The sequence below is a fragment of the Indicator indicator genome, chromosome 24 (assembly GCF_027791375.1).
Source record: "Indicator indicator isolate 239-I01 chromosome 24, UM_Iind_1.1, whole genome shotgun sequence".
Lineage (NCBI taxonomy): Eukaryota > Metazoa > Chordata > Aves > Piciformes > Indicatoridae > Indicator > Indicator indicator.
The window spans coordinates 5,871,773-5,939,984 of NC_072033.1; the positions used below are offsets into that span (position 1 = coordinate 5,871,773).

Below are 68,212 nucleotides of genomic sequence, written 5' to 3' on the forward strand. Positions count from 1 at the left end.
TCTTTTCGATCCAAATCCTGTACCTGCTCTTCATTTACAATAGGTGTAAATCAGCTAATCAAATCTTCCCAAATCCCACAGCCCTTAGCTTCTCTTTGCAGTTGGCATCTTCTCTGTTAAAATGTTCTACTTTAAAAGAGCTTTGGGGAAGGGAAATGTAAACGTCTCAGCCAGAGGTCTCTGAGAAGTTGTCTTTTTGCAGAACCAGGGATGCAAACGGGCAGCTGACACTAGCACTGGCTCTGAGAAGAGCAGGTGTTGAGGTGTATCTTCCCTGGAAGCAAATCCCTCAACTCTACTGCACACAAGACCCAAAGATTCATTAAGAAACAAAGACCATCTGCCATCATTCCAGTAAGGAGCAGCAGATTTTTTTTTCTTTTTTAAAGCCAGAGATGCTCCTAAAGCTGACTGAAATCATGAGTGAAAATGAGGTCTCACAGTATGAGAGCAAGTTTCAGTGGTTCCCTCCTCAATCAGTACTTCATTTTTTGCAGAACTTCATAGAAACACAGGATGTTTTGGATTGGAAGGGACCATTAAAGCTCTGACTAGGACATTTTCAGTAGATTTCTTTTTAAAAAGGGACAAAAAAGGGCAATATTTAGATTCAGTCCTCACAGGCAAAGTCAGCAGACCTTCAGAATTTCTAATTCTACAGCAAACTTCATGCTGATGCAGTGAAGCTCATTTGGTGTCCCACTGAGCATAATCCACATTTGTCAAGGATTTTTCTCATAAGGAGGTAAGTATTCCTTGGTCTAGTTTTCATTCCCGTTCTTAAAGGGGAACAAAGGTAGCACCTTTTTAATAGTCTCACAGCAGCTCTGGCATCACCTGCCTGTTCTTTAAGAAATGGGCTGAGTGTGGTTTTCCCTCTGCTCTCTCATATTCACTATGATTAGTTGTCTAGCTCCAATTTGCTTCAAGACCACCCCCAAAAACCACAGGGGTCTGCACTGCACTTTGGTATGAAGCCTTGAGTTAAACCTGCAAACTTCCCCTGTGCAGGACTGGGATGTTCTTCCTCAATAATAGCAACAAAAGGAGAGGATAAAATTATCCTGGAAGAGTCTTAAAATACAACTGACACTAAGCCAGTGTTGGTCATCCCCGTGGCAGAGCCTTCTGCTGCTCACCCCGATTGCCATCACATGCACTGTAACTGCTCTTTTTGAAGGAGATACTGGCACCTACTGGAAGACCAGTTTATGTCTAGGCTGAAGGTGACTGGAAGTCAGGCAACTACCCTCATGTATGAGGAATGAGCTGATTCTGAGAGGGGATGAACTGTCTTGCTGGCTGCACAGGAGAGTTGCAGGGGAAGCCCTAGGAAGTGACCTCTGGGTGGCCCTCCAGCGAGCGTTGGCTTGGGCCCAGAAAAACACTTGTGTGAACTCTTCCTTCAGAAAGACTGCTGCTGTTCTACAGCTGTGCTGAGGAGGTTTGGTCAGGAAGAGCTCCTGGCCAAACCTCAGAACAGAAAAAGCTCTGGCTAAATAACTGTAGCCAGGAACCCTCCTCTGCAGCAGCTCTGCCAAGTATTTGAAGTGCCAGGATGTTATCCTGCCTCCCTGCCCAGTGTCTGAATACAAGAGCAGGGATTGAAATGCAACTCCCCCAGGAAAAAAAGGTCAACAGGAGAGCTTCAAAGAATTTATCAGCTCCTGCTTCTCAAGTCATCCCACCACTTTCCATCAAGCTGAATTAGTAAAGAATCTATGCAAAGTTACAAATATCAATACACAAAAGGAAGTAGCTGCAAGATGCTGTACAGGAGAAAAATCTGTCATTTTAAGTGGCTTTGTCCTTGTTTTGAGTTCTGCTGAAACCAGGCAGAACGGGGGTCTGGGGCTGTGGCACCCAGTGGAACCACTGAGCTCGGGCCCCTGAGCAGTATGGTGCTGTCCTGCCTCCTGCAGGGGATGGTATTTGAGGTGCCTCTAAATAAAGGCACATCCTGTCGCTTTGAGAAGCAATCTGCAGTCTTTCACTTAACAATTGGGCAAGGTGACATTAGACTTCTGAAGCCTCACAGGCAGACCCAGAGCAGCATGAAGAGCAGTGTGGCTCCAGGAGACCTTCCCAGCCTTCCCCAAGACAGCTCCTGCCTCAGAACGACCATGTAGAGACCCTGGATTGCTGATGCTCCTCCTGAAGCATGCTGGCTGACTTCCCTAGACAGCACTCACTGATGCCTTCATTTCAGAGCAGAGGTATGAAATATTTATTGTAGGAAATTTTATGTATCCAAGACATTGGGCAGCCATGCATTCTCTGGCCATGTCCTTCTGCTGCTTGATGTCCCAGGAGAACTGTTAACACCCTCACAGCAACCTCATATTTTTATTATTACAAAAGAATTCTTCAGCAAACTGCTGCCTGACATCTCAATGTATTAAACATGGGAACAGCAAACAGACCCATCTAATGTCATATGTTATTTAGTGTCTCAGCTGGTGACTCAGGTAAGTACAACTATTTTCTTTCTCCCCATCCACTCACTTCCTTGACTTTTTCTTTCCAACCAAAGCCCAAACAAGTGACAGACTGGAAGAAGCAGCAGCTCCCAGCCCCATGGCTCATTGTGCCAGCTCCTGCAAGAACCCAACCACTGCATTACCCACACAGGGCATTTGTTAAATTCCAGATGCTCCTCACGCACCAAGCTTTGCTGCCTGGCTTTTAACAGTCTCATGAGTGAAGAGTTCAAGAGCGTGCTTGCCATACAGTCATATTAAAAGCTTTGTGTTAACAAAATAAACATCTGCTCCTCCCCCACGGTCAGCTGATGCCAGAGGAGATGCTCACACTCATGCAGTCACCAAGGTCCCAAAGGGGGAAAAAAAAACAAACCAAACAAAAAAACCCAAAAGTCTAACCAGACCTGCTGTGCTTCTTCAGTAATGGTTCTCAGGCATTAGATGCACTTGTGCTGGAAACAACGAGGCAATGCAGCACGTGGGTGCCAGAGCAAGTCTATACGTTGGATTTGGGGGCAGAACTGAGGGGGATCTCTCTGAGTTCTATCCTCATGCAGAGGTACTCGCCGATGGCAGCCATCAGCGCGGTGCAGACGATGTGCACCAGCCACCAGGTCAGGGTGGAGGGGAAGCGGGAGTTGTAAATCCAGCAGCCCAGCAGGTGGAAGAAGTGAACGGTGACCGTGAAATCCAGGCACTGCTTCCCTCGGCGGATGAAGTACAGCAAGCCCAGAGCACTGCAAAGGACAGACAGAGGTTAACAAACTCTGCCATGCCTGTGGCAATGGGGACACAGCAAGAGCTCTCAGCTGATTATTTAGCTGTTTTTAAAATTCTCAAGTGTTTTAAGGGTAGGTTGTTTCTGATCTCTCTTCCAGCTGCTGCAGCAAGGCTTACAGGCCTACAACTTTGCAGTTGTATGATGTCAGGGAAATGAGTTTTGGTACAGAGAAACAGGCAGCAATATTTAAAATCTCTACCCCAGTGATCTTTGCCCAGTGGCAGGGGCAAACCACATTCTTGTTTACAGATCAGTATTTGCTGAGATCCATTCTAATTTCAAATAAAATCTCTCAGAGAAACAGATCTCATTCCCAGCTGGGAAACCTGAGGCAGTGACTTATACAGGCTTCAGAAAGTCAGAAACCAGCAGCTCCCAGCCCTCAGCAAACACCCTCACCCAGGCCCTGGACTTTTGGGAGATGTTTTGAGAGAAGCAGGATGTCACACGGAATTCTCTTGGAAGTTTAATACTAAAAAAAAAAATAAAAAATAACAAGACAGTGTTCCAGCTTGCTGCTGACTTACCAGGTGAGTGCATTGAGGATGAAAGCCATCATGGAAAGCCTCCCTGGTGGGGTGGAGAAACCTAAAATCTGTACCGGACTATTAGTATGAAACCACAGCACAAATCACAGCCCACAGCACATAACCTCCTCCCACAGCCCTGCACTGACTGTGGTCTGCAAGAGAAGCCTGAGCAGTTGTGATTGTCCTTCCAAGAAACGTGTCTGGCGGTACCTATAGAAAAGTGATAGGTCTGTTTCCACACTGAGGGGGACCCACCTAAACAGAGCGTGGAGTGTGTGCCTCCATACTGGGGTTAGTTGTTCCAGGGAAGCAGGGAGTCATCCTCATACCCAGGGTATCTATACAGTGTCTGCCTCTACACCAAGGGTCCCCCTTATAGAGCAAGGTGCTATCTCTACACTTGGGGTACCTACACAGAGTGTTTCTCTATACCAGGGGGTACCACCTACACAGCAAAGTGCTGTCTCTATACCGGGGGGCACCTATACCTAGGTGACTCTCTCTATACTGGAGGTACCACCTACACAGAGCTGTACTGTCTTTACACCGGGGGTAGCACCTGTTCAGCGGAGGGGGTCTGCTTCCATACCATCCAGCCAGCAGGTCTGTATACTGGGGGGCAGCTCCCTGGAGTGGGAGAAGTCTGCTCTCTACCGCGGTGCTGCCTGCGGCGGAGTGTCTCTAGCACCAGGGAATGCCTACATGGGGAGCGGGCGCTGTCTGCCCCGGGGGAGCCCCCGGGAAAAGCCTCCCCAGTGCCAGCGGCCTGTTCCTGCAGTGGCTACCCGGGGCCCCAGACGGACCTTCGCCCTCACCTCGTCGCTGAAGACCTGGTGAAGGGAGGGCCCGGTTCTGCCCAGAGTGCCTAGGAGAGCGAGCCACAGCCCCAGCGAGCTGTAATAACCGGCCTGCAACAACACCATCTGCGCCACGATCAGCGCCGGGTCCCACACGTAGCTGCGGAACTGCGCCGCCATCGCCCGCCCGCCCTCCGGCCGCCGCGCGCCGGAAGTGCCGCCTGCTCCTCGCCAGCGCCCCCCAGCGCGGCGGAGGACGCGGCGCTGCCTCTCCGGGAAACGTCGGGGCGACCTCGCAGCCCCCCCGGCTGACCCCGCGCTGGTCGCGACGTGGCGGGTCCGGCCCCAAACCCGGGGTCACTCAGGAAGGTAAGCGCCGGTTGCCGGTTGTAATGACCGTGAATGTTTTGAACCTTCACAAGGGCTGAGGTATCGCCTTTGGGCACAGACCGGGCGGCCCGCGGGGGAGCCAGGAAGACGACCCAAGGGCTGGAGCACCTGTGCTACGGAGGCATGCCGGGGGTCTGGATCTGTTCAGCCTGGAGGAGAGAAGGCTACGGGGAGACCTTATAACGGCCTGAAGGGAGCTACAGGGGAGCTGGAGAGGCCCTGTGGTGTTAGGACAAGGGGCAATGGGTTTAGACTGGAGCAGGGTAGATTTAGATTAGACGTTACCAAGAAGTTCTTTACCGTGGGGTAAAGTGAGACACCGAAACAGGTTGCCCGGAGAAACTGTGGACACCTCATCCCTGTCAGACCAGGCTGGATGAGGCTTTGAGCAACCTGCTCTGGGGGAAGGTGTCCCTGCCCGTGGCAGAGGGAGTGGAACTTTAAGGTCCCTTCCAGCTCAAGCCATTCTGTGATGCTATGAAAAGCATCCTCTCTGAGAGGCCACAGCATTGAATTTGGTTTTGTTAGAAGTTCGTCTTCTGAGGTTTTTGGCTGCTTGGTCTGCCCAGTGATTAGCACCCTACTGGTGTGCTTTGGGCCTTCCCTGTCTCCTGCATGGTGTTGAGCTGGGTTTGTTCCAGTGGATTCAATAGCGTGGCTGAGCAGCCCTTGCTAAAGATACAGATACCAAACATACAAGAAATTATTGTCCTGGGATGTTTCCTTTCATCTCTAGGCCAGTTCCTGCAGGCACCAAGACTGTTGGAAGCTGCTGCCCAGCTGTACTCAATTCAGCTTGAGGCCGTAGGGCACTGAGATGTTGTTATGAGTCCTGGTACGTCCTGGTATGCCCCAGCAGCACCTTTCCGTTAAAGGGCTGATGGTGAGTACTTTGGCTTCTGTTGGAAGGTTTTATCTGGTCTGTGGTGATTTCTTCTTATTCCTCATGAAATGGCCAGGTGCCAGAGTCCCTCATGCTTGACCATGTCCCATCTGTGATCTGCTCTTGGCTGTTGGAGCTTGTTTTAGTGGCATCAACAAGCTGTCCTGCTTGTTCAGCTTCAGGTATTAGAATTGTCACTATCTGAATATTAAAGTCCCTAAGGCTACGTGGGACAACAGAGCATTTTGGAGATAAGGTCTCTACTGGAAAGAGGAGAGGAAGCACCTCTGGGCTTCTGCGGAGGATGAGGGAGTTGCCATAGAGCTCTTGTCCCCTGGAAAAGAGGGGAGGAGGAGAAAGGGGGAACCCAGTTTTTATGGGAGGTGGTAGATTAACATCAGTCGTGGGTGTGGAATATTTCTGGCTATGGAGCACAGATGACGATCTATGACATTCTCTCATGACGTTTTTTCCATGTCCTCATATGGGAAGTTCCCTGTGCAGCTTTGCTGCGTTTTCTCCCTTCCCCATTCTGAGGATGTCACTGTGCTGACATGTTTTTGTCCCTGTTCCCAGACCTGCTGCTGTTGGAAAGGATTGTGCAAGGCAGAGCTGGTGTGTGGTGGATCTGGGCCACTGCTGCTGAGGTCTGACTTGGCTCTTCGGAGAATTTATCTTTGCAGAAGCTTTTACTAGCTATAGTCAGTGCAAAAATGAACACAGGAAAATCCCTGCCCTGTCAGGGCTATGCTGCCAGCACAATGCTGAGCATAAATTGCAAAACTCAACACTTCCTCTGATGTTCTTGGTAGAAATTGGTTTCCTTTCCTGAAATCTGCTGTGCTTGGCTCTCTGAGATGTACAAGCAACTGCTTAGAAATGAATTTTCACTTTCCTCTTTCCTTTTCAAGCTTTATAGGACTGAGTTTCCCTTGCCAGCAGAAATGTTGGTTCTTTAGTCATCGCTGACTACAGCTCCAAGCTAGCGTAAAGTTGGACTGGTGGTGTAACTACTGGGTGCTTTTGCACAGCCAAAGTCATTAGCAATGATACTTCCGATTTATCCAGTAGTCTCTGGGATCACAAGGCATGAGCTGGTGTTTAGGGAGGCATCGATTATAGTTCCTTCTGAATTTGAGACCCCTCCCTGCTTGGTTGCTGCCTGGTAATTGAGGGCATCGTGTGCAGCTCTCTCCTGCCTTGGGCACACACCACATCAGGACAGAGGTGGTGCAGCACCGTGGCACAAAGACGTTTGTGCTGCGAGTCAGCTGCCGCCTGGTTTGTGAATTCATTTCCTGGCTGACTTCGTGATGGCATGTTGCATGGTCACATCTGTTGGGCTGTGCTCCTGATTTGGGCTTTGCCTCCTCTCCAGCCTACTCCAGCTCTGGGGACTGTGTTCTTCTCCTGGAAGAGAGAGTATTCTCCCCACAGGGAGCTTCACCCCGCATCCCTGCTCTGTGGGAAGTGGACATGGAAAGCAAACATTATCAGGCAATAAAGTGGCTGTCCTGGTTTTGTCTGAGATAGAGTTAATTTTATTCCTAGTAGCTGGTATAGGACTGTGCTTTGGATTTAGTGTGAGAATAATGCTGATAACACACTGATGGTTTTAGTTGTGGTAGCCAAGGATTTTTCATCTTTTCATGCCTTGCCAGTGAGAAGGCTGGAAGGGCACAAGAAGTTGGGAGGGGACACAGCCAGGACAGCTGACCCCCAACTGACCAAAGGAATATTTCATACTAAAGGGTGCCCTGCCCAGCATATAAACTGCTGGGAGTTGGCATTGATTGCTGCTTGGAGGCTGGCTGGACGTCGTTCAGTGACAAGTGCATTGTGCATCACTTGTCTTTCTTGGGGTTTATTTCACACTATTTTTCTTACCTTCCTTTTCGTTGTTAGCATGAGTGTTACTAATAACATTAATCTATTTTATTCTATTTGAATTACTCAACTGTTCTTGTCTCAACCTGCATGTTTTACTTTTTTTTTTTCTTTCCAGTTCTCCTCCCTGTCCCACTGAGGGGGTGAGGAGTGCATGAGGGCTGCATGATGCTTAGTTGCCAGCTGGGGCTAAACCACGACAGGGGCATTCTCAGTTTGCATTTTCTTCCTCTTCAGTTCAAATGAAAGTCAGGGACAGCTGTGAAGGAGAGATGTGTTACGAAGAGGAAAGGGATGTTGAAACTCAAAGATCATACTTTCTAGAGTGCCATAGTAGGGGCTGCCCGCCTGGCCACTGGTTAGTGTGTCTTTTTTTAATCAGCTCTTCTGTGTGTGACACCTGCACGTCATGAAGGGCTGCAGGTGGAAGGAGAAGCAGCCATATGCCTATGACACAGCAGAGAACATACCCAGATCACCCGCAACTATCGTGGTCTCTTCTGTATCAGGAGTGTGGGAAAAGAATGCCCTATTTAGCCAGGGATTCTTTCCAGAAGAAATAGCTGTAGAGGACAGTATTGTTTTTCCTCCTCAGGAATTGTTGCCTGAACCAGGAGGCTGTTTATTTAGGTGATCCATGTTTTACCAGCTGGTGTACAAAGGGCAGTGCCCTCTGACCTGACCTTTACCGGGGCTCGTTTCCCTATTGTCAGTGCAGTAGGATTTGTGCTCAGGTGACCTTTGCTAAAGGGACAGTAGGGCTGAGGTTACACATTGCCAGAGTAGCTTGGCATTAAGTAGCTGAAAGCGTGGGGTGAGAGTTTTCAGTGTCTCCTCTTCTTCTACCCACGCAGTGTGCAGCTGTGTCTTTCCAAAGAGCTCAGCCTACTGAATGGACTTCAGGAGCTGAGACTTTTTAACTCGACTTAATGTTTCTTCGTGCTTGAAAATCCTACTCTAAGCTTGCCTGTAGGAACTGTGCTGAGCTTGGCTGAAGAATCTGTTTTCCTGTCCAGTGCAGTGGAGTTTATGATCTAGAGTTGTCCAAAAGGCTCTCTATGTGGCCTTCTCAAGATTATCAGGACATGATGTGCCATGTAAAAACCTGATGCCCATCACCCTCTGAATGCATTGTATTTGGATGCTCCATTCCTCTTCCAGCATATTTGTGTTGTGTACTGGCAGGTGTTTATTTTCATTTTCAGTGCAAGCGTTGGACAACTATTGGCTGTTGAGCACTGAAGTAAGAACAATGGTGGCCAGCCTGTGTTATTTCTCTGCCAGCTGTAATTGTAAGTGGTGCAGGGAACGGACACACCTTGAAAGTGAGAATTCATTGCCTAGGACCAATGCGTGGCTCAACACATGTTTTGTTTTATTCCTGCTTCTCTCACTTGCAGTGAGGTTTCAGGAAAGCACATTGCAGTTGTGTTTTTAACTCTGTGTCTCCATTTGTCCCATCGCTGTAGGTGGGTGTCATATACCCATGATTTTTCTGCATTATTCCAGAGAGAGGAGAACATCAGCATCTTCAGAGGGGACATCTGCCAGGCAAAATGAAGCAAGCTAATTTATATCATGGATTTGCAGAGGCATGTTCTGGGGGTTGTGGCTGCATTTCCTTTTGTATGACTTCTCTTCAGATACAGTTGCAGAAGGTTTTGGGAGTGTGTGTGAGGGAGGTGGATCTGCACCATGCACTTTGAAAATGTCATCAGTAAAGTTACAAAAATTTATTCTCAAGGCTGGAAAATCCGTTGGGGTTGAGTTTAATTTTCTGCTCTGTTTTCCAGAAGCCTGAGATTTCTATCAGTTTGCTCAAAGGATTATGCATGCTGGTGTGAGTTCCTGGGCTGGGTAGGCAGACTGGCTCCTCTCCATTCTGTCAGAGCCCAACTTATGTAGGAGGGAAAATGTAGCCTGTGACACCAAGGGGGACTTTTTGGAGGAGGGGTGGTGTGATGAGGTGTATGACAACCAGGAGGAGTAGGGTGTATGGTGTTTCTTGGAAAAGGAAGTTAACAGGCAAGTTAGCAGTGTTTGTAGCCACAATACAGACAGCTGGCTTTGAAAGTGGCTTTGTGGTGGTTGCTTTATCTGGAAGAAGGTGTAGAGGGGTCATGGCCACACGTACACAGATACTTTTATGAGGGTTAAGGAATAGTGGAGTTCTTCTGGCCACCTTGTGCAGCTAAGACTGTCTCCTAGCTGGCAGATGTTGTCGTGGTATGGACCAGTCTTTGCACATTCAACTCAGACCATGTGCTCTTGTTTCTCTCTATCTTCTGCTGCCCACCTCTCCTATATATCCAGAGCTGGAGCCCCAGCCACACCAGGAGCTCCTGTGTGTGATAGAGGGTAATAAAGAAGGGTAATAATATCCCTTATGTCCTCAGTGGTCTCGGATGCTGAGGTGAACTCAAGGGTTGGTGATAAATCACTGTCCTGAGCACAGAGGGTAATGTGCCACAGGAAACCCCACTACAGCCTCCCCTAGGTGGATTCCTAGTCTCACCTGGATGTGTGCTGTCCTCAGATCTTACTTGATTTTATTTAAACTCCAAGCAGTGCTCCTTGTGACTTCATAGCATGCCAGCTGGCTCCATGGCCAGTTCAACACAGTGCTGCCAGGAGATCCTGTCATGTGTGCAGGCACAGTCCTAAGAAACATTGAGGACATTACGACCTGGGTGAAGGGCTACAGTGTACCCTCAGCAAGTTTCCCGAAGACACAAAACTAGGAGTAGTGGCTGACAAACCAGAAAGCTGTGCTGCCATCCAACATGACCTGGACAGCCTGAAGAGTTGGGCAGAAAGTAACCTTACGAAGTTCAACAAGGGCAAGTGTAGGGCACTTCATCTAGGGAGGAATATTGCCAGGTATTAGTACAAGCTTGGGGCTGACCTGCTGGAAAACAGGTCTGTAAAATAGACTTGGGAATCCTGGTGGACAACAGAATGACCAAGAGAGAGCAATGTGCCCTTGTGGTCAGGAAGGCAAATGGTATCATGGGGTGCAGCAAGAAGAGTGTGGCCAGCAGGATGTTCTCCTCCCTTTCTACTCTATCCTGGTGAGGCCGCATCTGGAGTACTGTGTTCCTCAGTTCAAGGACAGAGAACTGCTTGAGAGGGTACAGCAGACTATAAAGATGGTTAGGGGACTAGAATATCTGTCTCGTGAAGAAAGGCAGAGGGACTGAGGGCTTTTTAGCCTGAAGAGGAGAAGACTGAGGGGGGATCTTATCAGTGCTTATAAATACATAAAGGGTGGGTGTCAGGAGGATGGGACCAGTCTTTTTTCAGTGGTGCTCAGAGACAGGACAAGAGGCAGTGGGTACAAACTTGAACACAGGAAGTTTCATCTAAACATGAGGAGGAGCTTCTTTATGTTGAGGGTGACACCGCATTGGAACAGGCTACCCAGAGAGGTGGTGGACTCTCCATCTCAGAATTCATTCAAAACCTGCCTGGATGCCATTCTGTGCAACCTGCTCTGGCAGGGGCTTGGATCAGATGATCTCCAAAGGTCCCCTATGATTCTGGGGCACATTTTGACCTCAGCTCACACCCTCTGTGTGCACCTATTTATTCCCAAAGGAACAGACAGCTGGGAAGGCTGCTTTGCCTTAGGGATCTCTTTGGTTTGAGCATGCCAAGAGGGGAGAGGGGGAAAGCTTCAAGTCCTTTGGGATAGCTTTGTAGTGCTGGAGTGGGTTGAGAAGCAGACCCAGCAGTTTGGATCCCTAACTGGCAGGTGGGATCATGGCACACAGGCTTTGTGGTCTGTGCCTTGCTTCCCCAGTAAGAAAATCTTTTATTCTCTACAGACTAGAGCCCAAATGCAAACTGCTGTGGCTGCAGTATGAATGAGGGGCTGACACTGAGTGTACTTAGTGTGGTTGAGGCGCACCTTGGGTTGTTTGTGGGGCTCAAGTGGCTGATTTCAAGCCAGTTATTATGGTCAGGCAAAGTTATTAATGAGAGGAGAAAAAGTGAAATAGTTAAACTGTGCTGTTGGGGGTTTCCCCTCTATCTCTGTGGGCTTTCCGCACTTGCCGCTTTCGGAGAAAACAGCGGAGCGGTTTCGGTTTCCACCTCCAAGCAGAGCCGTGTGATGTAACCCCGGCGGGAGCGGCGGCGACGACACGAGTCGCTGGGTCCGGCTCAGTTTGCTCTAAGTGTGTCGTCGTCACTTGTGGAATGCTGCGAAAGCGGGTGCCGCCCGCCTGCTTCACCGCCTTCCCTCCCCCTTCCTTTCCCTTTCCCCATCACTTTCCTTCCTCCCCCCCCTTTTCCTTCCTCCCCCCCTTTTCCTTCCTCCCCCCCTTTTCCTTCCTCCCCCCCTTTTCCTTCCTCCCCCCCTTTTCCTTCCTCCCCCCCCTTTTCCTTCCTCCCCCCCCTTTTCCTTCCCCCTCTTTTCCTTTTCCCTCTTCCTCCCTTTTTATTCCTCCATTTCCCCCCTTTATTCTTCCCTTTTCCCCCTTTTTTGCTTCTTCTCCCTTTTCCTCTTTACCGCTTTTCCTCCTTCTCCCCCTTTTCCTCATCAGTGTCAGTCAGCGTCCATCTCTACGCCGGCTGTAAGGGGATGCTCAGCCCGCCGCGACCCCGCTCCCCACCCGCACAGGCAGAGGCAGCCTGGGCCGGGTCCCGCGGCAGAGCTGAGCCCTTTCGGCCGTCAACCCGACCGTGTGTCCCCGGTGCCCGCCGGGGAGCTTGCTCCGGCAATGGGTGATATCGATGCGGGTCAGCTCGCAGCCCCTCAGCATCCCGCCGGGGCTGCCGGTACCGGGCAGCTCACAGCCCCTCGGTGTCCCGGGGGGAATGCAGGGCGGGCCCGCGGGCATTCCCGGAGAGGCGGGGGCAGCGGCGCTCCGCCCCCGGGGCTGTGCTGGTTCTATATGTGCCGCGGCAGCGGCGGCGGGGCCTGAGCAGAGTCCGCTTCGCTGTTTACTGAAGTGCTCCGTTCTTTGCCTCGTCGCCCAGCCCAGCCATGCCGCTGCCCAGCGTCTCGCCGGTGCTCTGCGCCGCCCTGCTGCTTGGCCTGCTCCTGCCAGCCGCCACCGAGTCGGTGAGTTCTGCCGGGCTGTGGGAAGTGGGGTAGAGGACGGAGCCAGTCCTCCGCTGCCCGCCCCTGTGGGGAAGGGTGCTGGCAGTAACGGGTGACCCCGGGTCTCGGCATAGCGCTTGGCCAGGGGTCGGGGGGCACTTGCGGCGGGTCCCACTCTCCAGTAGTCTGAGAGCTAATACCACCGCGGATCTGCTCCCAGCTATGTGCCCTTTTCCGGGAAAGGGGGTAAATGGGTATATGGCAAACGGAGCAATTCCCGTTCTTTTGCTTACTGCCTTCCCGGCCTGCCCACTGCTTCGCCTGCCTGGTGCCAGAGCCGCCTTGCCGTGCCCGTGTGCACCCTCCGCCCTATCGGTAGCTGCCGCGGTGGTTGTGCCTTTCCTCTCCCGTTCCTTTCACCCACCCTGAGCCTCGTCTTGCTCTGCTGTAAGCAGGGCTGGTGGCACTGGAGCAGCGCAAGGTACAAGTGTATGTGATCCAAATGAGCTGCTCTCCATTGCAAGCTTTGATCTCCAACTGCTCGTCATGGGCTTAAGTCCTTTAATCTCTCTTTGGTTGTGAATATGTGATGGGTTAGATACGTGCAGTGTGTTACACCATGGGGAGGCTTTCCAGTCCTACCGGAGCTTGGTCATTCTGGTATCTTTCTATGCCTATTAAACCTTCCTCACCTCCACATGGGAATGAAAAACAATCCCCTACTGTGGAGGAGAGTTTAAGAGTCTCTTGCATCTATATAACGAGCTGAAACAATTTCAATGCTTCAGGCTGGGCACACGTGGGATCTTCATGGTGAAGCAAAGGTTTTGGGACTCTGCCTTCCCTACTGTTTGTTTGGTTTTGTGTGTCCGTCTTGCTGATAGTGCAGTCAGGGCAGATTCCTCTGCCAGTGTGAAAGAGCTGCTGAGATTAAGGTAACTGCAGGAGATCAGGGGCTCTCCAAACAGGGTTTAATCACCCACATTGCTTCCTAGGGGAGTGAAGGCTGGGTGGGCAGATCAGAACTAATAAGGTTCTGCTGCTCGGTTGCTCTCTAATAGATTTTGGGGGGGGGGGGGGGTGTTGCTGATTGTAGAGTAGGAAACTCCCACGGAGAGCATCTGTAGTAATTGTCAGCTACTCTCTACTAAGACCAACCAGCCCAAAGCTACTTTACTCTAATCTGGTGTCTTTATCCCTGCTATTAAGCACGTGAATCGCCGGTTGGAGAACTGGCCCAAACTGGTAGGGCAGACCTTTGGGGCAGACAGCATCTGGAAGTTGCATTGACCATGTTTGGTATGAAATGCAACTTGGTGTGTCCCTGGGGAATTGAATGGTCTGTGAGCATCGGATTTCTGCAAAGACAACAAATTTTGCCCAGATGTGTTCTGAAAATCCTTATATAGAGCTGGTACGGGGGGGATTTGTCTCTATCTGCTGAGCTACCTAAGATGGAGCAGGTCCTGGAGCAGTAACACTGCCCTGCTCTAAAGCCTTATTCAAACAAACTGTTTGGGTTATGGGGTGCTGGGGAGGAGACGAAGATGACACACTGTTTGGGAGAGTTCTGCTGGCGCTCCTCCCATCTTTTTTTTTTCCTTTTTTTTTTTTTTTTTTTTAAATAGCTCTGCCAAAACGTGCAGGGCTGCACAGCGTGTGGCTCTTGGGTTTTCTGTGCGGGTAGGGCGAAGACAGGTAGCTGCTTCTTAACAAGATGGGGATTGTATTTCTTGTGCTTATGTAAGAGTGTGGCTTTTGAGAGGGATTCGGTGCTTGAATATTTCCCTGAGCCTGTACAAACAGAAGTGCCTTGGCTCCTTTCCCCTTGCCTGGCTTTCTGGTGTGGATGGGATTTCTCGGTGTGAAGCAATCTTGGATGTGCTAAGAGGGTGGGGAATATTACTGAAGTACCCAAGTGTGACGTTGGGGCTGTGCTCAGGCTGTGGGTGGGTTGTGTCTCAACAGCCCCACAGCTTTATGTGAGAACATTTTCTTGTTCCCCTGGGGTGTGGGGAGGTTGGAGCTGGGGCCTGATGTCTCCAGTGGTCCCTGGAGGAAAGCAAAGAGACAAAAAACCCACCCCAAAGGCTGTATGGACAGGGCGCTCTCCTCTGTTGGTGATGTGCAAGGATGGGGCTGCTCTCCAAGACGCCTTTTGGGACCTTCTCTCTTGGGCAGAAAGCCACCAGTGCAGCCAATACCATGGCATCAGTGGAGCTGATGAAGGACTTGAGGTCTGCCTTGCTTGGCACAGTAGCGTTTTTGAGCACTCCCTGTTCTCTTAGCGTCTCAAAGTGCCCCTGGCAGCACAGGAGGGAGGCAGCAGGTATTCTCCCACAGCAGAGGTGCCTCTTGGGCTGCTCCTAAGTTTGTCTGAGCTGCAGGAGTGCTTAGAGTGCCCAGATCTCAGCAGGGCCATAGCAATGCTGATGGGCTGCAAGCTTCTTGCAGCTGTCCTACTTTTCTGCCTTGAACTATGCAGAAACGTCTGTGCAACACTGCATCGTGCTTGTGAGTCCCTAGCAGTACAGATAAGCAGAAATCCAACCCAGAAGCTGCTGGCAAGGGTATTGCTGAGAGAGAGGGGGGAGGCTTCGTGCTCATAGTGGGCTCTGTTTGCTGGTTTAAAGCAATCATGCTTGGAGGCCTCCTGATTGGCAAAGCTGGTGTCTTGTTGATGATAGCTGTGTTTGGAAAGCAGTGCAGCATTATTAATGTTAAAACCGGTTTGGCTTGTCCTGCTGCCATTGATCCCCGAGGCCTGTTCTTTCTGCTCTTTGCCCAGTTTCTCATCTGTCCCTCCCAATCAAATCAAGACATTGCTATCTGCACGTTTTACTTCATTTTACCTTCTGACTTGGCACTCACTAGGCAGCTGAACACACAGAGCAAATCCTGGCTTTTCTTTGGCTTCCCTAAACCACGAAGCAGCAAAACTACAGTGTCTTAAGAGGATGTCCCTTAGCCCTGATGGGAAAGAGCCTTTGACTTCTGCTAACTGAATGTAGAGCTGTTGGGATGAAACACTTGTAACCTGTAGGAAAAAAAGCCTCTTGAACACCTTGTACCTTGTCGAACTGCATGTGCAGGTCGTGGCTGGGAGTTGAGGGGTGCATGGTCCCTCTGCAGCCCAACATCTTGTCCACGGAGGTACCCACACGGGTGGGAGTGTTGCATGGGGCACAAGTCAGGGAAACAGTGCTGCTGCCCAGCTCTCATCTGTCCTCAGTGCCTGTCAGCTCCCATGCTGGAGAGCACTTTCTTGTGCTTCATGTTTTCCAAACAGCTTACGCAAGAGATAGATCAGGGCTGAACTTGGTACTTCTCAGAGTCCCTGTACCAGAAGCTCATTCACTCTAGGAAGTTAAGGCTGTTGGCCAACATGATTGCTCCCTTTCCTGCCCCTCCTGTTGTTGTCTTCCAAGGCCTTGGCACTTGGAGGTCCTGCAAAAGGCCTGTATCCAGTCCAGCAGCAGTGCAAATGTTTTTTCCTGTATCTTCCCCTTTCCTCCTCCCCTCCAAGCCTCTGTTAATGGCTTTACTATTGCCTTGAGCAGTCTGAATGGTTGGGGTGGGGAGGCCATTTGCTGCTCTCAAATGCCTGAAGTGGAGCCTAGTGTGACCTTGCCATGGTTTTTCTGTGGTAGTTTATTGTCCTTGATACATTCCTGTCCTCTTCCACCACAACCTGGAAGCTGCTAACTTGACTTTCAGAATGACTAGAGAGGAGGGACTCTTGACTAGCTGCTCAGCTTGCAGGCTTCAGAACTCCTTCTGCAGCTACTTTGCGCTCCCCTCTGACTCCTGATGCTTTGAAATGCTCTGTTGAAAACACTCTGGCTGCTTGACTCCACTTGGCTCCAAATTAGCACTGGGTTGTTCTACCTTTTGTGTTTAGTTGTTCTCCCTCATGAATGGATTGGTGGACTGTTTAACATCAACTTTCTTTTTAAATAATGTGATGGTAACTGTATCAGTGAGGGAGACACGATGGCTGTGGTCTAGGGTCTGTGATGTAAATGACTTCAGCTGACCTGTGAGATTGCTTGATTAAGTTACTTTGCTCCCTGATTGCAGACCCCCCCCCCCAGCTATCTCTGGCTAGACAGGATGAAGCAGCCATCCTTCAAAACAGTTCCTGGCTCTTGAGTTGACATTTATTATTCTCTTCAGCCTGGTCTTACACCCTTACAGCTGCCTTCTCCCCCTCCACATAGCACAGCTCATTTTCTTTTGCCCTGTATCAGCAGCAGGGTTGTGCTGCTTTCACAGCCTCCAACTAGCAGCAAGTGCAGTGGAAGCCCTGCAGACCCAAGGGGACAAAGTCTGCAGGAGCCTGACCTGGAGCTGCTGTTGTGGAGCATGTGTGGCTGTTTGTTTGAGACTTGGTGGAATGCAAATGCTTTAGATTAAGGATTCCAATGGTTTGCACTAGAATGAGACTCTTGTGATGAGACTGGGCTTGGTGGCTCTGAATAGAGAGGGCAGCCTAGTTAAAGAGTTTAATCTGTAATAAGCATCTTCTGTGAGGGGCTATAAGAGATCCTACATTAGTGAGTTGTTAGGGCTGCGCTTGTAGGTTGCTTCAGACTTGCATTTTTATTTTTTTTGTGTGTCTTTGAATGTGTGCCTGAGTGTTTGTGCAGGAAATGGTGCTGCCTCTCACCAGCTCTGCTTGTATCACAGTCAGGCTGGACTCAGAGCAGTCATGCTCTGACTCAGGGTTTCTGGCACTTGCCTGGCCTCACAGCTCCTGGAGACTCTGCTGTCACCCTCTGAGTAACAGCCCTGGCCCCTTACCCAAACCCATGACTCAGACTTCCGAGGTGCTGCGTGTGGCACAGAGCTGCTTCTCTTCTTATGGGGTTAGAAGAGGGGTGACTGGTTAGAAAACTAGTGCTGCTTGGCAGTCTGTCTGTGCCGCCCTTGGCACCAAGCACCTTTGCTGCTGGCTCTTTTCTAATCTGCCTCGGGTTGTGGCTACGGCAGGCAAAAAAGCAGTGGAGCTCTGACATGTGACTGCTGCCAGTAGCTGAGCTGGTGTTGGCAAAGGCAGATCAGAAAATGGCCTTGTCTTGAGCAGCCACTGACTTGCCCTGGAAGCTCAGTGGTTGCTGCATTTTCAGAGAGATACAGTGAGAAATGAGAGTTGCCTTGGAGAGAGAGAGGAAAGCAGCAGAATTATCTGAAATGACTGAAAGTCTTCAAATAGAACTACAGGAGTGGAAGGCCAAAAAGGAGGGGGTTAAAAATCCTGAATCTGGAGAAAATGTCAGTGTAGGAGGGGAACACACACAAGACATAGCCATGTCTTTCTCTGTTTCTGGAAGTTGGCTGACTTAAAAAATACATTTCTTATACAAATCTTATTTTTGTTGGAAACGTGCACTCTTGTCAGTTTTATCCTTAAGTCCTTCAAGGCTGAGTCTCTGTTTATAAAATGCCAACAGGTTGTCATTGGACAAATTATTTGGATAAGTGAAAAATCAAAGTAGTTAACTAAAATCTCACAGAGACACTCCTTGGGCTGGGAAGGAGACAGGGACATGTGTAGCACTGTTACCCAAGCAGCTAGTGTCACATCAAGCAAAACCAAGATTTCTTCTTGGTTAAACAAGTAGGGTTCTGTCAGGGAAAGCAAAGCCTGCCATGGGAAGGATTCTTCTCTTCTGATGTTGCTCTGTCTTAGCTGTGGAAGGGGGAAAAAGGTCCCTACCACAGCCCAGCTACAACTGTGCTGGTCTCTGCTATGAAACTGGAATACAAAGGGATGTGGCCATTCCCCTTTTACCTTGACAGGCCGACCCTGCCTTCTGCTCTCTGTCTGTCCTTACAGTCAAACTGTTGCAGTGAAAGGAAATGTTATCATGTGTTAATGACTGTGAATGTACCTGCCTTGGACTTGGACTGAAATGGCCTGTGTGGCACAGCAGTCAGAAATCTTAGTGCTTAAAAGTGAGGGGCTGAGGGGACTGGGTGGAAGAAAGATGCCTGGTATGATGGGATGCTGGCCTGGAGAGGAGCAAGACCCACAGGTAGGAGGATATCCAGCATGGGGCTGGGAGAGTGTCAGAAGCTTCTTTTGTGGGCTAGTGTCCTCCTTTAAAAACAGAGAAACTTCTACTCTTCCCCCCACAATGGAAATACAGTCCTTACTGATGCCAGGAGCTTTTTCTTGGAAGACTCTGTTCCCCAGTGAGATAAATATTTATTGCTAAATCCACAGTGTGCAGTGGAGCAGACTCTGGAGCCAGGATCTCACAGGAGACTGTTTATGTGCAGGCTGTTCTTGGCGCTAATTCCAAATTTCTCGAGGCCAAGTGCGAGGAGCTGGTCCTGCATCTTGCTTACTGAAGGACTTGCTGGGCTAGCCCAGGAAGGAGTGACCAGAATAGGTGGGTCCCTCTGCTCCTGGCTGTGACACGTGGGTGCATGGATTTGGTCAGGGAGGGCTGAAAAATTGCTGCCAGCTGCTCAGCCCTGCTTGGAGAGGGGAGGAAGCAGTGCTAGTAGTCCAGAGCACTCAGAAAGGAAAATCCTCCAGGGAGTGACAGGTTTCCCAAAGTACAGCTGTGCCACACATGCAGTCTGCTGCTTTCTGGGCCCAAGCCAAGGCAACTTCTGCACGAGCTGGGAATGTCTCCATTAGAGGAAAAAAAAAAACAAACAAACAAAAAAAAAACCAACACTCCAACCCTCCATGCTCTGAAATGCATCCTGTGCTGCTGTAGGTAAGGAGGAAAATCCCTGCTGGAGCAATGTTTGTTTGTGTCCATGCTCACAGGGCTGTGGCCCGATAGTGCTGGTAGAGCTGCGCTGTCATGCTGCTGGCTTCTTCTGTGGTAGCTTTTTGCTGGTAGCTTTGCCAGCAGAGCAAAACTTTAAATAGCATAACTGTGCTGGCAGAGCTCAAGTGCCTGGGCTAAGGTGAAATCTTTGGGCTACTACTTCTGATTAGATTAAAATGGGTTGTGGGAGTGGAAGCATTTGTAGGGCGCAGTGTTGGGAATCTTGACTGTACAAACAAGCTGAGATTAGCTGCATGGCGAGCCAGCTAGGAAGGGCACTCTTTGAAGTTGGGTGGCTGCCTGGCTTAATTTTGCTAACACTCTGGCGTGAGGGAGCATAAAGATCCTGAAAATGCGTATCACATGCTTTGTGCCAAGTGGAAATTCTGCTTGTGTGCATGTACAGGGAAGTACTGGGGTGTAGCTGTATTCTAGGAAAGGGCACCGGGGGCAGGCCTCTCCCTTGCAAGGCTGGGGGGCGGAGGGCAGGAAATATGATACACGAAATATCACAAGCCTGGAGTACCAGCATGATAGATCAATGAAATATCCAAAGCATGAAGTATCAGCATGGTAAATCATCCTTGAATGAAAAGCTGCTTTGCTGGGGCCTTTGTATCCTTTCTTTTTCTTTCTTTTCCCTTTTTTACCCCCCTTCCACAGGCAGGGATGCAGTAGGAGTCTTCTGGTATAGAGTAGGGTAACTCAGACTGAGTTGTGAGCCAGAAAAACTGAGTTCCTCATTAACCTTGAATAGATTCCTTCAGCTCCTGAGGTGAGCCCTGGGCAGTGAAGTGTATGAAACACCTGTGATCAGGTCTGTAAATACTATAAAAAAAACCCACCTCTTTATGAACTAGGTGTGTATCACAGCCCATGACCGCGAGAACCCTTCACGGGCATGAAATGTCTCTGCTGCAGTTGTTTTCCTCCTGAGTTACATGAGAGCTCCTGCAGTTTCCCTCTGAACCTTATCTTTATTTGCTTCAAGGGAAGTGATTGACATGCAGCCATCTGCAACTGCCTGCTGAGCTTTATCTCCTCTGACTGGAAGGGGGAAGTAGTCACCTCCTTCCCTGCTTGGGCTCTTTACTCTCTTGAGCTGGGCACTGAGGATTTAGAGCAGATACTTAGCCACCGTTGCAGTAAACAGATCCCAGGATGTGCCTGTCTGGAAAAGAACTCAATCTTTACGGCTTTGCTCTTGGTTGATAATCAGGCAAGGGCAGTTAAACAAGAATTCATTCCTTTGTAATCTCTCTGTCCTCCTCCTGCTCACCATGTGGCCAAAAGGCCATGTGTACAGCGTGGTCTGGAGAGAGCAGGCCGTGCAGGCAAGCGCACACGAGTTAAAAGGTAACCAAGGTTTGACTTTGTAAGTGCAGGGAAACCTATTTTGAGCAAGCAGAGCCTGGGAGGATTCATCCCTGCTGCAGGGGGGGCTCTCCAGAGCCCAGGATTACGGTGTCATTGTCACAGGGATTATGCCTCTGCTGCTGCTTGAGCCCCAGGAGGGCTGCTTGTGGCGATGCAGCTTAAAGCGTCACACAGGGAGTGGGGGGAGTGGGGGGAGTGGGGAGTGACCCAGGCTGTGGGAGTGCTGGACAGGCAGGGCTGGGCCTGCCCCCACGCAGCACATGGGCTGTGGAGTGTGAGCACCAGCACTGGTTGTGTGGCTGCAGGGAGATGGATACCTGGTTGGACAGGGGCTGACACCTTGAATGAGTGATGCTTTTACTAGCCAAACAGTTCATCAGCCTCTTGCCCTGCCTTGAGCAAGACCCTGTTCCTTGCCTGTGTTGCTGAACACAACCCACAAACTAAAGATATTTTTTTCTCCTCTGATAAGAGGCAAAAACATCATGCAGTAACTGGGCACTAGTACTGGAGATGCAGTGCTATCCCCTGCTGCCAGCCTTGGCAGCCAGGAGCTGCCTACAGGTCCTGGTCTTTGCTGGCGTTTCCGGTTTCCCCAGAGGTGTGATGGATTTACCTTTGCACTCACTGTGATGGGAGTGGACCTGTAGAGTGACAGTCAGAGAGGACATGGGCAAGGCTGGCATTGCCTAAAGCTGCTGTGCCTGTGGTGCTGCTCTGGGACTGCTTGAAAAGTGTTGGGCAAAGGCACAGTGGCATTTAACCATGTCTGAAAGCCTCAGGGTGAGCCTGTTGTGCAACTAAATACACACATGTGCCTGGATGGGAGCTGTTTGACTTCTGTCCCTTGGCACAAAGGCCATTGCCTGTGTGCTGCAGATTGTGGGACAGGCTGACCAGCAGCAAGAGGTAAAATGTTAACCTCAAGCCTGGGCATAGGGAGTTGGTGCAAGTGGATTTTTTTTTTTTTTTTTTACTACAGCTGATGTGTTGAAGGAGCTATGTGTGACCTAGATTGAAATATTTCAATTTGCCTTGCTGTGAGGACAAAAGTCACTTTTGTGGATTTGTTTGGTTGGTTTGTTGGGGTTTTTTGTTTTGTTTTGTGGTTGTGTTTAGTTTTTTGCTTCCCTATACAGGGGAGTAAAGGGTGTTTGGGGGGGAAATCCTGCTAGTCTGGTAGGAGTTGCCTCTGCTGGAAGTTCACGTCACTTTAAATAATTTATATTAGTGCTTACTGAGATGGGAAGTTAGAGCTCTCTTTGCCTCTTTCCCTTGGAGGTCAGCTCTGCTTACCGATCAGAGCTTCCCTGTTTCCAGCACTGTGTTGGCTCCTCCACTCCCCTGCTTTTGGGGGCTGGTGTGCTTTGGGGAGGTGAGCTCAGCTTCTAAACCCTGCTCCTTTGCATGCGTTGCCTGACTTAAAACCTTTTAGGTTTGTGTTTTGTTGTAAGACATCGGTGGAAGTGAACTGTATGGGAATTTCCTCTCTTGGTCTTCATGATTTGCATCTTTTCACTGGAAAGGCCCCAGTGGGTTTGATGCAGTCCTGATGCAGGACAGCACGAGGGGCAAGGGTGGTGGTGGCTTTCAGTGATCTCTTAATAACCAAGGCTCTGAGGCTGGCCATGTGGGCAGCTGTTCATGTCATCCAGAAGCCTTTTCTTGTTAAGCTGATCTAGATGTGCATTGTGGTGGTTATGAGATGACATCTGTCTATGACAGCACAGGTCTGGGAAAGATATCTTATGTAATACTGCTCACTGAAGTGAAAGGGGTGGCTCTGGACAACTGCCTCTGAGTACAGAGCACCTGAGAAAAGCCCCAGAAGCAGCTTACATCTCTCTGCCTTTTTGGACAAAAAAGGGTTAACAGGTCTGCACCCCTGCCCATCTTTTGCCACCTCCCAGGCTGGCCCGGTTCTCCTCTGCCTTTGTCTAGGAAAGATTGACTTTCACCTTGCTCCTGTTGACTCCTAGGCTTGTGTACACAGTGCTAGGGAGGGAGATGCTGGAACCAGTGCTGGGTGTCCAGGCCAAAGCTGTGAACTTGATAAAGAGCTCCCTGCAGTTCAGCTGCCCCAGGCTCTGCAGGGCTGGCTCCCTGGCTGGCTCTGACCCTTCAAAGAAGCCTTTGATGAACTCTGTATTTGATCAGAGACAAGGGCCAGCCATGAAAGCCAGTTCCATGTCTGGAAAACTCTCTGCCCCAAAACATCATTTGGGTTTTTTTGAAAGGGTTTGCAAAAGCTGTGGTGAGGACACGTGGGCTGGAGCAGGCAAGCTGCTGGGGTTTGTTGTTTCCCAGGAGTGGCCAGTGGCCGGGGGAAATTCTCAGGTTGGGCAGAACCTTTCTGTGCTCCCTCAGTAAACAGATGGCTCTGCTTTGGGAAAAGGCTAGTGGTATGCTGGGCTGTAAGTGAAAGCCCCAGGAACATGAAATGGAGTGGGGTGGAGCACAGCAGGGCTGCAAGGCCCTGCCTGGGGTGCCAGGGGTGTGATTGCTGTGCCTGAGCTTCACCCAGCAGTGCAGCTGGTCTCGGGTTTAGGCATGAGCCCTCTGTGCCCAGCTCTTCCAGGAATGATGCTCATAGCTCATGTGCTTGATGTGCTGGTTGTCTGGCAGAGAATAAACTTTTTTTTCCTTTTTTCCCCACTAGTGGGCAGGAAAAGCTTCTGCTCCCCAGCACATTGGTTAATCCCCCTCAGTGCTTACCAGGGATAAAGCTGCTTAGCATGAAGAAATCCTGGAACTAGACGCCTGCATAAAAGGTTGATTTCTGCACAGACCCCTCCAAGAGAGGTGCATATTAATAGTAGGGTTTGACTTCAGCTGCTAGGGCAAGGTGGAGCTGTGCAGCCGCCCAGTCTGACTCTCCTAGCAAATCCCTGGCCTGGCTCCAGTGCTGGGATAACAGGTGGTAGAAAGCAGACTCACAACAGCGCTGGTGCCCTTCTCCAGCTGGCAGTTGCAGAAGGTGTTAAGCTGAATGTGGCCAGAGACAACTTGGCAAGGGCTGACTGTTATCCTGAGGCTGTCTCCTAGCTCTTTCCTCTTGGCTGCAGCTTGCCAATTGAGAGAAATCACAGACACCTTTCATGGTGCCTCTTCACCTGATAGCAGAGTGGTAGGGAGAAGTGAATCTTCTTGGAAAGGGATGCACTTTTTCAGCTGTACTCCAGGGAGCTCTGTGTGGCAGTTGGGAACCTGCACTAGCTTTTAAGTTCATGGAAGTGCCTGTGTGCCCTCTCTGCAGGTGTGTATGCAAGGAATGTGCCTGCTCCAGACCTTCCCTTCCAGCACTGCACTCCAGTGTTAACTCTTCCCAGCTCCCAGTGGGAGCCTGCTTTGTAGGAGAGCATGTCTTGAAACCTGGAGGGTCTGTGTGGAGGTGCCCAGCAGCCCTCTAACTTCCCTAGCAGGTAAATCTGTAAAATGAGACTGGCTGCCCACAAGAAGAGTTTCCTGTATGGTTTGAGAAGCTCTCATGGCTTCCAGGAACTTCCCAGCCCTTGCTCAAGAGGATGATGAAGAGTGAGCTCAGGGAACGCTCCCATATAATCTTATTTACGCTTGTGAGTCAGTAATTTCCTTGTCATGTCCTCTGGCTTGTAAACACTGCCTGTCCTGATTTCAATGAGCTTTGCTGATAGCCAAACCTGTTGCGTTCCACAGCGCGTACTAATTGCCATGGCCGCTCCGCTCACCGCTGGGCTGATCTGCTGGGGCCAGCCTGCTGTCCAGCTGCCCCCTGGCTGCAACGTGGGCTTTCCTGAGCCACCCTCCTGAGGACATTAGCTGGCTGTGATTCATAGTGAGGTACAGTGTGAACTGGCACAGGGGTGCGGCTTGGCACAGAGTTGTTGCCAACACTGATCTGCTCCAGCCCACCAGCCGCCTTCTGCAGACCTGCAGCAAGTGTGCTCCCCAGCCCTGTTGCCCCAGCTCCAGCAGATGGGAGACCTGCAGCAAGTGTGCTCCCCAGCCCTGTTGCCCCAGCTCCAGCAGATGGGAGACCTGCAGCAAGTGTGCTCCCCAGCCCTGTTGCCCCAGCTCCAGCAGATGGGAGACCTGCAGCAAGTGTGCTCCCCAGCCCTGTTGCCCCAGCTCCAGCAGATGGGAGACCTGCAGCAAGTGTGCTCCCCAGCCCTGTTGCCCCAGCTCCAGCAGATGGGAGACCTGCAGCAAGTGTGCTCCCCAGCCCTGTTGCCCCAGCTCCAGCAGATGGGAGACCTGCAGCAAGTGTGCTCCCCAGCTCCAGCAGATGGGCTTGGGCTCTTCCTGCCCCTTGATTAAATGTCCAGAAACTGTTCTGGGAACAGGGACTGCAACTGGCAGCAGTTCCCGTTGCAGGTCTGGCTCTGGCTGGGTTTCACATACCTTGAAATGAGCTTGCCTTGGAGTGAGTGATCCATCATGTTAAGAATGCCTGCTTCCAGGCTGGGAGGGGATTTCTTCCCAGCTGGCCTTGCTCCCCAGCCCCTTTCCCATCACCTAGTGCCAGGCTTGGACAGAGGGGAGCCAGGGGGTCTAGGAGGAAAACTGGCCTCAGCACCTCATGCCCTCCAGGCTGTTCATTTGGTTGTCCTCCAGCAGAGTTGCTGGGGAAACCAAAGATGCCTCAACAAGCTGATGAAAAGCACTTCTAGTAGCCACCGCTCCTCATGCCAAATGAGAAACATCTTGTCCTGCCCACAAGGCCTTGTTTGTGGCAAAAGCAGTGTGCTAATGGGGTAGGGAAATGTGGGCTGGAAGCAGGGCTGAGGCTGTAGGCAGAGGAAGCTGACACGTGGCTGTGGCTTGATTGTTGGCCCTTGCTGGCAAGCTGGATAGTGGTCAGTGTCACTGCTGGGCTGTTGGAGGGGCCACACCTGGCTGGGCAAGCAGGAGGGCTGGGCCCAGCCTCGCAGGGTTTGGCTGTTGCCCCAGTGAAGCAGCAAGTGCTGGGGCTTGGATGGTGCCACCCAGCTCTAACTGTCCTCAGGAACTTCTGATCCTCACCTCCTGTGACGCTATGTAGTTAGTGCATGGTAAACCTATAAATTAAGAAGAGCCCTCAAACATGCAGGACTGTGGAGTAAAGGGATGATATAAAAATGGTCTCCTGGGTAGATAAACTTTCAGGAAGGCTTCCCAGTCTTTCTGTGAGGGCAACATGAAAAAATGTTGACAGCTTAGCCCTGGGTTATGGGACCCATCCATCTACATTGCCCTTCTTGCCTTAGGGGAAGGGGTCAAGTCCCCCACTATGGCTATGGCTTCATGGCTGTGGAAGCATCTGGAGCTGCTGGAATCTGAGGTGGTGTTGAGCAACCCAAGAGCTCATACCTGTGGTACCTCGCTGGGGCTGGCCTCAGGGCTGTGGAAGGAGGAGAAACAGTTCTGGGAAAGTTGCATAATAACCATTGTGGGGGCAGAGGTTTGGGCTTGTGGCTCCTTGGGAAGTCCAAGTGCAGATGAGCTGTGGTGTGTGAAGTGTCCTTGTGGTCAAACAGCTGATTTTCTGGGAGGCTCTGCTCCTGTTCTCCTGGCAGGAGGCTTCTTGCCTATCAACACTAGGATCACAAACTCCATTTTACAGCCTTGTTTGTTTACCTTAGTTTTAAGAGGTGAGGCTGGGGAAGCTCTTCCTCCAGGCAAGTCGTTTTTGGATGACAAGTGCTCTTGTACCTCACTGGTGTGGCACTGCAGTTCAGCTGAACTGACAGGGCAGTTTTTAACCCTTGGATGATTAGCTAAGTTTGTTCTTAGTGTACTAAGGAGTGTCAAATTGCCTGGCTGTGAGGCTTTGGTGCTATGCAAAAACCTGACTGTAGGTGCCAGGCTTTTTCTCTGGGAATGGCAAATCCCTCCAAATCCTCCCTTACTGCAAAGTTGAAGGTGTTACTTCTCCAAATGCCTTTGCTGCAAACTCCTGGCCGAGATCCTGTTGTGTTATTTTCATCCTGTAGATTTAAGTGAACCTCCTGAATCTGTAGCCCTCAGGAAATTCCCCTCCCAGGCTGGCCCGCACTTCTCTTCTGAGAAATTCTAGGGGAATTCAGCTACTTCCAGGCTGATAAAGATAATGCTTTTGGTGGGGAGGAAGTTCCGCATTTAATGTTCTTCTGATGAAAATTATGTGCTTAGCATGGGCTCTGAACTCCTGACCTTCTGCAAAATTCTTCTGAGGACTTGCATGAAACTTAACACCTCCCCACTCTTGCTTGTAGGTGAGAGAAACTGAGACCATGGATGCCCAATGGCTGGACTATCCTGCCTCTGGAGACTTGCCAGATGATGAAGACATTGGCGAGTTCAGGCCTCACTTACCTTCTGATGACTTAGATATAGATGAGGCATCTGGGTCTGGAGGTAAGCAGGGAAGGGGACAAATGGGTTTCCCATAGTTAATAAGGTGAAATGTCTTCCAGCAGCAGCCCATGAGTGATGGGCTATAGGCATGGCCAGAGCTCCAGAGGGGCAATGGTGGCAGGAGGAAGCTGTGTGAGTCATAGTCACTCAGATCAGAGCAGTGAAAGTTGTTGTATCCTGATGCTGAGACACTCAGGGAGGACAGACGGAGTCCAGCCAAGCTTGTCTTGCTGCAAGTGAAAAGGCTTTGCCCTGGATGGATCTCTTTCCTGTTGAGCTCCAAAGAACTTCTGAGAGACATAAAAGGACAAAAACCTCTTGTTGAGGTACACGTTAAAAGCCTTAAAGTTAATGTCTCAGCTGAGGCCAGACAAGGTAAAGGACTAGCTGGTGTTCGTGTGAACTCTTGGTGACATGCAAAGCTCCCTGCCCAAACCAGTTTCTGTAGCTCTGTGTCCCCTTTGTGTGAACATTTGTTCACTGAACAAGTGCTGAAATCGGTGCCTGGCATGTTTGGGCAGATCTGGTAACCAAAGGGTTGGTGAACTATCCTTTAGGGGTGGGTGGTGAGAGCGTTGCCCTCCGTTTGCATTAGCTTAGCAAGCTATAGCAGACCTGCTCTGCAGGGCAGCTTCTGATAGTCTGCAGCAGCCAATGGATCCAGCTGGAGACCCCTCCCGTGTGGGAGGTGTCAGTTTCAAGATTACATCTCAAGGTCTTGTGCAATCACAGCCGTTAAGTGGTGGAAGCCCTAAGTTAGAGGGGGAGTAGTCAGCAGAGAGCAGGAGTCCTAGTTTGCCTGCAGTCCCTGGTGTTGAGGAGTGGCTGCATTCTGGAAAAATGGCACGTAAAGAGAGGAAAACTTAGCATCTTCCCCTTCATTTTGTTTACTATTGTGTGTTTCCCCCCTCTGCAGACTACTCAGACTCTGAAGATGCCATATATCTGACCACCATGGATACTCCTCTGGTAGGTGTTGCCTTTGTGTGTTTCAAGTGACACGTAGCTCTCTGAATGCCCTGCCCCCTGCAAGATGTGGCATCCAGATGAATCCACCTGCATGAGCAGGAGCAGTTTACCTCTACTGCACTGAGCAAACTTTCTTTTCCCTGCACACCCTCCTGCTTTCAATTGCAGGCAGGCTGGGTGCTGCTTACTGATGGGTGTGGTTTGTCTGTATCCTGTAGATATCTGACAACTATATCCCGGGAGATACTGACAGAAAGATAGAAGGTGAGAAGAAAAACACGATGGTGGACAATGAAATCATTCCAGACAAAGCTGTACCTGTTGAAGAGAACCTGTCCAACAAGATCTCCATGGCAAGCACAGCCAACAGCAGCATCTTTGAAAGAACAGAAGTCCTTACAGGTAATATTCCACCATGTCCTCATAAATCATTAATACTGAAAATCAAATTGGCCTCTGTGCTTCCCTGTTTCTCTTGGGGAGGAGTTCCCTGCTGACCAGGAGAGTGAGATGTGTTACCTTTAGGATGAGAGGAAATGGCCTCAAGTTGCACCAGGGGAGGTTTTAGGTTGGGTATTAGAAGAAGATCTTCACTGAAAGAATTCTCAAACTCTGCAACAGGCGGCCCAGGGAGGTGGTTGAATCCCCATGTCAGCACATGTTTAAAAGATGCAGGGATGTGGTGCTGAGAGACATGGTTTAGCACCAGCCTTGGCAGAGCTAGGTAATGGCTGGGCTTGATCTCAAGGTCTTTTCCAACCAAAACAATTCTATGACTCTCTGACTACCTGCAGGAGGGTCATTTCTGCCTTCTAGTCCTTAAACAGCAGAAGAGCCACTGCTTGCTTTGCCAGGGTAAACAGCTTGGTCTTGAGACTGCCAGCTGACTGCTGGCTGAAGTGCCACACAAGTCATGTGGCAGCTGCTCTGCACCCAGATGCTACTGCAATAAGAGACGTATCTAGCCATAAATCAGTGACATCAGAGACTTTGATATTACATGTAGGTGTGTTCCTTCTTACCTCTGCCCAAGTCCTGCTGCTTCTGAGCCTTGCCAGGAACCAAACAACTCTTTTAAGTATCCAAGCACCTAGTTGGCTGTTAAAGCACAAGCAAAGGACTGGCTTCCCCTCAGCATGGGGACCTGGCTCAAGCCACATCATCAAGCACTTGGTCTGATGGTCTAGGTACGAACTTCAGCACCTCTTGTCCATCTGCAGCCATCCTGCCAGTTAGAGGAGTGACTTGGGAGAGTGGGTTGCAAGGCCACTCAGCAGAACTTCACTGAAGGCTTGTGGTCACCTTTGGTTTGAAGACACAGAAAATACTGGTGGTTATTTGGGGGGTTTTGGGGGACTGTTTGGAGGGAGGAAGTTGTGGTAATGGAATGTTGCTGTTTGTTTGAATGCTTTTTTTAACCACTTGTGTGAGCACACTCAGACTATTTCAGAGCAGAGCTGTACCATTTTCTTGGTGTTTCTACAGTTTGTGGTAGGCCTTTTTTGGGTGGGTTGTTCTGCTCTGTCTCCACGCAGGGAGGATGGCTCTTTGCCAGATTTCTTTCTTGCATTAAACTGGAGGATTGGCACAAACCAGTTCATGTGGAACATGTGATTGTTTATTCTGTGGTTGGATTGAAAGCAGTTCCTGGTCTTTCCCAACAACAACATCTGCTGTCACTGAAAATGCCAGCACATGTGGGGACAGGCAGAGGGACAGCACTGACTCTGGAGGTGCAGTTCTGCGGGCTGGGACTCTCAAAGCAGATTTTGAGATGCAGCTGATAGAGTTGTCCAGAAGTTTAGACTTACCCCATGCTCTTTTTTTTCCTCCCCAGCTCTCATTGCAGGAGGGGCAGTGGGCCTCCTCTTTGCTGTCTTCCTGATCCTCCTCTTGGTCTATCGCATGAAGAAAAAGGATGAAGGCAGTTACGACCTTGGGAAGAAACCTATCTATAAGAAAGCCCCAACAAACGAGTTCTATGCTTAAAGCTCAGCACCACCTGGAGCCCTTCCAGGGATGAACAGACTGTATGGAAACACTGTGCCCTCAGATGAGATGTGCTGAACAAATGCTCTTTTGGGATTGAATTTCAATGTGACTTCGAGAAAAAAAAAAAAAAAACAAACAACCAAACTTCCTCCATGACCCTTTCCATCCTGCTTGGCTAACAAGGGCCCAAAGAAATACAAAGAGTCTGAAAAGAAACAACCAACCAACCAACCCTCAGTGTATTTTTTTTTTTCTCTTTTCCTCCAAAGCTAGCACAAAAAGAATAAAGATGCCAAATTTTCTGCTTGGTTTTATAGAGGGTATATAAACACAAAGCAGACTGTATGGAAGCAAACACCATGTGTTGGCAGCCAGGGTTCTGTGCTCAGATTTGGCTGCTCCTAGAGAAGATGGCTTTTGTATAAACCTTGCTAATGATGTCTTGCAGCAGGCTGTTGGTGGGAAGCATTTTTGTGGAGAACTATTTATGAATCTCTTACACTACAGATAACATTGCCTTATCAGGGAACTGAAGGCCCAGAGGGCCTCCAAATCCCTGAATGCCATAAAGGGCCTATGGGAACCTCTTCCCCAGGAGACTTCTGTCTTTTCCTGTTGGCCCCAGGCAAGGGTCATTAGTCCATGAAATCAGGACAGCCAGCTTTGTTTGGCCATGGTAACACCCTTTCCTTGCCTTCAATCTCTTACCTTTTTATTTTTTAAGGAGTGCTTATAGGATTTTTTTTTTATATAACAAAATTTTAAAGAAAAATAGCCTAATGTTTATATATAAAGTTTGTAGAAAGTGTTTTGAAATAATAATAATAAAAAAAACCCAAACCCCTCGGCTTTTTAAATTTCCTCAGATCTATTTTTTCAATACCTTTGTGTTTCCTTTGGCTGGGCATTTTGCTAGAGATGTTTTCTATGATTCATATTCTAAACTGAAGCAGAGTTTGCTGCAGTGTGTTACAGGTTTCTTCTAGTTCATAGCAGCTACTGTAGAGGGTAAAGATATTTATGTTTTTTTTCCCATAACTGTTTTAGGATTTGATTATTTTTTTAATAGAACTATTTATAGTTTCTGAAATGGCTGCTCTTCTCATTTGGTAGCTTTTTATCCTTTTTTTTAAATATGTAAAACACTAATATAATGAGTCTCTGTGAAAACTATTTAAGCTTTATTCTGTGAATTTTAATTCTAAATTCAAGGCAATAACTTTTAGGATTAAGCTGTATGCAAAATTTGGATTCATAATATGATTGAAGTAGGGAAAAAGGAGAATATTTCTAGCCTGTAATATAATCAGTCCTATAGAGCTATATATTTTATATTTTACTGAGAAATACACAGTTGAGAGTGAAGAGGCTGGAGTTAATTCTTCAGCAGCCTTACTCTATGTGAGAGGCTTGGTCTTTTGTACTGCTGTTTGTCCAGGGTCTTGTCTGGAACAAGAGTGGGTTTGGGCTGGGCAAGGCAACTGGGAACAGCCCAAGTGCTGGGGCTCCTTCATGTCCCAGGAGCTGGGTTGTGCCTTGGAGCAGGCTGTGGTGGGAGATGTGCTGGGCTGGAGCAGAGCTCCCCTTCTGAGGTTGCTCTCTGAAGCAAGCATTGGAAGCTTGCAGTAGAGGGAAAACTCCTTGTTTGGGGGCTGGCTGTGTTGGGAGTCCCTTGGTGCTGTGCTGAGTACCTGTCTCTCGCAGAAGGCTGCCTTTGGTAGCCAGAAGTCTGCTTCAGTGTCATCTCCCAGCTGGGAGCACTGAGCTTTCATAGATGGCTTGCTCTGAACCTCTTGCATTGGGTCTTAATGTGTCATGTGCAGAGCTCCTACCTCTACTGAGAGTGAGACCAATTCCCCCAGCACTCATAGAGCAAAGGGCAAGGTGCATGGCCCATGCTGCTGTTTCAGGAAGGATTCAGAGATACCTTATGCAAGTTGTGTCTTCCTGCAGCTCTTGGAATCTGGTGTGGGGGTCCCCAAAACTGAGCAACTGGGTGGGCAGCATGAAACCTGATGGTTGTGAAGGCAGTTTAGAAATCTCATCGACTCTTGAACCCTCTGCAAGCTTTGGCATAGGTTTGAGGCCAAATTCAGAGGCAGTAGAACAAAGTTCAGTTTTGGCTGGTGCTGAAAGCTGCCTCTCAGAACTGGGAGGTGGAGTGGGGAAGGCAGGGGAGCTGTGTATTGAGACATTGGTGCAAGAGGCCTTTCCTCAAGGGTCCTCCTCCAGACTGACTCACTCGCTTGGTCCCAGTACAAGTGTGTTTGGGAAATGGCAGGCTCTGGGAGGCTCTGAAAACTGCATGGAGTTCACTGCAGAGTGGGAGGGAAAGGGAGGACTTCACTGCCTGTGGACAGCACTGCCAGGAAGGCAGGAGCGGTGTCTGCTTGTTGGGATATTTAGATCTCTTGTGTAATTGCTCTTGGGGATTTTCCACTGTTACTGCTTTATTTTATTTTTTCCTCAAATAAACTGGTACTTTCTAAAATTGGCTTTTGGACTGTTTATGATCTGAAATTACTTTTGGGAGCTGGATAACAGGGAGCTCATGTTTGTGTAACTTCTTGGTTTGCTGAAGGGGGGCGGCAGTGGCATGTGGCTCAGTGTTGGCCTGCAGCTCAAAGGGGCTTTGTCAGCTGCTGCTAAGCTGCCTCCAGTGTCTGACCCACAAGTGACTCCTGTAGGACCAGTGTCATTGGGTTTCTGCAGCTGCTGAAGCTCCTTCAGGCAAGGGAAGCAGATATGGCATTGCCCAATGAGGTGAGTCCATCCCTTCTCTAGTGATTTGGTTTGTGATGGCACTTTGAGAAGGCTGTCCATCTGCACCCAAAAGGGACAGAGGGAGGTAGACATGGACTTCTGCACATCCCATGATGGTAGCAGCAAGTTTACATGTCTTCAAATGTAGGAGAACAGAGATGGAACAAGTTTCAACCCAACATTGTTTAACTGTTGGCCTTCAAGTGGGGGTAGAGCTGTTGCAGCTGGTTTCGGATCAGCTGCTCTGGGAGCAGATCCATAGGTGACTTCAGGCCACTTTGGACTAAAGCAGCTCTTAAGTAAAACCTGGAGGAAACCTGCTGTTTCTCTAAGCCCCTATGCTCTTGTAGCTTGGTGCTCTTGAGGGATGGAACCCACCTCTGTCTCCCTGGGCATGTGGGGGAGGGTGAGCTGTGTGGAGAGCAGGGCTGCTTGCTGGGAAAGGTGCCAAGTCTCCTAAGTGCTGTATTTAAATGGATTATCCTCCCAGAGAAAATCTAATTCCCTTCTCCCTGGTGGGAACTCCTACTCTGGGTGGTTAGAATTAGCAGGGCTGGAGGAAACAAATTAGGTAGGACTAGTACACAAGCTCCCTTGGGGGTGAGGGTGTAGCAAGCACTTGTTCTGTTCCTTGTGGCTGCCTAATTTATCACCAACACGCTCTTGGAAGTCTCCTGAGAATCTCCTAGTACCAAGCACAGCAGAGCCATGACCTTTGCTCCATGGAAGCCAGTGTTTGTCCATAACACCTGCAATCTCCATGTTCTTGTGCGTCGTGTAGCTGTGACAGGTTCTTGGACCTGCTCCTAGGGACAATCTGTTTTGTCTTTTTTTTTTTTTTTTTTTCCTCTCCCCTCTTTCTCTCCTGGGCTTCATCTCTCAGTTGCCAGAATCCTGTGTACTTTCCAAACCCACCCTCAGCATAAAGCACCTTGTTTGTGCAAAGCAATCTGGACGGCTACTCTGCAAATCCCTGGAGCACAAGCCTGGCTGCCTGCCTGTCCTTGCAGAGCTGTGATTCCTGGGATGGATTTGTCCCTGTTCCTTCCATCTACTTTTCTGCCCCACCACCAGCCAGCCTGTATCCGGTGTTAGCTGAGGGGTGACTCACAATGATGCCTCCTGAATTCCTGCTTCCAGCTCTGACCCTTGTGATGGCACTCCGTTGGTTTTCTTCCTAACACTGCTCTCGTTTTAAAACCAAACCCCTGAGGGACCTGCTTTGCCTGCCTTGAACAGAGCTGGAACCCTCACAGGTATGATGTCATCAAGCGGTCACTGGCAGCTCTGTCTGTCCTAAATGCTGCCTGGCAGGAGGGGCTGGGGGGAGAGTGAGTGGATGAGCAGGAAGGTGAAGTACAATCTTTTGGATTCACCTTTACTTGATGGCTTCCAGTGGGGTTTTGACGATGGAGTTCACAGGTTTGGGACTCCTGTTTTGCAGAGTGAGTTTTGGCACTAAGGTGTGTCCTCTGTCGTTTTGCGTGCCAGGAAAGACCCACATGTCCAGACGTGCCAGAGAGGTAATGAAATGGGTCACAGAGAGGGTGTGCAGTAGTGCTGGTGATAGCAATGTCTGTCCCTCCCCACCTCAAACCCTCGAGAGGGCAGGGCACCCACCTCTCAGGGCAGGACACCCAGGCTACCTGCAGGGACTGCAGAGTTTGGGAGGGAGCAATTCTTGCTCAAAGACACGGTATTTCCCGTAAGCAATCCTCCGTGCTGAGCAGAGTGCACGGCTGGGCTCCCCATGACTGCGGGCAGGGAGAGCCCACGGGATGGGGCTCACAGTATAGCCCTCCTCTGCCCACTGTGGCTGGGGGACACCGGTGAGGGTCGGTGGGCTTCTAATTAGCCAGACAAACTGGGCTTGTTCAGGAGATAATTGGGTTTGTTGTCCCCTCCGTGGCCTCTGTTTCTGGGAGCCCTCGCAGAACCCCGTGGCAGAGCATCCCCGGAACACCCAACCCTGCGCTGCGCTGAGCTCCGCTCGTCGGCTCTCTGCTGCCCTCTCCTGGACACCCCCCGTACGGCCCGGCCCCGGCGCGCTGCGCTGCCTTCGGCCCGCTGTCCACCGCTGCTCCGCTCCCTCCGAGGAGCTGATGGTTTTGGGGTGTCCCTACCCGTCCTGGCACCACCCGCGGGGTGAGTTCCCCGGCAAGCAGCGGGCTGGGACACAGAAATGGGAATGGTGATTGTCCTGATAGCGTTGGGAAAGCCAGCGGCTGCCAGGAGCTTCTCTTTTCCCCCTCTTCCCTCCCTCATTCCTTCCTCCCCCTTCTCCTCCTCCAGCTTCTTTCCATTTTGTGGGGATCTTCTCAATGCTCACCAGTAGCTAAGAGGTGACCGGGGCAAGAGGATGGGTCCAGAGTCTTTTCAGTGGTGCCCAGTGAGAGGACAAGGAGCAGTGGGAGCAAACCAGAACACAGGAGGTTTCACTTGAAGAGGAAGAAAAACTTATTTGCCGTGAGGGTGTTGGACCAGGCTGCTCAAAGAGGTTCTAGAGAGATTCTCTAGAGAGATTCCCAACCTGCCTGGACATTGTGATCCTGAGCAACCTACTGTAGGGGACCCTGCTTTAGCAGGGCAGGGACAGACTGGGAGGTCCCCAGAGGTCCCTTCCAACTTCCACTATGCTGGGATCCCCCTTTTCCTTCCTTTTGTTCCTTTTCCCCCTCATCCTCCTTCTCTCCGTTACAGGTTGTTTGGACTCTGAACAGCATCTGAGACCCACAAGGAAAGAGCATTTACCTGCTGAAGGTGTTAAAAGAGCCTTTGTGGGGCTTTGCTGTGGGGAGGAGCAGGGCGGTGAAAGGCTGTGCCTCCCCAACAGCACCCCCAAACCCTCAGTGCCACAATCTGCTTCATTGTGTGTCTGGAGATGATCAGACCATGCTGTGCCTCTCGCTGCAGCTCAGACAGGGACAGCCTCCACCAGTACCCTCTTCCTTCCCCAGCACCATGGGGATGGGCCCTTCCCCTCTCTCTTTCTGCAGGAGAGCAGATGAGGGGGCAGATCCCCTGTCCCCACATGGAAATCATAAGGGACAGAGATTTCTTTTGCCATCCTAAAATATTGGTGGCTTGGGAAAAATGTGGGTGGGAAAAGCTGTGATGATGCATTGTCCTGGGAGCAGATTAAACTTCCTAACATGGGGTCACTGTGGCAAAGGTGAGTCTAATTGATGCAGTGAGATGAGGCAGAGCTTGATGGTGGGGAATGGTCCTTGTGGGAGCAGCTTCTGTGTGTCTGGTGTGACCCCGTGGTGCCAGAAGCCCACATGAGAAAATCCAGCTCCCTGGGACCAGCACACTGTGATGAGCTGCCACATTCACAGCTTCAGGAGTCATGTCCCCAGAGCCATTGGCAAGCCCAGACCTGCCAGGGCTGTGCCCAGCACTGTGGAGGGTGTGGTGGAGCCAGGCTGGCTCAGAGTGCACCCCCCCTGCCTCAGGGCAGAGGTGGGGATGGTGGCTGGGTGCAGAGCCTCAGCTCCTGGGGATCACCAGGGCAGGGGTGCTGGCTTGGCTCAGCACCTGAGCCCCATGAGAGTGTCTCCCTACAACAGCAGAGGTGGGATACTCTTCTAGGATTGGGGGTCCCTTGTTCCAGGTCTCCTTCCCTGCATGGTCAAGAAAGGCAGATGTGTGGGGTGCTGAGCATCTATCAGCAGTTTCTGATTTTAGCCTGGGTAGTGCTTGTGCAGGACCTGCCTGCAACAGCTGCCAAGGCTGTTGGGCTCACAGGTCTGTTTTGCAAGTCCATCCTTGGCAAAGGTCATCCAAGTCTCCTGTTGAGCCCTTCTTGGGGATACCAGGAAGATGATGGCTGTGGCACCTTCACACACATCGCCTTGAAAGCAGAGACAGAGCTTGAAGCTGCCTAATTTTGAAGGCACCCTATCAGGACCAGCATGAGGAACAGGCTGGTAAGCTATCCCTTGCCACTGCCTTAGTGAGCAGCCATACCACCAATGCCCAATTAATTGTTGGAAACCAGTTTGCTGCAGCCCCAAGTGCATTGCTGCTCTTCATCATGAGGGCAGCAGCATTTCTGTGTGTGAGGCAGGGCATGGTCTGGGTATCCCCAGATCACTGTGGGGTTTGGCACGGACACCACTGTGGATATCCCCATGGCTCTGCCCAGCCAGGCTGATGTGAGGGCCTGGAATGCTGAGCAGAGCCATGGGGACATCCACATTCTGAGCTGTCTGCTGTGTGCTCCCAGTTTCAAAAGGCATCAGCTCACTTGTGGCACTGCCCTTGCTGCCAGCCAGGGCAGGGGGAGGCTGGGGGCGTTTTGCCCGGTATTGAGGTTTCGTTGGTGTTTCCTCACGGGCTGGTTCTCTGGGGGAAGCGGGGGTGGGAGGTGGGCTGGCTGCCCCAGGCATGCAGGAGAGAACAATGGGGCCACTGTGCTGCCCAAGGCCCCAGCTCCAGTCAGAAAGGTCCAGCAAGGGGTTTTCAGCACGTTGCTATTCCCTCACTCGGGTATAATTACATGGAACAAAGAGCCCTTCAAACCTGCCTGCTCCCCCAGCACAGCCCCCAGGGGCTGTGTGCATGCACACGTGTCAGCTCTGCAGAGTGTGAGGGGACAGTGACACCCGCAAAGGCAGCCTGGCAGGGTTGGTGACACGGGGCAGTGGTGTGAGGACAAACCCTGGGTACATCCCCAGCTTCTCCGGATGCCAGTGCAGGAGTGGTGGGGCGCTGTCCCTCTTCCAGAGCCATGCTGCTGGTTGTGCACCTCAGGGCAGAAAGCAAAGGGTGAATCTGGCCCTGCCTCTCGGCACTGATCCTGCCCTTGCTGGTGTTACTTCAGTTGTGCACTGGAGAGGTCTAACAAAGTGCCTTTTCTTCTGCCTCTGAGGAGCCTCATCCTGTGCGTGGGAGACCTTACAAGCTCCTGTGCTGGGGACTGGTTTGGGGCTTGGTGGGCACTGCTCCCTTTGCTACTGCTCCTGGCAGCCCCTCTATGGGGTGTTGGGATAGCCAGCCCCTCTATGGGGTGTTGGGATAGTCAGCCCTTCACAAGCAGTGTGTTGGGGCTTTATCAGCCCCACACAGGTCTGGCAGGTGAAGACCGTGCTGAGCTTCCCTGTTCAGAGCAGTGTGCAAAGTGCTAAATCCCCCAAGTTGCTCCTCTGCACTGTGTCACTGGGTCCTGACAGGGTTGAGTCCCAACCATAGAATCACAGAATTGATTTTGTTGGAAAAGACCTTTAAAATCATTGAGTCCAACCATAAACTTAACACTGCCAGGTCACCACTAACCCGTGTCCCTCAGCACCACATCAACCTGTTTTTAATCCCCCCCCCAGGGATGGTGACTCCACTGCTTCCCTGGGCTGCCTGTTCCAGGGCTTGACGACCCTTTCAGGGAAGAATTTTTTTGTAATGGCCAACCTAAGCCCTGGCACGACTTGAGGCCATTTCCTCTTGGTCCTGTGCAGCCCAGCTTGGGCAGGGACTGTCAGGCATCAGTGAAGGCAGGGTCCAGCTGGGGCAGGCAGCTCTGCATACTCCAAGCCCTGCTCCCTGGGGAGGCTCTCAGGACCAGGGTTGCTCTCTGGGAATGAGTTTTCCTGGACCAAGCTGTGCTCACACATCAAAGCTTTAGCATTTAATTTCCTTTGTCTTTTTTTTTTTTTTTTTTTCCCAGCTTGAGCCACCATTCAATCCACCCCCCCAAAATCCTAGTGCTGCCCAGGGCCAGGGTGAGGTCTCTGTTGTTGTTGCAGAGAGCAAGGACACTTCAGTGCCATGTCAAAGTCTTCTAGCTGCTGCTTCTCCTTCCAGTTATTGTCCTGGCAGAGCCTGATGTCTGTCCTGACACTGCAGTCCCTTTGCAGAAGAAACCACTTGGAACGGACTGTCCTGGCCAGACCTGGTGCAGAGGTGAGGGCCACCAGGGGGGCATTTTGGGGCTTCATCCCTAGGCTGTCTCAGCCCAAACCATCCAGGGCAGTGGGCCAGATTTAACAGGGTGTAGGGCACAGGGGTGCAGCCAGGATGCTAGTTCACTCCATGCCCGGTGTTGTATGGCACTGCCAGCTCCCCATGGTGCTCTGAGTAAAGCCATTTCAGGGTAGCACCCAGCCTGGCAGTCCCAGGGCTGCTGTTCAGCTCCTGGGCTGGCAGCTCCACAGCCACCCAGTCCTCGCTGGGTTGATGGGAAGGAAGCTGCACCTGGTCAGTTCTTTCCCAGTGCTGATCCATAGCTGTCTGCCTGGTTTGCATGTCTGACTCCAGCAGTGGTGCATGGAAATCAAGGCTGTGCTTTTCAAGCCCAGTTGTTTATTTAAGCTGTTTTAAAATCTCCTTTCCCTTCCCAGTAAACCCTGAGAAAACTGTTGGTGTGTTTCTTTTGAGAACAGGATGAATGCAGGTCAGCTCCCTCCATCCTGTCCCCTCAAGCTGTGCTCCCCACAGCCCCCAGCAGCACTGCATTGTGGGGCTGGCCGTGGGGAGCCGTGTCCAGCACTGAGCCTGCACCCCTAACCTAGCCCCCAAGCCCTGGCTGCAGCCCTGGGGCAGTGATCCAGCCCTACATCCCGGCAGGATGCTGCCGGCCCCTGGGCTCAGCCGTTCCCTGGGCTGCAGGCAGTCTGGAGCTTGCCAGGAGTGAGCTTGTTTTCAACTTGTTTTTATTGTTTGAAGGGAAAAGGGAAAAAAAGGGAGCGGGGGGGGGAGAAAAGGAAACCCAATTTTCCACAGGCTGCTTGGCTGCACAGCTGGAGCTGAGTGCCTGGAGCTGTGGGCACAGAATGTGGCAGTATCTGCCCCTGAACAGCCCTTCCTGGGACAGAGGCTAATAATATCCCCTCTTGGCATTACTAGGGACATGGACACCCATGGGTGTCTCCAGCTTGCTCTGTCCTTAATATTTTGGGGGATTTTTTAGAGTCTGGCCAGCAGAGCCACATGCCTGGGCAGTTCCTGCTGTGTTTGGTCTCTCTGGAGCTGGGAATTGTGGTTCCTCAGAGACCCATTTCAGCTTGTTTTGTCCCCAGGGCAGTTTCACACCCTGACACCCAACTGGGTTATTTATAGCTCTGTCAGAAAAAAAGGCAAAGTCACCACAGGTTTTCTGGGCACTACCCAAATCTATCACCCTGTGTGCCAGGCTGGGCTGGGCCCATGGGCACCCTTGGAGGGATGCTTGGTGTAATGGGACCCCACCAAGTCTGCAGGTAGGGGTGGGACCAGTGTGGGGGCTTGGTGGCAGGAGGGATTTTTTTGGCTGCTGATGCAGTAACCAAGCCCTTGGTTCAGTCTTATTGGCTAAACCCCATTTGTGCACTGCAGCCACCCTCAACATCAGCCCCAGGGGCACCAGTTGTGTAAGAAAGTTGTTGGTTTTTTTTTTTTTTTTTCTCTTTCTCAGCACCTTTCCCCTGCGGGTGGGCAGGGCAGTACCCCCACACCCTCAGCTCCTGGTGACTGAGACATTTACGTCAAACACTGATGGTTGTGGGCCCACAGGACCACCCTGAGATTCTGCCCAGGGGTGTGGGACAGGGACAGCCCCAGGTGGAGGGCTTAGAGCTGGGGCAACAAGCTGCTCTGAGGGGTGGTCCCATCTGCCCCATGTCTCCAGCACTGGCTGCAGCAGTTCATCCTACACAGGGTCTCCAGTGATGCTCCTCCACAGGAACACTGCCACTGCCATGGCCGTGTTTGTGTCAGGGAGGTGACAAAGACACAGCACAGCAGAGGGACCTGCCCTGGGCTGCCCTTGCCAAGGCAAACACCCGGCTGGTAGAGAAAAGTTCCTTACACCCCCCCCTCCCCCCCCAGCCAGCTCCCCTCACCCCTCAGGCTGGAGCTGGGCTGGATGAGCAGGGAAGAGACGTTTCCTGCACATGCATGCTCTGTGTGCCGTGGATGCTCCCCACCCCCCAAAACCCACTCAAGTAACCCATCAGGAAAGCTGCTGTGTGGTTTGGGGCAAAATGTAAAGCAATGGTTTAAAAAAACAAGCAGCCAAATCCTCCAGCTGGGCAGAAAATGTCCCTGGGGATGGCCAGTGATGGCCAACACCCACTGCAGGTCCTGAGCTGGTGTGAACCTGTGGGCAGAGTGGGCACAGGTGGTGTGATGAGCACGGTGGTGCTCAGCAGGCAGAGTGCTGGTGGCAGGGTCACTAGATGGCAGCAGCTCTTCACCCAAACGGCCAGGACAGTGCTGAACGGGGCCAGACCACGGCCGGATTCATGTAATTGTAGAATGGTCTGGGTTGGAAGGGACCTTAAGGATCGCTGCATTCCAGCCCCCTGCCATAGTCAAGGACACCTTCCCCTAGAGCAGGCTGTTCTCAGCCCCATCCATGTGGCCTTGACCACTTTCAGGAAGGGGCCATCCCAAGCTGTCTGGACAACCTGTTCCAGTGTCTCACCAACTTCATGGTGAAGACCCTCTTCTGTGTATCTAGTTTAAATCTCTCCTAGGTCAGTTTAAAGCTGTTTCAATTTGTCCTATCACTGCATGACCTTGTAAAAAAGTCCTTCTCCAGCTTTTGTGTAGGCCCACTTCAATGTTCCTCTGGGATATTTTTTTCAAGGAGGAAAAGCTAGGATTTTATTTTCTTCTTGAGGTTTTTCCAAGTGTGCTCACCTCCAGCATCTGAAATGGCTCCTTGATGGGATGGGCTCTGGGCAGCCTCTGCTGCACCCTGACGTGCTGGGAGCAGGGGATCCCAGCTGCCTTCAGGCTTCACCATCCCCCAGGGATGCTCACACGATGTCACCTCTGCACACAGTCTGTTATCCTGAGCATCCCTGAAGCGTTTGATGCTTTCCCCAAATCCCCAGCTCTTGCAGTGACACGAAGGCTTTTTCATGATTCATTTTATGGGGTCTGGCTGCCTTAGGGACAAAGGGCAAAGCTCCATGTGCAGATCAGGAGCACAGCAAAGAGTTGCCAGCTGAGCTTGAAGCAGGCACCCAGATGGAATCAGTGGGATGGTCCATGCCTGAAGCAGGCACCCAGATGGAATCAGTGGGATGGTCCATGCCTGCTCCCCAACACCTGGTGGGTGATTGCAAGACCTGATGCAGACAGGAGCTGCTGACTCACGAGTGAGAACATGCAACTGGATGGCTGGTGCCTAGGCAAGCCATTAGTGTTAATCAGTAATTACTCAGATGAACAGCTCTGCCTGTGCTACCAGTTCCACCAGGACACGGAGCTTACATTCCTGTGGCAGGGAGGTGTCTCCTCCAGGAGCTGCGAAGCTCCTCCTTTCTGTTTGTGGGACCTGCTGTGAAAAGCACATTAAATGCAGCCCTGGCTGGCTGGGGGAAGGCAGGAGCCCCACAGGCCCTTGCCCACCACCTCTCCTCTTTCCCCATGTGGCTTGAATTACTGTGGCCATTTGCTTAATCCGTCAGGCTTCAAGAATGAGCCTCTCAGAGCTTTCTTGGCCTCTCCAGCCAAGCACTGCACCATAAGCATAACAAGGCAGGCTTGTTCCAAGCCCTTGAAGTCAACCAGCAGTGCTGCTCCTGCCCTTTGGGACCAGGCTGCTACTAAATATAGCCAAGGGTGCTTTCCATTCATAAAATGTGAGTTATGCTCTGGCCTCTAAGAGAGCCCACGGGCTCCAGACACTGCTGTGTGAAGTAGGGGTAGAAACTGAAATGCCTGGCTCCATCCTTTCACTGCTCTCCAGCTCTTCCCTAAGGAGGTGGCAGGAGGAAGTGTTTGTGGAGGTGTATATGGGTGATACTGCCTTCAGGGCTGGATGAAAGATTTTCTCACATCTCATTCTCAGTCGCATTAGGGCAGGGGAGGGTAAGCATGGGCTAGTGGGGTGGCCCCAGCAGCTGCTGCACAAGAAAAGCCTCTACTGCCCCCATCACCTCTATAAGGTGCTCAAGCACGGCCTGGAAGGGTAAGGTACTGTACCACTGCTCCCAACACCTGGTTAGCACATTGGGACCTGCCTTGTGCTCGAGGGACTTGCTGCCTTTTGAAACTCCCTGTGGATCTTCACGTGGCTACCCTTCCTCTGCCCTCCATCCCTGTCTTCTACCAGCCCTTGGCTGTTGGCAGTCTCCTGACTTTTTCCCTCCTGCAGATGCAGTTCCAGATGCACACAGACATGCCTGTCAGCAGCTTTTCTCTTTCCATTAGGTTCCTGTTTTGTGGAAGAAGGAAATTCATATCCAGGTGGAGTTTAGGAAGGTGCTGTGCCCAGAAAACCTTGGGTAAGGACCATGGAAACCCAAGGTCCTGTGCTCCTGTGGGAGCCAGGGCCATGCAGAAGCTGTAGAAGGAAGAGATTAAGACACCAGACATCATTGTGCACCTCCATGCTGGGTGGCATGAAGCTGTTGGTCCTTTCCAGCCCTGAGTTCAGAATCCAGCACTGCAGTGTGGCAGGGGATGTGTGGCAGGGCTGAGGACAGGATGCACACTGGGGTTGTTGGTCCATGCAGGGCTGGCATCTGAAACATGCTGGATCACACAAAACCCACAGGTAAGCTGAGTGATGAGCCAGGGATGCCTGTGTGCTCCTGGGGTGCTGCAGGTTGTGGGCACCATGCCTCCCTGCTCCCCTGCCCGCTGCTGCCCAGTTCAGTGTGGGTTAAACACCTCTGTGGGTTTGGCAGCTGGGTGGTTTCAAAACCCAGCTCAGCACTGCCAAACCAGCAGGTTTCCAGGTACACCGTGGGCCTTTTGATGCCATGGAGATCTGAAGACCCACTCTGCGTAACGCCTGGGGCTGGTCCCAGAAACCTGGCTTCTTTTTATGGCCTCTTCAGATCAGCAGTTTCCTGCTGATGCCAACACTGCAGTTTCTGTGTGGATAAGGGTGTAAAACAACAGAGCTCACACACCAGCCAGGAAGGGCTGGGTTGCACACTGAAGTTTGTTTCTCTCTCTTTTTTCCCTTTTCCTTTTGAAATAACCCCGTTTGGGCCTCCAGTAAAAACCCAAAACATCTGTGCCTGGGTATTTGGCTGCTGGAAGTCAGCTCCTCATTACTTAAAAGCAAAGAGGCGATGCAGGGATTCCTGGTATGCATCAATAACACTTAAGGCCACATTTATGCATCATCCCTTTGCTTTCTTTGAATATATGGACTGAGGATGTCAAGGGAGCTGTGATGCTCTGTGCCAGCACAGCAGGTAAATTGTGAAGGGTAGTAAAGAGCAATTGAATCAGTGAAGAGTTCTTCAAGCCTGATTTATTGATGCTCTCATGTAAGATCTCAGTAGGGTGAGATGCTGCCATGAAGAGATAAGTCAGCAAATCACAATAATGTGGTGGGCATTTGAGGTGTGGAGAGAACCCTGTGGCAGGGCCACCTTGAGCCTTGGATAGGGAACCCCAGCAGGACTCAGGGCTGCTTCCCTTCTCCAGGGCCAGCAGTGAGACCAAGATTCTGCTTGCCCCGCTTGTTAGCTCTGCATGAAGAGGTGGAAGTTGGTCCTGGTGAATTCCTGATGGATGCTATCAAGTAATTTGTCTGAGTCCTGAGGAACATCTGCGAGGACCTGCTGTCCTGGGATGAAGCTCTGCTCTGGGGTGTAGGTGAATGTGAATGAGCTGGAGTAGATGAGGCCATCATCCCTGATCAGCAGGAGTGGGACTGTGATGGGGTATCGCAGCCACCTCCAGTCACTCCCGAAGGCAGAGACATCAGGGACAACACACATAAGGGACTTGGGGCTCCTGGGAACAGTGCAGGAGAGGAAAATGCTTATTAACCAAGGAGAGTCCCTCACAGCAGTGGCTGGCAGTGAGTGCCAGCATGTCTCCTCCAGCCTGGAGCTCAGCATGAAGCCTCTGGCTGGTTTCTCCTCTCTGGTTCCTCTCTGCCAGGTTTGCTTGGTGGTTTGCAGCCCCCTGAGGTCCCTGTTGTTCCATGCCTACCATTATCCCCAGACTGTATGGGGCAGGGAGCAGGCACCAGCCAGACTCACCACTGCCTTTCCCTGCAATGCCTGTGCTTGGTCCTGTGGAATGGGCAGTGCAGGTGTCCCAGTCCCCAAGGTCAGCAGCCACATCCCTACCAGAGCTGCCCAGCACAGCCCAAACCAGCTGCCATTCCCTGTCTGCTCCCTGTCCCCACTCCAGCCGTGTTACCTGTACATCGTCTCTGCTTCCACATCTCCAAACCAGACCTTGAGGTGTGTGTGGAAATACTCCCCTTGCACCTCCAGCATGGCCACATCCCCGCCGCCTGTGAGCTGTGCCAGGCAGAGAGCAGGGCAGTGTGTTACGTGGTAGGATGAGCATTCTCCCATAGGATGCTCTCCCTGTGCATCCTGTTCCCACCACAGCACTCCAGACCCGACAATTCCCACAGCATCCCAAAACCAGGAGGCACTGAGTGTGGGTGCAAGGGCTCAGAAGCTATGATGGAGGCAGGTGACAGAGAGGTAAGAGTGTGGCCTGTGGCAGGTGCTGAGCCTACCTGCAGGGCAGTGATGAGTGGAACAGGGCTGACAGGCTGGTGGATGCAGGCCAGGCTCTCGCTGAAGGTGTACTCCACTGTCTCGGTGCCGATGATGGTCCAGCAAGAACCATCGTTCAGCAGCTCCCGGTTGGCTTCCTTTGGGCAAGGAGATGCCTGTGGAGAGAGTGACAGCTCCAAGCATGCTGCAGTGGGGATAGCAGATGACCAGGGCCAGGATGCCTGGCTTCTGCCCCCAGTGTCTTAGTTCCAGCAAGTGACAGCTTTGCTCAGTGTAGACTGGTTTGGGTTGGAAGGGACCTTTAAAGGTCATCTAGTCGATGACCATGCAGTCAGCAGGGACACCTGCAGGTTGCTCAGAGCCCCAAACAAGCTGACCTGGAATGGTTCCAAGGATGGGGCATCCACCACCTCTCTGGGCAACCTGGGCCAGTGTCTAACCGTTCTCAGTGTAAAAAATGTCTTCCTTTTATCTAGGCTAAATAAGGATTGTGATGCCTTTGAAAAGACCTTGGTGCCAATGTCCCCACTGCAGCAGGCAAGCTGGAGGCAGATGGCTTTGCAGTAATTCCGACCTTGCTTTGGATGGCTTTGCTGGAAACCCCTTCCTGGTGACATGTTCCCCTACTAGTAGCAGCACAGAGGGACCTGGAGAGAGGATTGAGAGCCCCCCTGGGGTCCTCGCCCCCTTCTTGTGCTGCTGTACCTGGAACTGGATCACTTTCTCCGTGGAGAGACACAGGTACATGCGATCGCTGCCCTGGAACTGGAAGGCACACTTGTGGAGCTGGGAGATGGGCTCGTCCACGTCCAGCATGGCATACTGCTTCGTCACCTTCCGGATGATCTGCAGGGCGGCAGCGGCATCCCGGCATGGTCCCTGTTGCTCAGAGCACAGAGGGGCCAAGTCCATGTGCCCACTAGCTGCAGGGTAGAGGCTTACCAGGGGAGGCAGGGTGATGCCGGTGGCGGTGCAGACGAGCTGCACCACGGAGCCGTAGCGGATGTACCCTTCCCGCAGTGGGAACTCGCTCCGGGCGCAGTGCTCGTCGGCTTTCGGGAAGGAGAGAGGCAGAGTCACCGCTCCGAGCCGCCGGGGAGCAGCTCAGCCTGGACCATCTTGCTTTGCACAGGTCTGGCTGTGCTCCTGGTGCTTTCTTACTGGATTCTCTGGTTGGAGTTACCACTGCTCTCTGGGAGCCCGGCACGGACAGCAGGACAGGGACATCACTGGAGGCAACCTGGGCAGGATGCTGCCGGGGTTTGGACTCTTCCAGGCAAGTTACTTGCTTGGATTTGTGGACCTTCAGATCAGTACAGCTCTTACTGCCCTGGTCACATCCCGTGTGCCCTCACGGAATGTGCTAGCCCTCAAAGCTAATGGGAAACTGCTGTCAGCTCCAGAGATATACTAGGTATGCCAGGCAGAGATGAGACCTGAACCAGGTTCCTGCATCACCAGGCTAATTCCCACCCCTTTCACCCCCTAGAAATGGCTTTGCAGGAGAGCCAGAGCTGGAGACTGGCAGCCCTGGGCATGACCAATATCAGTGGCCCTGCAAAGGTCCTTACCCAGGTGCAGGGTGAAGGCTGCCCACTGTCTGGCACTGGCGATGAAGGCTCCCCCCTCCACAGAGAGGTAGCGGGTGCTGACGGTCTGGGAGCGCAGGCGGTTGAAGAGGGAGACTTTGGAGCCTGAGGAGATGCAGACTGTGGGGAGAGGTGACTGTGTTAGTGCTTGCCAGGTCCATGTGTAGCTGGAAATACAGATTTTGCCAAACCAAGGGAGGACAAGTCCTGGTTCCTGGTGTAACCAGCCTGGCAAGAGCCCTCTGCAGCTGCCTTTATGCAGGTGAAGCCCATGGTGTGGGGAGCACATTGGCATTAGGGTGAACATGTTGTGGTGGCTGAACTGTTTGGAAATCAGACATCAGTATGTCCAGATCCATCCTCTTTTAGGGGTGCCTGTGGTCCGGTCTGGACCACTCTGGCACCAAGCTGTGAGCACTCAGAGCATCCCACCCTGGGCTCACACCCACCCTCCTTCATGCAGAGCCATCCCCATACGCACGGTCTGTGTTCTTCAGTGACTGTTTCTTCTGGGAGGGCTTGGAGATGACCTTGATCAGCTTGCTGTGAAAGGTGCCTATCTCCTGCCCGTTGGTGAAGAAGAGCTTCAGGACCAGGCGGAAATGCTTGCGCTTGTCCGCATCCGAGATGTACAGCGCCTTGGCACAGCTGAAGCCCTGCCAAGAGCAGAGGAGGGCTATTGGCAGCTCCAGCCCAGCCCTGCCAGCCTTCCTCACCCTCCTCATCCACCTCACAACGACATAATAGTGCCCTTTCAAAGAGCCCTGGGTTCATTTAAAGGGAGAAATGACCATGTTATTACAGGTGGAATGAAGAGCTGGGGATCAGCAGAGGCTTTATTTACACTGAGGGCAGAGAATTCTTCATGGAAATGAATGTTCACATGTGATTTATCCCACAGAACATGAGAAATCACCCTGGGTTTATGGCTTCCCCACCATCCTGGCCAATTCAGTGTGCCTCAGACAAAGGCTCTTTTTGTGAGGTTTCTGGCCTGATGCAGACCTCGAACTCTTCGGGGACCCCAGATAATGCTTTTTCTGCTCTTTTTTTCCTCCCCTATCAAAATGTGCCAGAGCTCTGCAGAAGCTCTTGAACTTCAAGATCAGTCAAAGTTTTTTTCTGAGCTGTTCATCTGCAAATGAAAGGCTGGGCTTTTGTTTTGTGCCCCTCAGCAGCGCTGTTCATTGGGAGAAGGTACTGGGGCTGAGGGAGTGGTGCAGATTTTGGCAGCTTGCCTGCCTCAGGGCTGTCAACCTGAAAAGACGGTGCCAAAGAGAGACAAGGCTCTTTGCAAGGCTGAGAACCCTGCCTGGCTCAGCTGCCACACGTGCCACAACGGGGTGATGCAGCAGGAGCGGAGAGCAGGAGGGACCACGGCATCCCAAGGAAAGGACGGATGTGACATCCCAGGGTGTGGATATCTCAGCCCAGCCCCTTCATGAGCAAGGTTCCCAGCCCAGGGAGCAGTGATCTTTACCTTTGCATCTGGCTGCTCCTCAAAGCTGAGCTTCTGGGTCTCCATCAGGCTGCTGCCCATGCTGTCCAGCCCCATGTATCCGCACACCCGGAAACCTGCCTCTCCCAGGTCTCTGGCTGGAGAGATAGGGAGAAGCACCCTTCAAGCCCCTACACAGGCATCTGGACCTCTGGGGGCTCAGTCTCAAGGGGGAAAGAAGAATTTGGTGGGGGAAAAGATAAACTGGGTCATGCTCCCCTTGGCAGAGGTGGAAAGCAGCTTTGAGAAGAGAGCTCCAGGGATGCTGCCCAGCTCTTACTTTTTATCTGCTCCTGTTTCAATTTCCATCCTGGCCCACTCAGGTAAACACAAGGTGGAGGGCAGAAAAACCTGCAGAGACAAGAGAATATTCTCTTACTGCACTTCAGCATCCAGAAAAGGTCCTGTATGCTGATGGGATGACTGCACTGAGAGTGGAGAACTTCAGTGAGGCTCATTGGTGCCCAGAGCAGCCCTTGCCCTGGAAGATACGTGGTGCTGCAGAGAAGGGCTGGAGACCTCCCAGCTTGGGAGCATGGGCACAGCTTGCCCAGAGAGGTGGTGTGTGTCCCATCCCTGGAACTGTTCAAGGATAGGGCTTTGGTCAGCCTCATTCAGTGGAAGATGTCCCTGCCCATGGAAGTGGTCTTGGAACAAGATGATCTTTAAGGTCTGTTCCAAACTAAACCACTCTATGATTCTATGATCTATTGGTGCTGCTGATGGCCACCAGCTCACTGGCCCTGAGATAGCCCCAGGAGGGAAGGACAGGGCATCTCAGCTCTCCCTGACCTGAGCCAAGGCAGGATTGGGGCCCTGCCTCTGCCTGCCTGCCGTCTGGGAGTTTCAGCAGGTCGAGAACAGAGTTTGCATTCACAGCCAGATTCAGAGCCCAATGCAAATAAATCTATAGCCCAGGTTTTAGAAACCTACTTTCCTGTGTTTTGTTTGGGTTTCCACTGTCCTTGCACTTACGTGAATGGTGCAAATTCATCCCCTCCTCACACTGGGTAAAGCACAAGCAGAGAAAACACCAATGCAGAGGTTGGATATTTCACAGCCCTAAGGTCCTGGGTTGGGGTTTATTTAAACAAGTCATCCACAGCATGGGCTCCTGCCTCCTATCATAAAGAGAAACAGCACTGGCATCTGAGCAGGAGAAAGAGGCTGTCCCAAAGGCTCAGCCATCTGAGGGTTTTGCTGCAGGCTGGGAGACCCCATCCCAAAATAAACCTTTACCTATGGTCCAGCAGCTACTGCCAGGAGGCTGGACACAATGGGGACTTTGCAAGCACAGCCAGCCTAGCCTAGGGCTGTCTCCTGGGGTGGCTGGGATCTGGGTGGATTATGCCCTAGAGGTAGGGCTGGTCACCTCACAGCTGCTCCACACTCAGTAATAAGGGAGGATTATTTATATCACAAGGATTAATGAAGGATTAATTATATTACAGTGCCACATTCTGACACCACTGCCCTGAGGCAGTTATTTAGGAGATGGAAGCCAGAACCTCAAGGTGGTTTTGCAATAAGGGAAGGATTTTCAAAAATAGCAGCTTTTGGAGGCTGTGGGCACTGCTGGTAATGCCCCAGCTCCTGATGGGGCTGTTCAGATGTTAACACAAGATTTCTTGAGCACTTAAACACCAACCTTTCCTCTTCATCTTCAGCATTTCATTCTTGGGGGTTAAGAATTGAAGGGTATCTTTCCTTCTTTAACTTCATCTTTCTGCTCTCCAGTACTTCATGGCAGAAACCCAAGCATTAGGAATGCCTAAATGGGATGGATGCTTAAGGTGGGTCTTAAAGTCTTTGTTTGGTTCATGAAGAACTAAATGCTGGGTTGGGAGGCAAAGAAGTCATGAGTGGATGGAGAAGGAATATGTTAAATTATTTGCTTCACCAGCTTAGATCAAAGAAGTCTTACAAGGCTGAGCTCAAGCTTTAGGCAGCCAGGTTTGGAAGTGGCTGTTGGAGAAGCTGGGACTATCTCCTACCTTTTTTCATTGCCGTATGACTTCTGGGCGACTTTGGCATGCAGTATCAGCACCGTCTGGTCTGCTGGCAGCTGCAGGTACCTTCGCACGCTGTCTCGAAGCAGGTTGGTTTGATACGGGTTAGACCTACAAGACAGAGGTCCCCCAGCACTGGAACACAAGGACTGGGCTCCAACCTTGCCCTACCAGCCCTGCACTGAGGATGGAGCCTAGAGCTCATTCCATGTCCAGCCTGACAGGGTGGGGAAGGAGGGAAGACTTTCCCAACAGAAATCACTGGAGCTCTGAGATCATCTCAGCTGCTGCAACACCAGGCCTGGTATCAAAACATGAGTCTGGAGAACTGAGGAACTGCTTCATCGCTTTGCCCTTAAACACACACAGGCCATTATCTTTACAGCTCTGAGATGTGCATTTCTAAGAGTCCCAGTCCCCTAGGATGGAGGCACTGCTCTGAGTATTAATTTGTTTTCTCCCTGAAGTATTTGCTGCTGTTTGGCTTTTGGGTGATTTGGGGAACACTGGTGCTGAGCCATAAGTGCAGCTGTCGTGAGAGGAGGAGCTCTGGCTTCTGCAAGGGCTGTTGGGTGGAAATAGCTGTGTTTTTCTCTGAGACCTAGGAATTGGATGGCTTTGATGATTCTTTCTGCTCTATTAACTAGAAGGAGTTCCCAAGCAGCAAGCGTTTGACTGCTAAGTTAGTAGGTTGGGCGTTAATCGGCTGGACAGAGATGAGGTGAGTCCAAGCCTGAGGTGCCAGCTGGGACATGTGTACAAGAACAGGGGATGAGAGGAAGTAGAGACACCAGGAAAGAGCAGTCAGGGACTGTGGACATGTCTGGGGGATTGCTCAGAGGACAGGTAAGGATAGGGGGCAGCAGCCACGGCCACCCAGGGGAAATTTTGCAAGAGGTATGCAGTGGAGCATCACCATTAAACCATGGCTTCCTCTAAAATGGGCTAGAAATGGATAACAGTTGAGGGTATAAATGATCAGATGTATGCCAAACAACCCAAGGCAGGCTAGGGTGAGTTCTTGCTGGGCTCAGAGGCCACAGCAGGCAACCAGTGAGAGACGCAGCAAGCAATCATCCCAAGGAGCCTTTAACAACAGTTTATCAGCCACTCTTGCTCTTCCTAGTGCCAAACGTGTTTTAAAGAGGCTGTGCCCTTAACAGCTTCAAGGATCCATGTTACGATTAGCCTTAAATATATATCCCTTCACTTCCAATTTTCCCATGTTGTGGATGGAGTTGATGTTCTCCTGCTTGTGTGTGGAAGACAAACACATCTCCTATAGTAGCAAGCATTCACTCAGTGTCTCCTCTGATTATTTCCGGGGGACCTGACACTCTGAGCTCCACAGATGTTCCCATCACTGCTGTGTTCATTTATTAGATGGGTGACATGATCTCCTGAATCCTTGTTCTCACTTCTTTACCCTAGCCCTGTTAGCCAGACCACTAGCCAGCATAAATCAGCAGAGCTCTCCCAGAGCTGGTGCCACTGTCACCCACAGCATTAGCTGCTGCTGTGTGCCAGGGAAATGGAAGCTTTATGGCCATGACAAGCCCATTCCTGACTGCAGAGCGTGAGATCCGCTCCCCATGGCAGCCCCAGTGCTACTGCCAGCACATGGTCTGGGCTCAGCCACTGCTCATGCATCTCATGGCAGTGCAGAAGGAGATCCTTTGCCAAACAGACTCTCGGGTCACCCTTAACAGCTCCTGTGCCAAGCTGGTCTGTTCCCTCCAACCCTCCATCAAAAGGCTGCAAAATCCCTTCTCAAGCACTCTGAAGATGAACTTTATCAACTAGTATGCCACCAGTGTCCACTCCAAGGTGAATTACTTAGTCTTGCTGAAAAGCTTCTCTCCAGCCTTTCTATCTACTGAACAGTTTATACCCTAGCACAGCCAAAGAGATCCCATAAGTTATTTAATCTTTTTCCATAATGGCACTGTGCAGCTGTCTGACTCTGTTGCCAAGCAATAGTGTGAGCTCAGCTTTGAGCCTCCTTTGCTGTTTTTCCCTTCATCTAAAAGCACCATTTGGGATTCTCTCTGCAGAAGTTTGTTTGGGTTTTCTTTTTGTTTGTTTGTTTTTGGGTTTGGTTTTGGTTTTTTTTCCCTCTTTGTTGTTCTTTCACAGAACTGATTGTGCTCAGGATCAGTGTGGGAATAGATTGAGGAAAAGGCTGTACACGGGCCTGAGCCAGGATATTTTATTACACTTATGCCACACAGTGAAAAGTGTAAACCTTGCTGTTCAGTGGCATTTCTCCTTTGGCTGAAACAATGGGCACAGAGCAGGGGAGGACCAGACTGGAGTGTGAATTTTTTCCTGGTGAGTCTCATAATTCAGTATTCAAAAGGAGGAGCATAGATTTGTGCCTGCGTCCCACACTCCATCCCTGTTAGTTTCACCCACCAGCAATGACGTGCCCACTGGCACACATCTGTGTGGTGTGGGGTCTGCCTGGGCAGCACTAATCCCTGCTGGGCTGCTGAGGAAGCCTCTCCATTAAGCCATTGGTAGAGTAAGGAACAGGATGGTACTGAGGCCAGGCAGCAGCAGGGAGTGTTCAGGAGCAAATTGCCAAGGCTTGAGGATGAAGACGTGTGCTGACAGCGTGGCCAGCAGCAACGCCTGCTCCACACAGCCTCCCCTTGCACCGGCTCAGGGCAGGGCTGGGCTTGTGCCAGTACCTCTGCTCCCTCCCATCCATACCTAATACCAGGGGCACGTGAGCTCCTGCCTGGGGCTCACTAAAGAGCCTTCTGGAATGATCATCCACATGCTCTTTACTGCTTAAAGTGGGAATGTGCGTGCCAAAAGCAGGTAAACAGATAACAGTTCTTCAGGTTTGATGTCTAACTAGAACCTTGGTTTTCTTTTCTTTGTCTGTTGTCTACAGCCATTGCCTTCCAAATTTGGGGACTAAATTGTTTTGGTGATGCACTTCGGAACAGTGCTTGCCATTCTGCCCACCAAGGCGACCACCCAGCATCCTTCATCTGGTTTATATTTGCCTTCAGAGAGTCAAAGAGGTATTGCCAAAGCAGCTCAATATACCCACTTGGCTCCTTCTGGCACCGACAGGCTCAGGGTTACAGGGAATTATTCACTGCTTCTGACATTTATTCTATTAAATGATTCCAGTGCTCTGGCTGTGGTGCAGTGTTAGTTCAGTGTCATGTTAGCAGCACAGCACGGGCTGGCCTCTCACAGCTCACACTAAAAGCGTCCTTTTCAGAGCCTGAGGTTGGGGCTGGGCCTCACCTGCTCTTGCACACAGTTGGGCATTATGTGGGAGCAGGGGGGAGCCAAGGGAGAACCCCCCACTTTTCTCCTACACTGATGTCTGTGAGCCTTTCTCCTTCCCTGCTCAGCCTGGCATCACTCACTACCATGGCTTCGCCCTCACTTTAGGTGCCTCAGGAGAGGGTGTTAGCATGCTTTGAGGCGCATCTCTGGGATGGCTCTGTCCTGGTGTTGGAGGTGGGAGAGGCCCAGGGTACCCATGTGGGTATTTGCAAGCCCTGACCATGTGCTCTTCACGGGAGACATACAGCTGGAACATCTGTGACCAGCAGATTGAGGGAAGTTGTTTTGCCCCTCTACTTGACTTTAGTGAGACTCCACATGCAGTGTTTGGTCCAGCTTAAAGATGTCCCTGCTGACTGCAAGGAGCTTGGACTAGACTAGACCTTGCCTTCCCAGCAGTGAGCGTGGGGAGCATCACTCAGTGCTTTGTCCTGCCTGTAGCCAGGAAGTACACTGAGGAACCTGGTCTAGTAGGAGATGTCCCTGCCCATGGCAGGGGGTTTGAACTAGATCATCTTTAAGGTCCCTTTTAACTCAAGCTATTCTGTAATTTTCTCCTTCCTTGGTGCTGGTGGGTCAGGCAGGGCTGTACATCACCAGCTCCCTCCTACCACAGTTTGCTGCATTGCATCTTCCTTCTCGGGCTGCCACCCCTGACCACTCTGCTGTAGGCACAGGTCCCGCCTGTGTCACACATGTGACATGTGTGGGCCATGTATCCCTGTAATGTGGGATGTATCCTTGTCCTAACATCACCTCCTGCTCTGGAAGGGCAGATCAAGCTGGGGAGTTCTACCACACCTATATGTTGAACCCTTGGGCAACTGCTGACCAGAAAAAGCACTTGATGGGCACTGGGAGGAGCAATTTGTCTTCTGCACTGCTTGCCTCACAGTTCACTGACATTCACCAGCTCAGAGAAAAGAATCCACTTTTCTTTTGTCTGCTGGGAATGAAAGTACCTTATTTAGGAGATAAAACACAATCCCAGCAGCTCTTGTTTAGAACTGGATCTTCAAGTCAACTCTTTATGCAAGAACTTTAACAGATGGTAACAGTGTCCACAAGTGCAGGTAGGACTGAGTTCAGGTACAGAGATTTAGTTTGCTAGGTTTTCCCCCCCAAAGGAGCTGCCATTTGCCTTGCTCAGGAGATGGCTGCCCTGCAGCTCGCTGGAGACATGCTGCCACAGAGGGCAATTGTTCCTCCCTCAGCTTGGGGAAACGAAACAGCCTAATAAAAAATATCCCTTTTAGAGGTCTGGGTTGTGTTTTGCACAGGGCAGGGGAGAAAACGCCTGCAGGGCTTGTGGGCATGGAGTCAATGCAAGGTTTATGCAAAAGGAAAAGCCATTAGAAGTCACAGAAATGAGAAGCCGGCAGTTTCTGGCTTCCCTCATTTTTCAATACCTCCTTTAATCCAGACCAACCCAACCCACAAGCCCTCATCTATCCATGGGTATTTATAAATCCTATATTTTCCTCACTGCACACACAAGTCAGATTCAACCTTTTCTGGGTTTGGGGGTTTTATTGACCACACCAACAGAAAACACCAGCCAAGACCAGGAGGCACAAACCCCCTGACATATGAAGGGCACTTGGGGGCCAGCTGGAGTGGGCACCCTAGGCATGTTCCTGCTTCCCCTGCACTTGCCCCAGCAGCACCATCACCCTCCAAAGGCCCATGTTTGATAATGCAATACTGACTTGTCTGCTAGAAAATTCAGACAATGTGGGTGATTCACTGTGGTTTCCTTTCTCTGCCCTCATGTAGCTGCTGATGTTAGTACACAGGGGAAGGCAAGTGCTTTTGAAGCACTAGACCATAGTCCTGGAAAGCACTAAAGGTGGTTCCTACCACCACGAGATTGATGCAAGTGCTGAGAAAAGGTGGAGGGGTGGTAAGGTGTTTACCAGGGTGTCTGAGAAGTGGGGTTTAGACTAGGTAGAAGGAAGGATTTTTTTGCACTGAGAGTGGTGAGACACTGGTCTTGGTTGCCCAGAAAGGTGGTAGATGCCCCATCCCTGGGCCAGGTTGGGTGGGGCTCTAAACAACCTGCTCTAGTTATCCCTGCTGACTTCAGAAAGGTTTAACTTTAAGGTTTGACTAGATGACCCTATGATCTCCATCGCCACAACTGGCTGCATGAGTTGACCTTGCTGGAAGCTCAGCTTGAGACTCTACATCCCTCATACCTCTGCTCTGCAGTTTCCTAGTTCAAACCCACCTCCCCACGCTGCAGCTGCTACTTGCAGAGATCTCTAAACTCCCAGGACGCTGCAGCTCAAACAGATGGACTCTCTTTTTCCCAGGATGTTCTGAGTTTATGGGGCTTTCAGGTGTACTCCTACAGCAATAAGAAGATGAAAGGAGAAAAAAAGGAGGAAAAAAAGAGAAGAAAATAAAAGAAAATAAAGGGAAGTGAAAAGGAGAAGGGGGGTAAAATAAAAAGCTAAATAAAGAAAATAATTTCCTTTTGGAAAAATAAAAAATATGGGGGAAAGGAAATAAAAAAGGAAAAAAGAAAATGAGAAAAAAAGGAAAACAAAAAAAGGGGGACATAATAAAACAATTTAAAAATAAGAAAAGAAAATAAAAAAGAAAATAAAAGGAAAAAAAAAGAAAAGAAAAAAGAAAAGAAAAAAAGAAAAACAGCACACCAGCACAACATCAAGCCAGTCCCTGGCCGGTGAGCTCCTGGCGGGGAAGGGCATGTCCAGCCCGGTGCCGGGTTCACTCTCCACCTGCGGGACACCTGCACGGACCGGACGCTCGGAGCCGGAGGAGGCGGGACCCTACGGACACCGCCGAACCACCCCCGACTCCCAGCTTCATCCTCCAGCGCTGCTCCGGGGCCGGGCCGGGGCGCGGCGGCTGTTCCCGCCCCTCCGTTCCCCCCTCCCGCTCCCCCCGCACCGTTAAATGCTGCGCCGGGGGCCCACTGCCTCCCAGCGTTGCTGCCGCCGCGCCCCGCACCTAGCGACTCTGCGCACCGGTTCGCGCCCGCCCTACCTGGCCCAGCACCGCGGTGGGGAGCGGCTCCGCGGCCGGCCCGGGTGAGTGAGGGGCTCCGCGGGTCCTACCGCCGGCCCTGCGTGAAGGGAAAGGAGAGGAACGGGGTGAAGGGAGCGCTGAGCCTGGTCCCGATCCCGATCCCGATCCCGGTCCTGGTCCGCAGAGCCCGGCAGTGCCGCCCGAGTGGGCAGCCTCCGGGAGAATTTTCTGCGAGGCGCGGTTGGCAGAGAGGGAGGGAGCGATCATGGGCGCGAAGAGCTGAAAGCACAGCTTGGGGTGGGTGAGGGAAGAGCCTTTGACATGGGTTTTATTTCGGAAAGCTGGAGCCCTCCCAAAGCTCCCCATCCATATGCCCTTGTCCCTCTGCCCCGGTGCCAGCAATTGCCCCCCTGGGCGCAGTGGGCTGGACTTGGAGATACGTTTTGGTGGGGCAGTAGGAGGACATTGTACCTGGTCTGTTTGTCAGTGCTCTGCGGAGACTGTAAACTCTTCCCCACTGCTGGGTGGCACGGCTTTCCTGCTTGTTCACCTTTTGCCCACCTTTTGTGCAGGTTCCTGCTTATTCACTCACGGATCTCTTTTACCAAGGAACAATAAGCCCTGGGACACCTGGGTGAGGCTGCAGACTGATAGGAGATTGAGATCCTGCAAAAGATATACCCAGGAGTGCACCCTGGGTTTGTCCTGTGCCATCTCTGCAAGACCGGGAATTTGGGTCTGTGTGTACTCATAAATATCTTTGCACAAGCAATCCCCCACCTTTGGCTCCTCATTCCAACTGTTTCAGCTGGGAAAACCAGCTTTGGGCACCATTGATCCAAGCAGTTACGTGGGAAAACTTGTTTAGAAAATCAGATTATTGTGTGCTCTTTGTATTTGTGCTGACATGCAGTCTCCCAGGTATGCGGAGCTGAGCAGGTACCTGATGTGGTGGTGTGTGCTGTGCTGGGGTGTCCCACCTCATTCTGCCCTTGCAGTGCAAAAAGCTGCTGAATCCATTTCAGATGCAGGGCTGCAGAGCAGCAGCTGGTGTCTGTGGAGAGGTTGGTGGGGAAATGGGATTGTCCCATTTCAAGGGAAGCCACCAGATATCTGCAGGGACTGTGGGGGAAGAGGACCCCAAGAAAGGAGCTTTGGGCAGAGCCCCAGCTCTGAGACAAGGCACTAAACTTCACCTCTTCTGCTTAATCCCAAATGATTTTTGCTTCAGTCAAGACCAGTTTATTTATAAAGTCACTATGAAGCCCTCCCTATGGGACTGCTGTAGCGTCTCTGGGTAGTGAAGATGATTTTTTTTCCCCTTCTTCCGAGAAGAGCAGCAGTTGGTCACAGGCAGTGAGCGTGCAGGGCCTTGGTACAAGCAGCATTTCACAAGCAGATTCTTGTGATCTCTGCAGGGATTCAGTAGATTGGCATTTGATAGCAGCAGAAAGTGTGGGGGAAATCCACTCTCAGATCTCAGCCTTGGTGTTTGCCACCAGGACAGGGATAACTTTGGCCTCATCCAAAACACAAATCCTGTCTGGAAAGCATGGATGAGATTTTGGTGTTTGTAGTAAAGTGACATTTTCCACCAAAGCAGGCAGGGTATTGCTGCATCCAACTGGAAAATGCCATTGTTGATTCTTGTGGAAATTGTAACTTCCTTTTGTCTTGAAGAATTAAAGAAATTTTGTGTGACTGGGACAAACCGGGCTCGGGAGCTGCCTTGGTTGGCGATGGTAGAAAAGAGCAAAGATGTAGCCAACAAGACAGCCTGTTGTAGGCAATCTGCACTCACAGGAGATGTTTTTGCACAGATTGTTCCTAATGTATCATTTCCCTCGAGGTTGGCTTTAGGGGTTAAAGGTTTTTCTAGAGGAGCCTTTGTTTAAACATCTTTAAAGTTTGCAATAGGGGCCCCTTTGTTGGCTGCTCTGGAAGCAGTGTGCCTGCCTTGTTCAAAACTCCCCACTCATAAAATGCCACTTACAAACGCCTCATGGACAGGGCTGGAACGTGGAGGGGGAGATAAGTAGGGTTTGTGTCTACAGGCATATGTGAGCTACAGACAGGCCCTACTGGGAGTGAATAAATGAGACGTAGGAAAAACAGCAGAAAAAAATGATGGAGTGCTGCTTATAAAGAACCTCAGAAACCAAAGCTACTCGCCCAGAACCAGGCAGTCCCGCTGGTGCCAGATGTCACACATATCTCCTCCAGCTGTGCCAGGAGGCCAAGCAGCTCCTGCCACTCGTTGTTACTTCTCATTAGCTGTTTTCTCCACTTTGGGCCTGAACAACAGCAAATTGATCACCTTGGCTCCATGGGCTGGGAGGGAGCTCAGGCAGCTGCTGTAAGGGCTCTGTGGAATAGCCAGGCAAAGGGACCTGGACTTGGTGCTTTCTGATACCTGCTGCAGGCTAGTCAGTATCAACCCTTGTAGGTACTTGCAGCACAATACCTTTAGATATTGAGGAATATTTTTGGTTCATTCTCCCACCCTGGCTAAAAGTAAAGGGTTTAAAACCAGCTCTGTTAAAGCAGAGAAGTGGCAGGCACATGTGCAGGAGACTCCAGAACCAAGTGCACAGCTATGACATTGTTTCCATGCAGGATGCCCCCAGGCTGCTGGGCCTGATCCTGTGTCTGAAGTTTTTTTGGTTCTCAAGCAACTTGTCCTTCTTGGTGTTTTTCACTGGAGGCTGGATCTGTCTTCCCTTATAACATTCTCTTTGTCTGCAGACTGACCTGCAGTCTGCTTTCTCACCTTTCAAGCCCTTGCTTGCATGATTGAATCCATCATTAACCTGGTCCCTCTGGTGCCCATTTGGGACATCTCTAGGGATCAGCTGTGGGCCCTTGCAGGGAGGTGGTATTAACTTAGTTTCACTCCAGACCTTGGCCTTAATGTCTCTGGGCTGTCATGCCTCAAGTTCAGGAATTTTGAGTCATAGTTTGCAGACCTTTAGGAGGTCAGTGACCTGTGAGTCAGTCTGGAACCAACTGGTAGGAGCAGATCTGCTGACAGCAGATGATGAGCTGAAAGTGGCTGTCCCTTGCCCAGGTTTCCTAAAACATATTTGGGTATTCCCTCATCTGTCCTAAGTGCCCTTGTTCCACCCTGGCTGAGTCCATGCCCTCATCCTAAAATGCAGGTGGGAGAATCAGTCTGGGTCCTGGCTCCGACAGAAGCTTCCCACAGTCTTGAGCAAGTGGCTTTGACACTCCTGGTCTCTGGTTCGCCACGTCATGAAGAGGCTCATGAGGCCTGAAAGACTTGCTACAGCAACCTTGGTCTGTTCCCTGATCTGTCCTGGATGCAACGACCTTGTAGGCACTTTTGGCAAGAACTCCATAAATGCAATAGGTGATTTCAACTAGTTGTTCACAGGCTGCCTCATACGGAGTGAGGCTGAGGTCAAGTGGTCCTCAGCCATGGCCTCAAATACTTCTTTGAGTCCCTGGGGAGGTCTCACAGGAGGTTTCTACACAGCATCTGTGTGTGCTGATAACAACAGGATGATGCTGAGGCATAAAGGTCCCTAAGACACCTACTCTTCAGTGTGGGCAGAAGTCAGGCCACTGTGACACTGATGGAAGTTCTTCTCTGGTGCATCTTCTATGGGGTGACAACATTCTGGTTCTGGAAGAGTAGTTTTTCTGCTGCCCTACTGTCAGAGGGACATGGCGGCCGTGAAGGTAGGTGAGAACAGTTTCCTGTGCAGCATTTGGGGTTCTCCCTGTGAAAAGCATCTAGACAAAGAATTCAACCAACTTGCTTTCCTGGCTTGAGGAGAGCCAAGAAGTCTCTGCGTGCTTTTCTGCAGCTGCCAGACTCTCCTCGCTTTCTGCTATTTCAATTAACACATAGAGGGATGGGCAGGATAACAGGGAGAGGCACGAGAATATTCTCCTGGCATGTTTCCTTATGCCAACACATTGAGTCACATCTCCAGAGTGAGAAATATGATATAAAGATTTAGGGAAGGAGGTCAGGCAATGGATGGATGATTGTGGGGCTGAAATAGCAGAAGCTGCCTGTGGTTGTCTGTGCCATGTAAGCTTGCTGGAGGTCAGTTGGGGATATTGGTCCCAGCAGATCTGGGAGTCAGTTGTCCTGCTAGTCTCATTGCTTAGAGGTACCAGCTCTACAGTATCAGGAGCTCAGCTGACAGGCTCTGCACTAGCCCAGGAGCTGCTCTGGGCTGTTTCTCTTTCCTTTGTGGTTCAATATGCATATTTCTGGGGAAAAAATGCTCTCTAACACCTTTCTCCCAGAACAATAACTTGGGCAATGGATTGCTGCCTCAGCTTCTGCATTGCCCAGACCTTCTTCAGTCCAAAACTGAAGTGTCTTAGCCCAGCTGTCTTTCAGGGGCCTGTTTGCAGAAGAGCATTTGTTTTTTAAAGAGAGTCAGTAAGGAGGGTCTTTCCCTTGTTGATCACCCTTCATCTAAATCTAAAAGTGTTCCTAGGTTCTTCTTGTTTTGCTTAAAATATCAGTTAGGAGCTGGGCTGAGTGTGCCTGTCATGCAGCTCAGGGGACAAATGCAGCATTAAGGTTTTGAGCGGAACAGAGAGGAAGAGAGAAGTGCCACCAGCAGTCCTGAAATAGGAACCATCTCTTGATAGCATGAATTGAACAAGAGGAATTGGCTGACTACATTTTCCTCTTGGCTAGATCTTTAGCACAGACTTCAAAAGGCTGTGTTTGATTTACAAGTGAATGTAGCATTTCTTCTTGGCAGTCGTTGCCACAGCAGCCCAGGTACAACATATTTCAGCAGACAAGACAGTTTCCTCCTAACTGAGCTGCAGAGCACAGGGAGGTCTTTTAGAAATGGATGGGTGGCAGAGAAAAACCCCATGTGTTGTCATGGAGAACATTTAAAAGTTGATGCTCTGCCCATTGCTACACCCAGAATTTCCCTCCCTAGGGGACTTCACATGTCATCTCATAGTGTAAGCCTGTCGGGTTTGGATGATGTGAAGTCCACGAACTGTAAGACAAAGATGTCTGTCACAGCCTGCAAATGGACCTGGACAAGAAACCTAGCTTCCTCCTCCCCAGTAATGTGCTAATCCTCATGAGTGCAGGAGTGGGTCCCATAAAATGGGGAACTGGCTTGTGGGGGAGCAAGGGGAGAGATAGTGAAGTCTCTTCTGCATCTAGCAAGGTTTTCCTGTTACAGCAGTTCTGCTGATTCACTCCTGTTGGGTTTGGAGCCATCATGTTCTTCAAGAAACTCAGCCTTGTTTTTCAAACAACATGCCCTTCCAGGTGGCACCTGGCCCAGTGAAGTTGCCATAGCATTGTAACCAGAGAGTGTTGTCATGTCCTGGAAAGCGTCTGCTCCTGTTCTCCCACATATATATTTGGGAAGAACCAAGGACACATCAGACATTAGAAAGAGGTGGGGAAAAAGATGTGTGGGGCTGGAAATTCATGCCATTTCCTTGGTCTCAACCTGCTTGTGCTCCCTTTCTCTGAAAACTGCATTGTTGTCCTCTCTGGTGGGATTTGCAACTTGTCACCCAGCTTCTGTGGAGGGTGAACACTGAGCTGATGGAACTGCGACTGAGCGCAAGTGCCTGTAAAATGGTCCTGAGGGTGGATTCAGCTCATGGGCAGCAGAGGCACCACTGGGAACTGTGCACCTGCTTCAGGGAGGGAAGTGAACCTTGAGATTGTGGCATTGCCTCAGGATTGTGGATTGTTTTGGGAGAAACCAATCTTTGGGAAACCCTCCAGGAGAGAATGGATCCAGCTCCAGAGCTGTCCCAGGCCTCATCTGTTCACATGTCTTGAAGGTCTTGCAAATACACAGACAACATCCGAGTGGTTCATCAGGGCTTCCACAGCAAAGTCAAGAGGCACCTCCAGGCTGATGTAAGTTGTCTGCATCTCTTCAAATAGCTCTGGTTGCTTCACTGTCCCCCCATGTCTGGGGTAAGACATTCTTCAGTCATCCTCTCTTGGTCCCATGTGTGCTTTTTGTACAGCCTTTTCCTTGGACCTGAAAGATGATTTGCTGTCCTGCTGAGGACAGGGAAATCTGTCTCCCCATCCTCCAGCCTGAGGCCAGCTCTTGCTGTCTTTCTGCTGTTGTGCTGGCAGGACTCTGGTGTCCTAAGCACAAGGAGTCTGTGTTCAGGCTCTTGAGCCTATTTGGAGTTGTTTTTGACACTTCCATCAAATAACACTGATCTGGGACCTGCCATAACTGCCTGGTTGCGTGTCCCCAAAGAACAAACTGGGGTACATGGAGAGGCAGGTGAGGTGGGTTAGTCTCAGGAAAATCATGTCTAGGGCTGCTCTACCATCAGCCAAGGTTTCCAGCACATAAGTATGTGCTGTTAACTGGTAGCACATATGGCATCAGTGCCATGCACCCCTGCCATGCATGCCCAGGCAAGCTGTGAATGCCTGCTCCTGTGCACAAGATGCTGCACAGGCCAGTCCTCCAGCCTTGCTCTGTTGGGTAACAGCACATTCAGCCAGAGGCTCCCAGCTGTTTCCCACTCCTTGCAATGCCAATCCCTTGTCCTGACTGCTCAGAGGGTCTGGTGCCAGGGCAGAGCTGCTGCTGCTACCAATCCCACCATGTGCCAAAGGTCTGCCAAGCCCAGGCAGGTGCCTGGAGTTTTGTGTTTTGTGCCATAAACAGAAATCTCAGCTAAAGGCTGATGTGCACAGATGTATGAAATCTTGCATGTGGTGGTGGCTGAGACCTGGCTCCTAACTCCATCGCCATGGTCCATAACCTGCTTGCTTTCTTGTGATCAGGACTTTTCCTGGGCTATGAATGCAATGCCACTACCTTCTCTCTCTTTCCCATCCCCAATTCAATATATAAAGCTCCCACACCTGTAATAACAAGAAGGGTTGGGAGTCAGCTGTGTCCCTCACCCTGCTCCCTGCCATGCCCTGTCCTTTGGGTTTGCCTGAGGGAGGATATGCCCAGGTCTGAGCTGGGCAGATGCAGGGGAATATTCAGAGCATTTCTGCTGACCTGTAGCCAGTAGAGACTGCCAAGGAGGCCATGCTGAAACTTGAAGCGGCTGTTTTTCCCGAGACTCAGCACTTGGCAGGCAGAGCAGATGGACAAGTGGCAGAGCACGGAGGGATGCGAGTGCCCTGGAAGGCAGCACTGCCAGTGCAGCGCCTGGGGAAGGTGCTTGGGGAAGGCTGCTGGCTTACCTGTTTGCCTCTGGGGATTCATCTCCATGTCCTTTTTGTCGAAGATCACAGGGGGAGCCAAGAGGAGGATGGGGTCATTGCTGACCTTTCTGTCCTGAGATGGAGATCTTCTGTCACCCTCTTTTGTACCACGTACTGAGCATCTCCTTCAGCAGGAACAAGCAATGGCTGGCTTTCCCCTTGTGTTGCTCAGAAAGGTCAGGAGATGGTCCAAGTGTCCCTCTCAGCTTGGCCACCTCAGGGTTCAGCTGAGCCAGCCCAACCAGCAGTACTCCCTGCCTGGACCTTTCTTGCTTTATAGCTCAGCGTTATCTCAAGGTCTCTGGTGCTGCAGCCTTGTGTTTGCCTTGCTTCCCAGCACCTGCCTGCCAGCCGGTCACTTCCCACCCTGCTCCCTCCCACTCCTGCATGGCTACAGGAGGCTTGGGGGAAGTCTGGCTGCCCTCAGAGTGAGGGGAACCCCTCCGTGGGGCTGCAAGCCAGCCCCAGTGCTGCCAGTCCCAGGAAACTGAGGACAGTAGGTATCAGGGAAGCTGTCCAGCGTGGGATCTTAGGAGAGATACTTGGGGTCATCTGTTCTGTCATTTTTGTTTCCCCATCAGCCTTACTGCTTGGATCTTATATTGAACTGGGGACCAGTGCACTGCCTAGCCTGGGTCTGTGCTTCCAGGACTGCTGGTGGTTGCCTGGCTGAGGTCCTGTGCCCTGTCTTGTCCAAACAGCATCAGCCCCTCCAGCCGAGACTTCAGCCAGAGCTGAAATGCTGTTAAAAATAGATCAGTCATGAACTGGTTTTCTCCTCCTTGGTTCCTGGCCCAAGGGCTCATTCCTCTCTCTGGGCTGGCTTTGAAGATCTCTGGATGCTGTGAGACGCTGGCTGCATGCCAGCCTGCCATTGCAGGGAGGCTTGGACAGCAGAGAGCTGCAGAAACTTTATAGATGGTATAGTTGGCCCCCAAATACTTGGTGGTTAGCAAGTGCTTTCTCCTGCAAAAAGGCATCACTGGAAAAAGAATCCCTTAAATAAGTGGGGCTGAGACAGGAGGGTTTGTTTGCTCCCCCACTTCCCCATGATACATGTGTGAAGGGACACAAGTACTCAAGCACTCCTGGTCGCAAAGCAATGCTTGCCTCAGCTCTACAGCTTCCTAGAAAACTCCTGCCCGGCTGCAGCCTCCTGTCATCATCACAATTCTGAGTGATCCTGCAGCTTTTCCAGCACAGGAGCTCCCCACCCTCACTGCAGAGCACCCCATGTCCCAGGCTGGCTGGGCTGTGCATGCTCCCCAATAAAAGGCTGTCTCTCTCACTCTGACACTGCTGTTCTGGACCCCAGTTTCCTCTTGTAGCCTTTTTCTCTCCTTCTGCTTCTTCAGTATCATTTTTCAGGTGTGAACACTGAGTCTGGAGATAATTTTAAGATGTAGCTGTGAAGCCTATTATCAGTGTCCCTGCTATCAAACACAGGAGGTTCAGGGCTGCACGTAACCACTGGGCAATGAAATGGCAGCTCTGGTGATGAATTACAGCTGAGACCTCCTGGGGCTAAATAAATATCGGCTGATAACTGCAGATAAAATGCATTGCTGTGGGCCTTTTTAAAAGCACCTATCCAATATCTGTGCCTGGCCATGGCACTGCATGTCTCCTAAGGGAAGCAGCATTAACTGTGGCATTTCTCCCACCCTAGCACCATGGGTTTCCAACCAGAGCTAGAATAAAAATAAACCAAATAAATCCATGTCCCTACAGAAGCCAGGCAAGGGCAGAGAAAGGCAAGGCAAGGTAACAGAGGTGGGCAGGGAGGGAGACAAGTGACAAGCTTGGGGTTTTGGTAAGGGGTCTAAATATCCTTTCCCCCAACTATTCCACCTCAAACAGATGAAAAAGCTGTTGGGGTGTGGAGCATCCCTCAGAACAGCCAGCAGGATGCTGGTGACAGAGTGATGAGATCCCTGGGGTGATGTGAGGAAGGAAAGCAGCAGGATGGCAGTGCTTCACCCAGCACCCTTGTGGGTGTAAGCCATCTGCCCGGGCACTGATACACCCTGTGCCTGCAGAGCCTTCTGCTTTTTGCTCTCCAAAGGCACTTTGGAAAAAGGCAGTGAGTTAAATGTATGGAGCTTCTTGGAAAATCTGGTCTTTGCCAGTGACTTTGAGAGACCTGTGAGCATGTTTTGCTTGTGCTGGTGCTTCATCTAAGGACTTCTCCTGTGTGGATGAAGTGGCAGCAGGGTTGGTGCTGCATGTCCCTAGGAGCAGCTTTCCCACTCTGGCTGTGGAGAGCAGCCACACTGCCAGCGAGAAAGCATTTGGCTGAACATCCCACCCGCCTGGTTCACAAGTGAAAATAGGGCTTGGCCAATGGCCAGCTCCACCCAGAGCAGAAAATCAGACCCCTTGGCAGATCTCTGCTGCTGTAATGAAATTTAGCTGTGCTGAGGCTGCCAGTCCTCAAGAAAAGTCCCATGTGGGTTCACAGAAGCTTGGGGGTGGATCTGACAAAACTGCTGCAGCCCAGGGTTTGTGGCATCCCTGGGGACAAGTATGGCCCCACAGCTCAGCCCACCCTCAGCACTGATTGCCTGACATCTTCTCTCCACAGCAAGTCCCCCCAGCCCTGAAGCTGTGAGGTCTCACTGAGCCATGATGAAGCTCCTGCCCATTGCCCCTGTCCTCCTGCTTCTTCTGACAACGCTGGAAGCCAGACCAAAATCTGCAGGTGAGCCCTGGCCAATGGGAATTTCCTGGAGGAGAGATATGTGAGTGTGAGGGCAGTGAAGCCCTCAGAGGAGAATTAACTGCTTGAGATGGCAGGAGCTGATGCCTCTTCTTTGGAGTCATCCCTAGTAGATTGGAGGATCACCCCAAGTGCGGGACCCAGTGCTGCCTAGGGGAGCAGGAGCCCAATGCTGGCCTTAGCATATTTGATCTGGTGCCCTGGCCCAACTTCAGCCTTGGCAGGAGGCACAGGTGTGATGGAGAGTGTAGGTCTGCTGACAAGAGGGACAAAGCAAACCCAGGGCACTGGCTTCCCTTCTCCTGGAGCAAAGGGGGCTAAATCAATTCCAGTTTATAAAAAGTGAAGGCACCAAATGGAGAAAGGAGCTGGAGACCTTTGGAGCAATTGAGATAATAGCCTGGGTCTGGGCATCATCCCAAAGGGACTCAAAAGTGTTTGCTTACCATTAGGGCCAAATTCTCCCAGGCTTGGGTACACATGAGCCAAGCAAAATATGTTCATTGGCACTTCATTTGCTGAACACTGTCCTGGTTTGCACTGGAAGTAGCACCCATGTATCCAGGAGAGGTTCTTTGGCTCAGTCCCCACCATGTGTGTGCCTTGAGCTGTGCTTTTCACCATCTCAATTTCTGCCCTTAAAAAAACCACAACAAAGCCAGCCCTCGTTTTAGGCAGAAACTAGCAAAATGCAGTAAAAATGGGGGGAGGCTGGAGCTCTGGAGGGTTCAGAAGAACTGCTCAAAGCAGTGGTTTTGTGCTTGGCACCACAGCAGCAGGGTCCATGCTGTGCAGAGATCTGGAGCTGCAGCTCACAGAGGTAACAGCACAGGGCACTGGGCTGGTTTATACTCTAATGGTTTGGAGCAAAGATGAAGACTGCTCAGTAAAGCTGTGCCTAAACCTTGCCAGAGAAGATGCCCACAGGTCTTTTTGTTTCTGCAGCCCTTGGGGCTGTTGGCTGTGAAATGCAGGGAGCAGGAGCTGGGTCTGTCTGTAGGGACAGTGTTGGGGAGGAGGGGACAATGCAGTTCCCCACAGCACCATGGCCAGGGCAGTCTCCCCAGCCTGGCACCCTTGCTCCTGGTCTGACAGCACCCTCTGTGGGTTTGTCTGGCAGTGGGAAGGTGCTGGTGTGGGTGGGCTTCTCACAGTTGCCCGCTCCCTCCCGCACTGAGCACCCTCCCAAGCCACCCAACAGGGGTGACTCCACTCCCAGCCCTGCTTCTTGCAGGCAGCCGTGAAGCTGAACTGCCTCTTTGCCTTCCTCCAGCCCTGAAGTGCAGGACGGGTCCCCTGGACATCGTGTTTGTGATCGACAGCTCCCGCAGCGTGCGCCCCTTCGAGTTCGAGATCATGCGGAGGTTCATGATGGACATCATCGGCAG

The 68,212-nt window shown here is 51.2% G+C and overlaps 4 protein-coding genes across 4 annotated transcripts in view; 2 read left to right on the plus strand and 2 right to left on the minus strand.

Annotated features, from left to right (window-relative positions):
- Positions 1-2,857: 2,857 nt before the first annotated feature.
- SYS1 (SYS1 golgi trafficking protein) lies at positions 2,858-4,771 on the minus strand. The gene is made up of 3 exons (XM_054392017.1): positions 4,610-4,771; positions 3,792-3,859; positions 2,858-3,220 (listed from the first exon to the last, which is right to left on the minus strand). The coding sequence occupies exons 1-3, from the start codon at positions 4,769-4,771 to the stop codon at positions 2,980-2,982; spliced, it is 471 nt and encodes a 156-aa protein (XP_054247992.1). The 3' UTR covers positions 2,858-2,979.
- Positions 4,772-12,707: 7,936 nt separating this feature from the next.
- Positions 12,708-32,754, plus strand: SDC4 (syndecan 4). Its single transcript, XM_054391768.1, has 5 exons — positions 12,708-12,819; positions 27,179-27,320; positions 28,237-28,289; positions 28,508-28,691; positions 30,127-32,754. The coding sequence occupies exons 1-5, from the start codon at positions 12,742-12,744 to the stop codon at positions 30,276-30,278; spliced, it is 609 nt and encodes a 202-aa protein (XP_054247743.1). The 5' UTR covers positions 12,708-12,741; the 3' UTR covers positions 30,279-32,754.
- An 11,701-nt stretch (positions 32,755-44,455) lies between these two features.
- Positions 44,456-57,147, minus strand: RBPJL (recombination signal binding protein for immunoglobulin kappa J region like). Its single transcript, XM_054391720.1, has 12 exons — positions 57,024-57,147; positions 56,899-56,977; positions 50,557-50,682; positions 48,843-48,913; positions 48,545-48,660; positions 47,546-47,720; positions 47,047-47,184; positions 46,418-46,527; positions 46,181-46,321; positions 45,475-45,630; positions 45,144-45,247; positions 44,456-44,729 (listed from the first exon to the last, which is right to left on the minus strand). The coding sequence occupies exons 1-12, from the start codon at positions 57,145-57,147 to the stop codon at positions 44,456-44,458; spliced, it is 1,614 nt and encodes a 537-aa protein (XP_054247695.1).
- Positions 57,148-66,730: 9,583 nt separating this feature from the next.
- MATN4 (matrilin 4) overlaps positions 66,731-68,212 on the plus strand; it is a 7,309-nt gene continuing 5,827 nt past the window's right edge. Inside the window, exons 1-2 of the mRNA XM_054391934.1 lie at positions 66,731-66,806; positions 68,098-68,212. The exon at positions 68,098-68,212 is cut by the window's right edge and continues 455 nt beyond it. Of these exons, the coding sequence (XP_054247909.1) occupies positions 66,731-66,806; positions 68,098-68,212 (191 nt within the window). The remainder of the gene's footprint in view (positions 66,807-68,097) is intronic.

What these genes read in the sequence shown, in the direction of transcription:
- SYS1 (XM_054392017.1), bottom strand. Translation starts at nt 4,771, where the DNA reads ATGGCGGCGCAGTTCCGCAGCTACGTGTGGGACCCGGCGCTGATCGTG. An exon ending in ACCAGGTCTTCAGCGACGAG is followed by an intron (nt 3,860 to 4,609) that starts GTGAGGGCGAAG and finishes AGTCCGGTACAG; the next exon opens with ATTTTAGGTTTCTCCACCCC. An exon ending in ATCCTCAATGCACTCACCTG is followed by an intron (nt 3,221 to 3,791) that starts GTAAGTCAGCAG and finishes TGTCCTTTGCAG; the next exon opens with TGCTCTGGGCTTGCTGTACT.
- SDC4 (XM_054391768.1), top strand. Translation starts at nt 12,742, where the DNA reads ATGCCGCTGCCCAGCGTCTCGCCGGTGCTCTGCGCCGCCCTGCTGCTT. An exon ending in TGAGGCATCTGGGTCTGGAG is followed by an intron (nt 27,321 to 28,236) that starts GTAAGCAGGGAA and finishes CCCCCTCTGCAG; the next exon opens with ACTACTCAGACTCTGAAGAT. An exon ending in CCACCATGGATACTCCTCTG is followed by an intron (nt 28,290 to 28,507) that starts GTAGGTGTTGCC and finishes TGTATCCTGTAG; the next exon opens with ATATCTGACAACTATATCCC.
- RBPJL (XM_054391720.1), bottom strand. Translation starts at nt 57,147, where the DNA reads ATGATCGCTCCCTCCCTCTCTGCCAACCGCGCCTCGCAGAAAATTCTC. An exon ending in GCATCACCCTGCCTCCCCTG is followed by an intron (nt 46,322 to 46,417) that starts GTAAGCCTCTAC and finishes GCCGCCCTGCAG; the next exon opens with ATCATCCGGAAGGTGACGAA. An exon ending in CACTCATCACTGCCCTGCAG is followed by an intron (nt 45,248 to 45,474) that starts GTAGGCTCAGCA and finishes TGCCTGGCACAG; the next exon opens with CTCACAGGCGGCGGGGATGT.